Source organism: Ranitomeya imitator, chromosome 1 (genome assembly GCF_032444005.1).
Source record: "Ranitomeya imitator isolate aRanImi1 chromosome 1, aRanImi1.pri, whole genome shotgun sequence".
Lineage (NCBI taxonomy): Eukaryota > Metazoa > Chordata > Amphibia > Anura > Dendrobatidae > Ranitomeya > Ranitomeya imitator.
In genome coordinates, this window is record NC_091282.1 from 42,753,720 (window position 1) to 42,825,808 (window position 72,089).

Consider the following 72,089-nt stretch of genomic DNA (forward strand, 5'->3'; position numbering starts at 1 on the left):
TTGTGGGAATAAAAGGACTAGAAATAGGAAAAACCCAATGTGGCTAAACAAAGAAGTAAGACAGGCAATTAACAGTAAAAAGAAAGCATTTGCACTATTAAAGCAGGATGGCACCATTGAAGCTCTAAAAAACTATAGGGAGAAAAATACTTTATCTAAAAAACTAATTAAAGCTGCCAAAAAGGAAACAGAGAAGCACATTGCTAAGGAGAGTAAAACTAATCCCAAACTGTTCTTCAACTATATCAATAGTAAAAGAATAAAAACTGAAAATGTAGGCCCCTTAAAAAATAGTGAGGAAAGAATGGTTGTAGATGACGAGGAAAAAGCTAACATATTAAACACCTTCTTCTCCACGGTATTCACGGTGGAAAATGAAATGCTAGGTGAAATCCCAAGAAACAATGAAAACCCTATATTAAGGGTCACCAATCTAACCCAAGAAGAGGTGCGAAACCGGCTAAATAAGATTAAAATAGATAAATCTCCGGGTCCGGATGGCATACACCCACGAGTACTAAGAGAACTAAGTAATGTAATAGATAAACCATTATTTCTTATTTTTAGGGACTCTATAGAGACAGGGTCTGTTCCGCAGGATTGGCGCATAGCAAATGTGGTGCCAATATTCAAAAAGGGCTCTAAAAGTGAACCTGGAAATTATAGGCCAGTAAGTCTAACCTCTATTGTTGGTAAAATATTTGAAGGGTTTCTGAGGGATGTTATTCTGGATTATCTCAATGAGAATAACTGTTTAACTCCATATCAGCATGGGTTTATGAGAAATCGCTCCTGTCAAACCAATCTAATCAGTTTTTATGAAGAGGTAAGCTATAGACTGGACCACGGTGAGTCATTGGACGTGGTATATCTCGATTTTTCCAAAGCGTTTGATACCGTGCCGCACAAGAGGTTGGTACACAAAATGAGAATGCTTGGTCTGGGGGAAAATGTGTGTAAATGGGTTAGTAACTGGCTTAGTGATAGAAAGCAGAGGGTGGTTATAAATGGTATAGTCTCTAACTGGGTCGCTGTGACCAGTGGGGTACCGCAGGGGTCAGTATTGGGACCTGTTCTCTTCAACATATTCATTAATGATCTGGTAGAAGGTTTACACAGTAAAATATCGATATTTGCAGATGATACAAAACTATGTAAAGCAGTTAATACAAGAGAAGATAGTATTCTGCTACAGATGGATCTGGATAAGTTGGAAACTTGGGCTGAAAGGTGGCAGATGAGGTTTAACAATGATAAATGTAAGGTTATACACATGGGAAGAGGGAATCAATATCACCATTACACACTGAACGGGAAACCACTGGGTAAATCTGACAGGGAGAAGGACTTGGGGATCCTAGTTAATGATAAACTTACCTGGGGCAGCCAGTGCCAGGCAGCAGCTGCCAAGGCAAACAGGATCATGGGGTGCATTAAAAGAGGTCTGGATACACATGATGAGAGCATTATACTGCCTCTGTACAAATCCCTAGTTAGACCGCACATGGAGTACTGTGTCCAGTTTTGGGCACCGGTGCTCAGGAAGGACATAATGGAACTAGAGAGAGTACAAAGGAGGGCAACAAAATTAATAAAGGGGATGGGAGAACTACAATACCCAGATAGATTAGCGAAATTAGGATTATTTAGTCTAGAAAAAAGACGACTGAGGGGCGATCTAATAACCATGTATAAGTATATAAGGGGACAATACAAATATCTCGCTGAGGATCTGTTTATACCAAGGAAGGTGACGGGCACAAGGGGGCATTCTTTGCGTCTGGAGGAGAGAAGGTTTTTCCACCAACATAGAAGAGGATTCTTTACTGTTAGGGCAGTGAGAATCTGGAATTGCTTGCCTGAGGAGGTGGTGATGGCGAACTCAGTCGAGGGGTTCAAGAGAGGCCTGGATGTCTTCCTGGAGCAGAACAATATTGTATCATACAATTATTAGGTTCTGTAGAAGGACGTAGATCTGGGGATTTAGTATGATGGAATATAGGCTGAACTGGATGGACAAATGTCTTTTTTCGGCCTTACTAACTATGTTACTATGTTACTATGTTATGTAGTTGTCACCCCACCCATGTCAAACAATCACTACCTAAATCCCAGATACAACGAGTCCAACGCATTGTTAAAAACTCGAATTTGAAACACCATTCTCTGATCGCGGTTACCCACCATCGGTCTTACAAATAGCCTCACAACACACTTCTCGGCGTGAGGAGAATTCTAAGAGGATAGCATTTGTGACTACATATCACCCGTATACTAATTTCTTTAAGAAGTGCATACTCGAACATTGGCCCATACTGGGTAAGGCCTATCCCTCTATTCCTGAATTCTCCATCGCTCCTTTATTATGCTATAAGAGACCTCAAAACATCAGAGACATTTTGGTCAGAGCCGATGTAGGTTCAACCAAAATGGCGAAACGACAATCCCTCTTAGCTACTCAGAGACATGGTACATTTCCTTGTTTATATTGTCCACAATGTTTGAATGTTACCAAGGGGGATGACACTTTTTCTCACCCTGGATCTGGGAAACTTTTTCAGATAAAAGGTTTTTTTTACATGTGACTCCTCGTTTGTTGTCTATTTAATCAAATGTCCGTGCTGCGGTCTCGGGTATGTTGGGGAGACAACCCAGCATATCCGGGACCGCATATCTCAACATAAGTCTACTATTAGGTGTAAACGCATGATGTTACCTGTCTCCTTTCATTTTTTTTCAGCAGGGCACTCGGTTGCCCAATTGAGATTTCAGTTACTTGAAGGTATTTCCTCCCCTAGACGTGGTGGTAACAGAATTCAAAAATTAAAGGAAAGGGAGGCCTTTTGGATATACACACTTCAGACACTCCACCCACACGGGATGAATAGGGAATATGATGCCCTACAGAGATGGATTGTGTTAGTACAATTCTATAAGATTCCAATTGATATAATGTATATTATTGTAGGATATTGTAGGATGTGTTCTGGTTCTTTTCTTTTAGATACCCCTGTGATCTCGACACTTCTTCTCAAGGCTGTTCTTCTGCTGGGTGACACCCCTTCCCTCTCTATTCCTGCTATTTCACCTTTGAATCGGGAAGCTAATTGTTACTCAAGTGTTGTGTTTTTTTCTTTTTTCTTTTAGTTACCCCTTTTTTCTTCTCTTTTTGGTTTCACTGTTAATAAAGATGTACCGAATAGAAGAGTATTTCTTTCTTTCTATATGTTGTGACATTAAGATGAGATTAGTATGCAGAGCCCTTTAGTCTCTTTTTCGTGGTACGATGCTTGCCGCACATTGCGCACGCGCCTGTTTCACCTGTCATTGCCAAATCATTATGTGGGCGTGATCGCTGGCCCTTTCTTTCGCTTCGGCGCTTTAGCGGCAGACTGCGCATGCGCGCACTTTCGTTTTCCCTTCGGGTTTTTCCGGACTATTTACTAATCGTACACCGGAAATGACGTCATCATTTTACGGCATTTATACCCGGTTTTCAGCCACAGTGCGCACACTGCCTCCTGATACCACCAGACACACGACGGCCGCTTGCACCGCTACAGGTATACCATACTATCTTCTTTTTTTTCAGCGGTTCATGTATTCGAACATGATACTAGTTACCTTCTATATACTTACGGATTTTGCTTTCGTTTTTGTAGCACCATAGCTTGAGGAAGATTAAATGTCTTTGTTGTCTCACCAGTTGCTTTCATGTATTATTTCCGGGTTTCAGGTAAACTTTTCACTAATGTATTACTATATTTCTGGCTCTTCTTTTATCACTATTTTCATTCAGCCACACGTCCTGGATGGACTTCTTTTTGATTTTTCTCCTTCAGCCTTTGACGTTGAGTATTTTCTATTATGCTATTGTTCATTTTGTTTTTTGTTTTTTTCTAATATTATAGACTTCCTTGAAAAAAGGCAGAATTTGCCGAAACGTCGGATTATCTTGATGTCTGTTGTTCATTAAGGCTACGTTCACATTTGCGGCTTTGGACGCAGCGTCGTGGACGCAACGCACGACGCACGAAAGACGCAAGTAGAACGCATGCATTTTTGACGCATGCGTTCAACCCTTTTTTAATAGATAGGGTCTTTTCAGTGTCTCTATTTTTAAAGTAAAGAGCGCATGCGTCCTACAACGCACAACACTGCAAGTACTTGCGTCTTCTGCGTTGCCAATACACTTCAATGGAGGTTTTGAAGTTTCGATCACGCAAATACAACGCAAGTGCGACGCAAGCGTTTTATTTTAAATTTTGGACGCAGAAAAAATGCAACATGTTGCGTTTGCAACGCACTACCAGGTGCGTCGAAAGGACGCATGCCTCGCAAAACGCACCGAAACGCATGAAAACGAACGCACATGCGTCCCCAATGTTAAAGATAGGGAAGCATGACGCATGCGTTGTTTTGCGGCGACGCCGCTGCGTCAAAAGCCGCAAATGTGAACGTAGCCTTATACTGGCTGAGTGTTGAGAATAATAAATATTTTTTCAAAGTGAATCATTTTTGAGTGCCAAAGGTTATTTTTCTTCAATATATTGCCTTTTTTTTTCCTTTGGGCACCTATTTTTGTCGAGTGCGCCACTTTTGACTTTTTGGACTATGAAGTACAATATGTCACGAGAAAACAATGTCAGAATCACCGGGATCCGTTGAAGCGTTCCAGAGTTATAACCTCATAAAGGGACAGTGGTCAGAATTGTAAAAATTGGCCCGGACGTTAAGCTCAAAATTGGGTAAGTCACTAAGGGGTTAAATAATTGTAATTGGGGTAAACAATTTTTTTTTTGTTTGTTTTTAATCAGATATCATTAAAAATATTCCATGGACTTGGTTTTCCCTGCACATTGCTGGGATCTGAGGATCCATCAGTGAGGAGATAAATCAGCTCAGATAAAGAAGGAGCTCCCTGATGGATCCTCAGATCCCTCATTCTGCACCCAGCAATGAGCGCAGGAACAAAGAAACCTTTTTGGTTTTTTAATGAATAAAAAAAAGTAAAAAAAAATATTTTGCCACAAAAGCATGTAATTATACAAAATTATCTATATATATAATTTCCTAAGGGTTTTTCCGTCTGTCTGTCTGTCTGTCTTTCTGTCTGTCTTTCTGTCTGTCTGTCCTGGAAATCCCGGCTCTCTGATTGGTCGAGGCCGCCAGGCCGCCAGCAACGGGCACAGCGACGATGATGTCATAAAGGACGTAGACATCTCACGTTTCTGATTCAGCGACGGGCACAGTATCGACGTAGATGTCATAATGGTTGCCATGGCGACGATGATGTCATAAAGGTTGCCTCGACCAATCAGCGACGGGCACAGTCTGCCGCGAATTCTGGAATCATCATTGTCCATATACTACGGGGACATGCATATTCTAGAATACCCGATGTGTTAATACAGGCCACGCAATATATAACAGTGGCCATGCAGTATATAGCAGCCACGTAGTATATAACACTGCTCAGGTCGACTTATACTCGAGTATCTATATATCTATATATATATAATTGCCTAAGGGTTTTTCTGTCTGTCTGTCTTTCTGTCTGTCTGTCTGTCCTGGAAATCCCGCGTCTCTGATTGGTTGAGGCCGCCAGGCCTCGACCAATCAGAGACCGGCACAGGATCGACGTAGAAATCCCGCGTCTCTGATTGGTCGAGGCCGCCAGGCCTCGACCAATCAGCAACGGGCACAGCGACGATGATGTCATAATGGTTGCCATGGCGACGATGTCATAAAGGTTGCCTCGGCCAATCAGCGACGGACACAGTCTGCCGCGAATTCTGGAATCATCATTGTCCATATACTACGGGGACATGCATATTCTAGAATACCCGATGCGTTAGAATCGGGCCACAATCTAGTAAATAATAAAATTATAAATAATAATAATTATAAATACAATAGGTGAAAAAAAAAACTTGTTTTCTTTATTACAAGAACTTTTTAACGGCATTTACTAATAACAATAAAATAAAAAAAGGTAAATTGATTTGCTGTTTGCAAAACTTCATACTTTTCCAATAAAAAAAATATATTTTAGAAGCGATAAATGTAAAAAAAAAAAAAAAAAGCTAGAAATATATTTTATTTCCTGCCTTCCAAAAAGTAATAGTAAAGAAAGTCGTGCATAGCAAAAATGGTGCAGACAAAAAAAAAATGCATCTTAAAAAAAAACCCCAAAACTGCTGCAGACGGCAGGATGCAGTTGTTCACATGAATCTGGACTTCTCATTGCACCTTTCTGTCCCCCACTCCGCCATTTTCCCGAAGCCTGAACGCTAAACAAAGCGCATACGGAAGTCAGGTGACCTCTGCGTATCACGTGACGAGAAGAGACGCTGCATGTATGAAAATATGCCAGCGGGCAAAATGGCGGCGGAGGCTTCATGTCACGTGGTCCGGCGCCCATTCACTCGTTCACTGTGCATTGTGGGTACTAAGGAACAGCTAGGGCCCGGCGTGACGCGGCAGAAACGAGCGAGTTCAGTTGCCGGTGGATAGAGGTGCGGGAACATGGTGGGGGTGAAGGTGATCGGGGGAGACGCGGAATTCCAGCCGGAGCTGAGCGCGGCCGGCTCCAGACTCAGCGTGGTCAAGTTCACCATGAGAGGGTAAGACTGAATGCTGAGAGTAGTAGTGCATGACCGACACCAGGGCCATAGTGAGTGACCTTACAGCATGACTCCAGCAGAATAGTGAGTGCAGCTCTGCGGTATAATACAGGAGGTAACTCAGGATCAGTAATGTAATGTATGTAGACAGTGACTGCACCAGCAGAATAGTGAGTGCAGCTCTGGGGTATAATACAGGAGGTAACTCAGGATCAGTAATGTAATGTATGTACACAGTGACTCCACCAGCAGAATAGTGAGTGCAGCTCTGGGGTATAATACAGGATATAACTCAGGATCAGTAATGTAATGTATGTACACAGTGAATGCACCAGCAGAATAGTGAGTGCAGCTCTGGGGTATAATACAGGATGTAACTCAGGATCAGTAATGTAATGTATGTACACAGTGACTCTTCCAGCAGAATAGTGAGTGCAGCTCTGGGGTATAATACAGGAGGTAACTCAGGATCAGTAATGTAATGTATGTACACAGTGACTGCACCAGCAGAATAGTGAGTGCAGCTCTGGAGTATAATACAGGATGTAACTCAGGATCAGTAATGTAATGTATGTACACAGTGACTGCACCAGCAGAATAGTGAGTACAGCTCTGGGGTATAATACAGGAGGTAACTCAGGATCAGTAATGTAATGTATGTACACAGTGACTGCACCAGCAGAATAGTGAGTGCAGCTCTGGGGTATAATACAGGATGTAACTCAGGATCAGTAATGTATGTACACAGTGACTGCACCAGCAGAATAGTGAGTACAGCTCTGGGGTATAATACAGGATGTAACTCAGGATCAGTAATGTAATGTATGTACACAGTGACTCTTCCAGCAGAATAGTGAGTGCAGCTCTGGGGTATAATACAGGAGGTAACTCAGGATCAGTAATGTAATGTATGGACACAGTGACTGCACCAGCAGAATAGTGAGTGCAGCTCTGGGGTATAATACAGGAGGTAACTCAGGATCAGTAATGTAATGTATGTACACAGTGACTGCACCAGCAGAATAGTGAGTGCAGCTCTGGGGTATAATACAGGATGTAACTCAGGATCAGTAATGTAATGTATGTACACAGTGACTGCACCAGCAGAATAGTGAGTGCAGCTCTGGAGTATAATACAGGATGTAACTCAGGATCAGTAATGTAATGTATGTACACAGTGACTGCACCAGCAGAATAGTGAGTGCAGCTCTGGGGTATAATACAGGATGTAACTCAGGATCAGTAATGTAATGTATGTACACAGTGACTGCACCAGCAGAATAGTGAGTGCAGCTCGGGAGTATAATACAGGATGTAACTCAGGATCAGTAATGTAATGTATGTACACAGTGACTGCACCAGCAGAATAGTGAGTGCAGCTCTGGGGTATAATACAGGATGTAACTCAGGATCAGTACTGTAATGTATGTACAAAGTGACTGCACCAGCAGAATAGTGAGTGCAGCTCTGGGGTATAATACAGGATGTAACTCAGGATCAGTAATGTAATGTATGTACACAGTGACTGCACCAGCAGAATAGTGAGTGCAGCTCGGGAGTATAATACAGGATGTAACTCAGGATCAGTAATGTAATGTATGTAAACAGTGACTGCACCAGCAGAATAGTGAGTGCAGCTCTGGAGAATAATAAAGGATGTAACTCAGGATCAGTAATGTAATGTATGTACACAGTGACTGCACCAGCAGAATAGTGAGTGCAGCTCTGGGGTATAATACAGGATGTAACTCAGGATCAGTAATGTAATGTATGTACACAGTGACTGCACCAGCAGAATAGTGAGTGCAGCTCTGGAGTATAATACAGGATGTAACTCAGGATCAGTAATGTATGTACACAGTGACTGCACCAGCAGAATAGCGAGTGCAGCTCTGGAGTATAATACAGGATGTAACTCAGGATCAGTAATGTATGTACACAGTGACTCCACCAGCAGAATAGTGAGTGCAGCTCTGGGGTATAATACAGGATGTAACTCAGGATCACTAATGTAATGTATGTACACAGTGACTGCACCAGCAGAATAGTGAGCGCAGCTCTGGAGTATAATACAGGATGTAACTCAGGATCAGTAATGTATGTACACAGTGACTGCACCAGCAGAATAGCGAGTGCAGCTCTGGAGTATAATACAGGATGTAACTCAGGATCAGTAATGTATGTACACAGTGACTCCACCAGCAGAATAGTGAGTGCAGCTCTGCGGTATAATACAGGATGTAACTCAGGATCACTAATGTAATGTATGTACACAGTGACTGCACCAGCAGAATAGCGAGTGCAGCTCTGGAGTATAATACAGGATGTAACTCAGGATCAGTAATGTATGTACACAGTGACTCCACCAGCAGAATAGTGAGTGCAGCTCTGGGGTATAATACAGGATGTAACTCAGGATCACTAATGTAATGTATGTACACAGTGACTGCACCAGCAGAATAGTGAGCGCAGCTCTGGAGAACTTTAAAGAGAATCTGTCACACCCTGGGACATATATGACCTATTAATATGGGCATACAGGTTATAGAAATGTTACACTGGTCCTACTTGTCTGCCTCATATCAAAGGGAATCTGTCACCCCCAAAAATGGCCTATAAACTAAAGGTACCGTCACACTGGACGATATCGCTAGCGATCCGTGACGTTGCAGCGTCCTGGCTAGCGATATCGTCCAGTGTGACAGGCAGTAGTGATCAGGATCCTGCTGTGATGTCGTTGGTCGGAGCACAAAGTCCAGAACTTTATTTCGTCGCTGGACTCCTGCTGACATCGCTGAATCGGCGTGTGTGACGCCGATTCAGCGACGTCTTCACTGGTAACCAGGGTAAACATTGGGTTTCTAAGTGCGGCCCTGCGCTTAGTTACCCGATGTTTACCCTGGTTACCGGCATCGTTGGTCGCTGGAGAGCGGTCTGTGTGACAGCTCTCCAGCGACCAAACAGCGACGCTGCAGCGATCCGGATCGTTGTCGGTATCGCTGCAGCGTCGCTTAGTGTGACGGTACCTTAAGCCCACCGGCATCAGGGGTTTATCTACAGTATTCTGTAATGCTGTAGATAAGCCCCCGATGTATCCTGACAGATAAGAAAAACAAGTTGGATTATACTCACCCAGGGGCGGTCCTGGTCTGGTCCGGCGCCTCCCATCTTCTTACGATCACGTCCTCTTCTTTGCTTCCTGTCGCGGCTCCGGCGCAGGTGAACTGATTTGTCCTGTTGAGGGCAGAGCAAAGTACTGCAGTGCGCAGGTGCCGGGCCTCTCTGACCTTTCCCAGCATCTGCGCACTGCAGTACTTTGCTCTGCCCTCAACAGGACAAATCAGTTCACCTGCGCCGGAGCCGCGACAGGAAGAAAAGAAGAGGACATCATCGAAAGAAGATAAGAGGACCCGGACCTGCGACGCCCATCGGACCCGGACCGCCCCTGGGTGAGTATAATCCAAATTGTTTTTCTCGTCTTTCAGGATACATGGGGGGCTTATTCCAGAATGCTGTAGATATGCCCCTGATGCCGGTGGCCTTAGTTTATAGGCCATTTTTGGGGTGACCGATTCCCTTTAATGGTCTTGTTGTGGAGAAAAGTTGTATTCTTTCCTTATGTTAATGATTTCTTCCAGGCTCCGGGGCGTGCGTTGCTGTAAGAAATCCCTGCCTCCTCTCCTCATTACTACCTCCTCCCATGTACGTCAGTTATGGCCCCAGAATCCCGCACCTGCGCCCTGCACTCCCCTGAAATACAGACCCCATCCTCCCTACATTCAGGGATCTTCTGCGCAGGCGAGTCACTGTGATATCCCGTGTGCGCACCGATAATGTGCCCTCCCCACTTCCTCCCTGCATAGTCATCACATGGTTCCTAGCAATTACTGCACAGGGAGGAAGTGGGGAGGGCACCTTATCGGCTCGCACACCAGAGGTCACAGTGAAGATCCCTGAATGTATCGCTCGTAGAAGGTGGGGTCTGTATTTCTGGGGGAGTGCAGGGCGCAGGCGTGGGATTCTGGGGATAAAACTGCCGTACATGGGAGGGGGGTAGTATTATAATGAAGACAGGGGGCAGGGATTTCTTACAGCACCGCACACTCCGGAGCCTGGAAGAAATCATTAACATAAAGACAGAATATAACGTTTCTCCAGAACAAGACTGTTAATATGAGCATACAGGTAGGACTGGTGTAACATATCTATCACCTGTATGCCCATATTAATAGGCTATACACATCCTGGGGGGGCACAGATCCCCTATGAGGAGAAGTTCACACCAGGCGTTTTTGCAGCGTTTTGTAATTTCAGTTTTCCGCTGCTTTTTACAGTACCAGCATAGTCTGCGGGATTTCAGAGATCTCATGCACACACATATTGTGTTTTTTTTTTTTTGGTCATCAGGATTTTGTGCTTTGCATGTTTTTTTGCAGAATTTTTGCAGAATGGAGCCTGTCACTTCTTTCAACTTTTTTCACCCATTGAAATGAATGGGTGGTGAAAAAACCGCAGCTATCAGGTTTTGGTGCTTTTTTTTGTGGTGCGAAAGCCTGATTCTACAAAATAGGACTTTTTTTCAACTCTAATCTTTATCAGCATGCCAAAAACGCAGAAAAAAAAGGGCAAGAAAAATCAATGAAAACCTGCTTTTTATTCTGCAGCTTCTTTCCTGCCAAGAGATCAGGTTTTGCTGGTGAAAAAAAGCTGAAAAAACCACCTAGTGTGAACTTACCCTTATTCAGTAGAATTTTTTTTTTTTGTGAGAGATCCTTCTGCATTTTGGGATCAGTATCTCCTATTGTGTGGTGTATTGTGGGAGTTGTGGTCCTGTGATGCTATGTGACTGGCACATTGCCCTCCGCTCACCTCCTTGCGTGCACTACTGTCCCCATCAGGTCTATGACCCCCCTGCTGACCTCGGCTCTGTAATAAGATGGACTCTAATCCCTCGTTAGTAGATGGGATTGGTGCGGGCGCCTCCTGTGCCTCCCTCCGCACTGTGTTTTCTTCTCTGACGTTGGTGTGAGGTTATGTCTGCCGGTTGCTGTTTTGCAGTTGCGCCCCGTGTGTGAGGATAGCGCCGGTGTTCACGTCGATGAGCAATAAGTATCCACAGGCCGTCTTTCTGGAAGTAGATGTACATCAGTGCCAAGTAAGTCACCTGCACCCGGCAGCCATGTGCTGCCTCCCATCAGTCGGTCCTCTGTCTGCTCCTCTGGTCATGGGTTAGGGACGACGGTCGCTGGAGAACTTATGGTGCTTCTGAATGACAGGCAGATCTTTTGGGGGGAAGAGTCTTCCTGCTCCTTGTGTAGATGTAGGAACCCCATATTTTGCTCCTATGCACAGGTAGAATATTCTACACCCTGGCCCCGATTGCTTCAGCGCCCTATTTCCTGGTAGATTGTAAGCTCCTGAGGTGTTAGCAGCTCTTTTCCCTTCCAGCGTTGCCTTCTCCTGCTTGACTGACCATCTCTCTGCTGTGTCATTTCAAGCAAAGGAGTCATCGGTCCAGTAGGTGGGCTCGGAATAGAGCCGGAGTGACAGAGGCTTCAGATCTGCCATAGATCTTCAGCTTCATTTGCACGTCAACTAAAACATTTATTTTCGCTTTCCCACGACAACACCAATATTTCAGAAGCACCAAAACTAACTCGGTGGCATTAGCATTCAGTGGCGTCTAACCCACCTACAATTCCGGGCTCTCCCTTTTTGGCCTCCAAGGGTAATCACAAAATTGGTATTAGAGATCTCATGTCAGGGATGAAGACATTTTATTCTTCCCTTACCTGGACGATGTTCCAATTATGGGAAAGTCAAGGTCCGATTGTAGAAGGGCGGTAGATCAAGTCAATGACGTATTAAGTCTCACTAGGGTGGTTACTAAATTAAAAAAAAATCAAAAGCAACTCCAGAAGAGAGGCAAACATTTCTTGGAATGTTGATGGATTCGACAAGCATCCTTTCTTCCAAGGAAAAAAAAAAAAAAGGAACCTAGATGGACGAATCTCAAGAATTGCGCAGGAATCCGTAAGCTGGTGGCTTCACAAAGAAAACCTCTCCCGATCACCAGTTCTAACAAGTCCTTCCTTTCAGATTGGTGGCCCACACAGAGGGCAAGTTTCTCCAAGAGGGATGGCCACCAAATCTGGAAAATTCATCTTAAAAATTGAAAGTACTTTCTGCAATAAAATTAGGTCTACTAGATACTCTGCTGGGATTTAGGGGCCAACGTGTAAAAGTGTCATCAGACAACAGGACGGCATAGGCATATGTGAAGAAGTAAGGGGGCACAAGACCCAGAAAACTCATGACAGAGGAGAGGAAAGAGCAATAATAGACTTAGCCAAAGGAAAGTCTTGGTCGTTGTCTACGACTTGCCTAAAAGTGAAAGAAAACGTAGAAGCCGTCACCAAATAAACCAGTACGAGTGATCCCTAAACCCTGTAATATTCCAAGAAGTTACTCGAAGATGGGGAAAACCGTTAATAGATCTGTTTGCAAACAGAACAACGTTCGGAAGTTTTTATATTTTTACCCAAGACCCAAGGCCCCACCATTGGTGGATGACCTCCTCCAAAAATGCCTTCCTTCCAATCTCACTAATCCCAATAGCGCTGGGGAAATTCATAGAGATCGAACGGAGGTAACACTAGTGGCACCTTTATGGCCCGGAAGGATTTGATTCACGTTGCTATGCCTGATGGTGCTGGGGAGCCATAGGTCTTTCGTGAAATTCCAAACCTACATTCTCAGGGACAATCCTCCATTCCAACATTAGGAGCCTACATGTGATGGCTAGCATAATATTTATGCTAGCGTTTCGTGAGAATTCCTAACTTTTTCAGGGTTAAATCCTTTTAAAAATTAACCTGGTTCCCTGGTCAGTCATTCTGGAATTCCTTCACAAGTGTTTGGAAAAGGGTCTGAAATTGAGTACCCTTAAAGTCCAGATCTTGGCCCTGGGGGGTTCTCTTTTAATAGCAGGGGGTCGGTCCGGTATACTGCATCAACCATGAAACCTCCTTCCCACCCATGGGAACTCAACCTAGTTCTGAAGGCCTTGACACCAGAGCCCCATTTGAAACATTATCAAAGTGCGCAATCAGGATACTAACCATTAGAACTACATTTTAGTAGCCTTTACTTTGGCCAGAAGGATTAAAGAGTTGCAGGCCCTGTCAACAAAACAACACTTCACGAGTTTTCTTCCAGATAGTCCTACTTAGGTCTGATCCAGCCTTCCTCCCTAAAGTGGCTATTTTCATAGGTCCCAAGAGATTGTACCACCTTCATTCTGTAATGACCCCAAGAATGAAAAGGAAAGGGAATTGCACACTCAACAGTCTGAACAGAAAAATTTGACGTGACATGGTTCAAAGTAGATCGATGTATCAGACAAGGCGGCATCCTGTCACCATTTCTCTTCAATTTATTTGCAGAAGCTATTTTCTGGAAGGCTGGGCTTCCAGAAAAAGAAGGACTCAAAATTGGTAGACGAATTATCAGCAATCTTAAATACGCAGACGATACAACATAGTAACAAACATAGTTGAAATGAGGGACTTATTATGGAGGGTCAACATGGAAAGCTCGAGCATTAGACTCTTACTCAATACAAGGAAAACAAAGATATTGACTACTGCCAGGTACAATCAGGACACATGTGAGATGGACAGCGACAAACTAGAAGTTGTAAAGGACTTTAACCTAATGAGATCAATGATGACTCAAGATCCAGCAACGACATCGGAAGTCAATAGGAGAATAGCTATGGGCAAATCAACAATGAAGTCACTGGACAAGGTCTTCAAATAAAGGAAGATTTCACTGGCGTGGAAGACACGGCTCGTACATAGTCTTGTTGTTTTTTTTTTTTTTTCCCTGTAGTAACATACCAATTCAAAACCTAGACGATAAAGAAGGCAGAAGAAGGATCAACACCTTTGCAATGTGGTGCTGGAGAAGAATGTTATCAATACCATGGATGGCATGAAGAATGAACAAATCAAGACAGACGTGTCACTCGAAGCAAGGATCACCAATCTACGACTTGCTTGCTTTCTTTGTATGAGGTGTCCAAAGTAGTTACTGGAGAAGTCCATCATGGTCAGAAGAATAGAAGGAATAAGCGAAGAGGAAGACCAGCAACCCGATGGTTTGAAACAATCAAGATAACGGCGGATAAGACCCTGGTGGACAACTATAGGCCTGCACAAGATCGATTTTCCTACAAAGCTTTCATCCATCAAGTTGGAAGCTGAAGGCCAATAAATAATAATGGACGTTAGGAGGTGTCTTCGATAACAAGTGGTTTCAGAAAGTCTACAGCCAGTTTTGTTCTTTCACGGTCCTGCAGAGGCCAGGTGGCATCAAAAGGGTTTCTGGCCACATGGGTCAAAATGGAAATTTTGCTGGCATATATGTCAGGGGATCTAGACCCTCCGGGAAACTTGATAGCGCACGCCACCACGGCTGTATCCACACCTTGGGCAGAGAAGGCTACTGTCTCGCTCGAGAAGATTTGTTGGGCAGCTATGTGGTCTTCACCTTCCACTTTTTTTATTTATTTATTTTTTTTTTAGACATCTTGGGTTGGACTGTTGGGAGGAAAATCCTGCAAGCGGTGGTCCTTCCCTAAGGGATTCCTCTGTAATCTCTTCATGGTGCTGTCTTGTGAAAGCGAAAAATAATTACTAACCGGCAATTGGATTTTTCAGACCCACAATTGCACCCTTCATTATTCCCTTAGAAAACAATGGTTAAAATCTGCACAAAAATTTTTATTTATGCGTGAAAAATTGGTGTAGATTAAAAAAAAATAAAAAATTCTACTGATTCTGCACCAAAAACCCTCCAAAAAAGCAACAAGTGAGTAAAAACTTTTCCACTTTGCAATTGCAGTAAAGTGCTACAGACTTTGCACATTTGAATGAGATTTTTCACAAGTAATGTGTAAAACTAGCCTTAAAAGGGTTGTATGTGTGGTCTGCGGACTTCGACCACAGTCCGATTAGACGTGTCCGGCCTTGGTCAGTGCAAGTGACTTGAGCGAGGTAGTCCACTTCTTGGCAACAAGTGATCACATACTGGCTGTAACCTAACCAGCTGCTTTCCCAGCGCTGGCACTGAAGAATCCTGACGGCAGATCCGACTCTACCATTAACCCCTTTTCATCGTTGGGTGTAATAGTACACCTATGTCCGAATGCCTCCCTTTGATGTGGGCTTCAGCGCTGAGCCCACATCTTTTTACGGCACATGTCTACTGTTTTGAACGGCTGACATGTGCCTTTAACAGCTTTAGGTGGAATCGCAATCCACCCTCGGCTGTTAAATGCCTCTGTCAATCTCTGACAGTGGCATTTAACTCGCGCTTACCGGAAGTGTTGTAAAATCCTGCCCATCGGTGACCCTGTCAGGTGATCGTGGGTCACAGATGGGTTGGCATGACAACCAGAGGTCTTCAACAGACTACTATAGTTATCGTTGCCGGACTGCAATGAGCACTATTTAAGCATGGAAAAAGTAAAAAAAAAAAAAAAATATATATATATAAAAGTTCAAAACAGCCTCCTTTCGCACCATTCAAAATAAAACAATTAAAAAAAATCAAACATACACATATTTGGTATCGCCGCGTCAGAATTACTTTTTTTACAATAAAATGCAATAACGGTCGATCAAAAGATCAGATCCACCCCAATATGGTATCAATGAAAACTTCAGCTCAACGTGCATAAAATAAGCCCTCACCTAATCCGAGATCACAAAAAATGGAAACGCTACAGGTCTCAGAAAATGGCACTTTTTTTTTTCACCACGTAAGTAAAAAAGAACCTAGACATGTTTGGTGCCTGTGAGCTCGTAATGATCTGTAGAATGATAATGGCAGGTCATCTTTAGCATTTAGTGAACATAATAACAAAAAAACCCCAAAACTGTGGAATTGCTTTTTTCTCCTTCGCCTCATTGGGGGACACAGGACCATGGCTAATGCTGCTGTCACTAGGAGGCTGACACTAAGCTGAGACAAAAAAAGCTCCTCCCCTGCAGTATACACCCTCGTACTGGCTTCCAGACACCCAGTTCAAGCTTAGTGTCCGTAGGAGGCACACTGATTTTTCATCTCACGGATCTTTTCTTTTTAATCTATTCCGGACGGAGGGGGCGACGGATTCTTTCAAGGTCCGATCTCCCCCGAACCAACAACAGGCGAGCACGGGAATTTCACCTCACCGTATCCTCTCCTGCGACGTGGGAGCCACTGCCTGAGCTGACCTTTTTTGGGCGACGGTTTTTTTTTCCCTAAAAGGGCGCCGATCTCCCCATGTTGTACAGAGGAGCACTGGTGTTTTACCTCCAGTATCCTCCTCTGCAGCCAGGCCTTTTTATTGCCGGACATCTGCCCTGTCCACCAGGTTCTACCCTCGGCTGTACAGTGGCCCTATCCCCGTGGCGTCCGTGCAGACCACACTGCATCACCAATGTTCTGTGTGACTCAGGTGGTGGACGGTTCCTCTCCACCCCCCTGTCTGGGGCTGGTGGATGGAGGCTTCCCAACCCCTGCACCGTCCCAGCCATCCTAAGGCTCCTCTCACCTCCTCGGGGTAAGTGTCTCGTGGGGGATGGGGGGGTCGCTGGCGGTCCGGAGGGCTCCTCATAAGCATGGCACAGTAGCGCAGTATCGGTGGGCTGTAGCGTTGGCACTTTGCGGCCGCGCGCCGGGCCGAGGCCGCAAATTTAGCCCCCGGCTTCGGCCTAGCCGCTGGTCGCCGCAGATAGGCTCCGCCCACTCCTGCGCGTCATCGGCGGCGCCGCCCCCTGGTCCCTGGCGCTTCTCGCAACCGCCGAGATCTCTCTCCTGATCTCGGCGGCCATCTTGGTCCTCACTGCACGCTGCAGCTCCAGCTCTGCCGCAGCTCCTAGGTGTCACAGCGCCCACGTGAAGCCAGTTCCTATCTCAGGCTTCACAGTTCGGCTTCCCAGGACAGCGGGACACAGGACCGGGGTAAGGAGACATCGTCAGCTTCTCCTCTGCAGCGTCGCCCTCTGCTTCCCAGGCCCAGTCATAGATTATAGTCCCTGTGGATTTTCTTGCATTAGAATCATGTCGCAGTCAAGGTCCAAAAAATCCTCTAAGGTGCATACGACCTTTTTTTCTGCGTGTACCACCTGCCAGGCCCCACTTCCTAGGCCTCAAAGTTCTCCCCTCTGCTCTGCCTGCGATGCTCCAGGTGCCCAGGAGCCCTCCACCGCCACCGACTCTGGCGTACCTAGTCCCCCCCCCCGTGGGTCGCTTCACTCTCGCAGTCCGTGGATTTTTTAGCCAACGCCATCAAATCCATTCAAAATCCTCCCGGGGAACGGGGTAATCCGTTACAGGCGTTAAGAGATCCCTCCATAGCAGGGGAATCGTCGGCCAGCAGGGGCCGCTCTCCACTTAAAGAGGCACGGTCATCCAGAAAACGGATCCGCACTACCTCTCCTGAGCGCTCTCCTCGCCGCTCAGACTCTGGCAGCTCCACCTCTCGCTCACCCTCTTTGGGGGCTCACAGCGTTCACGACTCTGAACATGAGTCCGAGGTATCATTGGACCCGGAGGCTCCGGAGTTCAGAGCTACGGTTGACTCCCTCATTGTAGCAGTCAATCACGCACTTAAGGTGGATGATAACGCTAATTCCGCTCCGGAACACGCGGTCTCTTTTACCAGATCCAAACGTTCCCACAAGTCTTTTGCCTCTCATCCAGCCTTTCTGGATATAGTCAGGCGTCACAGGGAGCGTCCAGATAAGCGTTTCACGGGTAAGAAGGACCTGGTATCGAAGTATCCCTTCTCAGCGGATCTCGTGAAAGACTGGACGGATCCCCCTTTAGTAGATCCGCCGGTCTCACGCCTAGCTTCTAAAACGCTTCTTTCAGTTCCGGAGGGCGCTTCAATTAAGAGTCCCACTGAACGCCAGCTAGACTCTTTAGCTCGTTCAGTGTATGAAGCCTCTGGCTCTTCCCTGTCCCCCTCCTTCGCTGCGGCTTGGGTGACCAAGGCTATGGTTTCCTGGGCGGACGCTCTAGCGAAATCCATTCAGGAACAGGACCTCCCGTCTGAGATGGCGGACCTGGCTAAGCAGTTAGCCATGGCTAGCGATTATGTAATGTACGCATCTCTCGACGCAGCGAATTGCTCAGCATCGGCGGCTTCTAACGCCATCGCTATAAGAAGGGCTCTTTGGCTCAGAGAGTGGCGCGCAGACTCCTCTTCTAAAAAATCCCTGGTCTCTCTCCCTTTTCAAAGCGGGCGCCTTTTCGGCGAAAAGCTTGACCAGCTTATTTCCGATGCCACGGGGGGAAAGAGCAAGTTCCTTCCCCAACAGAGGCCCAAGGTGGCTTTCCAGCGCCAGCCTTTCTTTCGCTTTCGGCCCTTTCGTACCAGCCCAGCCTGGTCCAATCCTTCCGGTCTTCCCAGATCAGACCGTTCCGCTCGCACAGAGACGCTCATCTCTCCTTCAGGCCGAACCCTTCCTGGCGCGGGAAACCGAGGCAGCCCAGAACCCGAGGTTCCAGACCTCCCAGATTCCCGTCTCAATGACTCGGGAACAGTGCCAGTCGATACCATCAGAGTAGGCGGACGCCTACTCCTTTTTCAGCAAGCCTGGCTCTCTGTCGTGCACGACGAATGGGTCAGGGATCTGGTATCGTCTGGCTACAAGATAGAGTTCTCCTCTCCTCCTCCAACTCGGTTTTTCCCCTCTCGTCTTCCCAGTTCGGCAGCTCAGTCTCGCGCCCTTCTCTCCGCCATTCACATCCTCCGCCAGAGCGGGGTCATTGTCCCGGTCCCGGAACACGAGAGGTTCAAAGGTTTCTACTCAAACCTCTTCGTCGTGCCAAAGAAGGACGGAAAAGTGCGGCCCATTTTGGATCTGAAGCTCCTGAACAAGTGCGTAAGAGTCCGGCACTTCAGGATGGAATCGCTCAGATCGGTCATTTCTTCGATGGAAAGAGGGGAATTTCTGGCCTCGATAGACATCAAGGATGCCTATCTTCACATCCCGATTTTCCCGCCTCATCAGAGGTTCCTCCGCTTTGCCATTCTGGAGGATCACTTTCAGTTCACGGCCTTACCCTTCGGTCTCGCCACGGCGCCCAGGGTATTTACCAAGGTCATGGCGGCTGTCATGGCGGCTGTCATGGCCATCCTTCATTCTCGAGGAGTCGTCGTGTTACCTTACTTAGACGATCTCCTCATAAAGGGCCCGTCTTTTCAAGCCTGCGAGTCAAGCGTCCACATTACCCTGGATTCTCTTTCGCGCCTAGGTTGGTTGATCAACTTGGACAAGTCCTCTCCCGTTCCTGCCCGTCGGATCTCTTTTCTGGGAATGATCCTGGACACTTCGAGGGGGCTGGTCTTGCTTCCTCGGTCCAAGGCCCAAGCACTTCAGCAAGGAGCCCGAACGCTCGGTCATCCTCGCCCGCGAACCATTCGGTTGGCCATGAAGATCCTGGGAAAGATGGTTGCAGCAATTGAAGCAGTTCCTTTTGCTCAACTCCATCTCCGTCCCTTGCAACAGGCTTTGCTGGACAACTGGGACAGGAGTATCTCATCTCTCGACCGCCCTTGTCCCCTGTCCCCGCGCGTCAGACAATCTCTCGTATGGTGGACCCTGGGCCCATCTCTTCTCCAGGGGAAGTCCTTCCTCCCGATCCACTGGTTAGTGGTAACTACCGACGCCAGTCTTCTTGGCTGGGGGGCGGTGTTCCTCCACCACTCTGCCCAGGGCCGCTGGACAGTTCGGGAATCCAAACTCCCCATCAACATCCTGGAGATTCGTGCTATCAGACTTGCACTGAGTCGCTTTCACGCCCTGCTCGCGGGTCACCCAGTACAAGTCCAATCGGACAACGTCAGGGGTACCCGCAGCAGGGCGGCGATGCAGGAAGTCTCACTCATCCTTCGTTGGGCCGAAACCAACCATTCCATCATCTCTGCGGTGCACATTCCGGGAGTCGAGAACTGGGCGGCGGACTTCCTGAGCCGCCAGGGCCTTGCCTCGGGGGAGTGGGAACTCCACCCAGAGGTTTTTCACCAGATCTGTTTTCGCTGGGGGACCCCGGACGTGGATCTGATGGCGTCCAGATTGAACGCCAAAGTCCACAACTTCATTGCTCGATCTCGGGATCCCCAGGCCATAGGAGTGGACGCGCTGATTTCTCCGTGGCATCATTTTCAGCTCCCATACGTGTTCCCTCCCCTTCCCTTACTGCCGAAGGTGATCCGAAAGATCAAGACGGAGGGAGTTCCAGTCATCTTGGTCGCCCCAGACTGGCCTCGTCGCGCTTGGTACGCGGAGCTCGTTCAGCTCGTAGCCGACGTTCCCTTGCGGTTGCCAGACCGCCCAGACCTGCTTCGCCAAGGACCGATCTACCATCAGAACTCGGGCCCTACGTTTAACGGCGTGGCTGTTGAAACCTGGATTCTAACTCGTGCCGGTTTCTCTCAGCAGATCATCCCCACCATGTTAAGTGCTCGCAAGGCGTCTTCCGCCTCCATCTACCACCGCGTCTGGAAAACCTTCTTCTCATGGTGCAGGCTCCGGGGTCACCCTCCTCTCGTTTTCTCTATCCCTTGCATCTTGAATTTCCTTCAGTCTGGTCTGGACTCCGGTTTGGCCCTGAGTTCCCTCAAAGGTCAGATCTCAGCGTTATCCGTGCTTTTCCAGCGTAGGATCGCCACCAACCTTCAGGTCAGGACTTTCATCCAGGGAGTCTCCCATGTGGTTCCTCCCTACAGGATGCCGCTAGAGACCTGGGATCTCAACTTGGTCCTGGGGGTTCTTCAGGAACCTCCGTTCGAACCCCTTCAAGACGTTCCGCTCTCTGTCCTCTCTTGGAAGGTTGCCTTCCTGGTAGCGGTGACGTCCATCAGAAGGGTTTCAGAGCTCGCCGCTTTATCCTGCCGGGCTCCTTTCCTTGCCTTTCATCAGGACAAGGTAGTCCTACGTCCTTCTCCGGCGTTTCTTCCCAAGGTGGTCTCATCTTTCCACCTCAATGAGGACATCATTCTTCCCTCCTTTTGCCCGCAGCCCAAACATAGGGTCGAGAAGGCTCTCCATACTCTGGACGTGGTACGGGCCCTCAGGAGGTACATTTCCAGAGCGGCTCACTTCAGAAAATCGGACGCCCTTTTCGTGCTCCCAGAGGGTCACAGAAAGGGTTTGGCTGCGTCTAAATCCACGATAGCCAGATGGATCCGATCCGCTATCCAGGAATCCTATCGGGTCAGGGGCAGTCCTATCCCGGCGGGGATTAGAGCTCACTCCACTCGGTCGATGGGTGCTTCCTGGGCCATCCGGCACCAGGCAACAGCGGAGCAGGTTTGCAAGGCCGCAACGTGGTCCAGCCTGCATACTTTCACAAAGCATTACAATGTTCACATTCACTCCTCTGCGGACGCGGCCCTTGGCAGGCGTATTCTGCAGGCGGCCGTTGCGCATTTGTAGTCAGATGGTACACGGAGTTATTTGGTTGTATTGTTTCCCTCCCAGGGACTGCTTTGGGACGTCCCATGGTCCTGTGTCCCCCAATGAGGCGAAGGAGAAATAGGGATTTTTGTGTGTACTCACCGTAAAATCCTTTTCTCCGAGCCACTCACTGGGGGACACAGCACCCACCCTGGTAGCCTTTCGGCTCGTGATCTTGTTTTTTGATCTTGACTGTTTGTTTGACATGTTATATTCTATTGTTACTTGTTATATTGTTACTATCCTACTGCTTTTGCACTGAACTGGGTGTCTGGAAGCCAGTACGAGGGTGTATACTGCAGGGGAGGAGCTAACCTTTTTTTGTCTCAGCTTAGTGTCAGCCTCCTAGTGACAGCAGCATAACCCATGGTCCTGTGTCCCCCAATGAGTGGCTCGGAGAAAAGGATTTTACGGTGAGTACACACAAAAATCCCTATTTTTGCAATTTCACCGCATTTGGAATTTTTTCCCAATCCCCCCCCCCCCCCCCATTTTCCAGTACACGATATGTTAACAGCAATGGCGTTGTTCATAAGTATAACTCATGCTGCAAAAAACAAGCCCTCACATGTCCCTATTGACAGAAAAATAAAAAAGTTATGGCTCTGGATGGAGAGCAAGAAAACCCCCCCAAAAAACCCGCAAAAATGAAAATACCTCAGATCATGAAGGGATTAAAGTCTGTGGAGACTTTGACCTTCACTGTTCCATCCATTTTTAATAAATGCATTGGTTAAAGTCCATAAATTAACAAAAAGAAAAAAAAATAGCCTTTTTAAATGTTTTTAAATTTTTGTTATCTGATGAGAAAAAAGAATGATGCAAAAAAACTTCATGCCAATGTGGACGTGTGTGTGTGAATGCAACCGTAGTGGTGTTTTCCAGATTTGTGTGATTTATGTCTCAGAACCTCTGGTGATTTTTATTATGAATCCTATTTTTAGTCTTTTCTCTGCCTCCATTAATTTTTTTAAATATTTTTTTAGGGTACAGCTGCAGCCAATAACATATCGGCAACACCCACCTTTTTATTCTTTCGAAATAAAGTAAAAATCGATCAATACCAGGGGGCAGACGCTGCCGGCCTCGAGGATAAGATCAAACAGCACCTAGAAAATGACCCCGGGAACAACGAGGACACGGATATTCCTAAAGGCTACGTATGTAATAGGATGACGATGGTGATGAAACTGTGTGGGGCGGGGTCATCATGTTGCAGTGGTCACTAACGTTAGCCTTTACAACTGTTGCAAAAGTACAATGACTAACATACTGCAAGGTGAAGTTTTGCAGCAGCTGTAGAGTTATAGGTTCCCTGCTGATCACTAAAATGGGGTCGCCTCCCCCTTCTCCCTGCCGCCTCGCCTCCCCCTTCTCCCTGCTGCCTCGCCTCCCCCTTCTCCCTGCTGCCTCGCCTCCCCCTTCTCCCTGCTGCCTCGCCTGCCCCTTCTCCCTGCTGCCTCGCCTGCCCTTTCTCCCTGCTGCCTCGCCTGCCCCTTCTCCCTGCTGCCTCGCCTGCCCTTTCTCCCTGCTGCCTCGCCTGCCCTTTCTCCCTGCCGCCTCGCCTGCCCTTTCTCCCTGCCGCCTCGCCTGCCCTTTCTCCCTGCCGCCTCGCCGCCCCCTTCTCCCTGCCGCCTCGCCTCCCCCTTCTCCCTGCCGCCTCGCCTCCCCCTTCTCCCTGCCGCCTCGCCTGCCCCTTCTCCCTGCCGCCTCGCCTGCCCCTTCTCCCTGCCGCCTCGCCTGCCCCTTCTCCCTGCCGCCTCGCCTGCCCCTTCTCCCTGCCGCCTCGCCTGCCCCTTCTCCCTGCCGCCTCGCCTGCCCCTTCTCCCTGCCGCCTCGCCTGCCCCTTCTCCCTGCCGCTTCGCCTGCCCCTTCTCCCTGCCGCCTCGCCTGCCCCTTCTCCCTGCCGCCTCGCCTGCCCCTTCTCCCTGCCGCCTCGCCTGCCCCTTCTCCCTGCCGCCTCGCCTGCCCCTTCTCCCTGCCGCCTCGCCTGCCCCTTCTCCCTGCCGCCTCGCCTGCCCCTTCTCCCTGCCGCCTCGCCTGCCCCTTCTCCCTGCCGCCTCGCCTGCCCCTTCTCCCTGCCGCCTCGCCTGCCCCTTCTCCCTGCCGCCTCGCCTGCCCCTTCTCCCTGCCGCCTCGCCTGCCCCTTCTCCCTGCCGCCTCGCCTGCCCCTTCTCCCTGCCGCCTCGCCTGCCCCTTCTCCCTGCCGCCTCGCCTGCCCCTTCTCCCTGCCGCCTCGCCTGCCCCTTCTCCCTGCCGCCTCGCCTGCCCCTTCTCCCTGCCGCCTCGCCTGCCCCTTCTCCCTGCCGCCTCGCCTGCCCCTTCTCCCTGCCGCCTCGCCTGCCCCTTCTCCCTGCCGCCTCGCCTGCCCCTTTTCCCTGCTGCCTCGCCTGCCCCTTCTCCCTGCTGCCTCGCCTGCCCCTTCTCCCTGCTGCCTCGCCTGCCCCTTCTCCCTGCTGCCTCGCCTGCCCCTTCTCCCTGCCGCCTCGTTGCCCCCTTCTCCTTGCTGCCTCGCCGCCCCCTTTCTCCCTGCTGCCTCGCCGCCCCCTTCTCCCTGCTGCCTCGCCACCCTTCTGAGGCGGATTTTTAGAAGCGGTGGTCAAGCATGCATGCTGCCACCATTCCAATCAGGCAGCAGAGCATTATGGGCTCTGGAGTGACATCACGGACGCTTCATTACTGCGCCATTTACACACCGCCTTCCTGTGTAAATCCAGTCTAGTGATCGGTGGGATCCAGGTGATGGTGGTGGGGTCCCCAGCAATAAATTATGTTTTGGCTCCAACGCCTGGATTTTCGGACACTATTACACACCTGCTGCATGTGACCGTTGCCTCATCCCCCTCTATATTGCTTTATATCTTTTCATGTCCTCATTTTCTGCCCCTCGCCTTTCCCTTGTAGATGGATTTAATGCCCTTTATCAATAAAGCTGGGTGTGAATGTCTTAATGAAAGCGACGACCACGGGTTTGAAAACTGTTTACGGAAGGATCAGACGTTTCTAGAATCAGACTGCGATGAGCAGGTGAGTGGCGGCACTTTCCACGGCGCACACATTTATACGCGGCGGTCTGGTGGCGAGCACGCATGTGGCCTGATTCTTACGGGGTGAGAAGCAAATGTATTTTTTTATTTTTATTAATTCAGCATTGCCTTTGGGATTTAACACTCTATGGCCGAAAGCTCGTCACCAATCCCACACATGGGCGCCCCGTCACGTGATCGCGGGGTGCCGATAGGTTGTCATGACAACCGGGGGTCCGCCATTGTGAATCTACTGTGAATTCCAGCTCGTGGCCGCAGTTCATAGATCATCTTCCTTTTGCCCCATTGGAAATAAAACCATTAAAACCCACATCGTACATTTGGTATCGCTGCATTCAGGAACATCCGATCTGTCAAAATATAAAGTCAATTATTCCGATCAGTAAACGGCATAACGAGAAAAAAAAAAATCTAAATTTCAGAATTGCCGTTTTTTTGGGCCACCACAACATTGAAATAAAATTAAATAAAGAGCGATCAAAAGATTGCATCTACCCCAAAACGGTATCAATAAAAACATCAGCTCGGCGCCCAAAAAATAAGCCCTCACCCAATCCCAGATCCCAACAAATGACCGTTATGGGTCTCGGAAAATGACGACAAATGTAATTTATTTATTTATTTTTTTTTTTAATACAAATTTATATATATTTTTTTCTCATCACTTGAATATAAAAGAACCTATACATGTTTGGTGTCTGTGTACCTATACTGTTCTGGGGAATCACATTGACTGGTCAGTCAACACTTTTCTTATTTCACCCCACTTGGTTTTTTTTCTTCTCATTTTCAAGTACATTGTATGGTGCCATTCAAAAATACAAGCCCTCACATGACCGTATTGACTGAAGAACAAAAAAAAATATGGCTCTGGGAAGAAGGGAGGGAAAAAGCTAAAATGGGGAGGGGAAAGCAGAAAAAAGTCTGGGGGTGAAAGGGTTAAATTTAATTTGCACTTCAGGACATTAAGTGAAATAATTAAAAACCAGTGTTTCTGGCATTTTTATTTATTTATGCTGCTTTTGGATGAGTGCTTTTTTTTCTGCAGCCAAAACCTGATCTCTTGGCAGTAACAAAACAAAAAAAAACAGATCCCAAATTTCATCTTTGCTTCCACCATACAGGCATGAACAGAGCAAGGTGCTAGGCAAGACATATGTGAAACCATAAAGCGTTTTAAAAAAAATACAAATTGGTCAAATTATTTAGTGAAAAAATAGTGGCCATCATGGACTAAAAATTGTAATTTGTGTTTTTTTTTTTTTTTTTTCATGAAATGTAGCAGCAGGGGGGGGGAGGTGAAGTGGTTTGGAATAATTTTACCTAAAGGTACCGTCACATTTAGCGACGCTGCATACCGTCACATTTAGCGACGCTGCAGCGATCTAGACAACGATCCCGATCGCTGCAGCGTCGTTGTGTGGTCGCTGGAGAGCTGTCACACAGACAGCTCTCCAGCGACCAACTATGCGAAGTCCCCTGGTAACCAGGGTAAACATCGGGTTACTAAGCGCAGGGCCGCGCTTAGTAACCCGATGTTTACCCTGGTTACCAGTGTAAATGTAAAAAAAAACAAACACTACATACTTACATTCCGGCGCTGTGCTTTCCTGCACTGACTGTGAGCGCCGGCCAGCCGTAAAGCAGAGCGGTGACGTCACCGCTGTGCTCTGCTTTACGGCTGGCCGGCGCTGACAGTGCAGGGAAGCAGAACGCCGAGGGACGCGACAGACACCGGAATGTAAGTATGAAGTGTTTGTTTTTTTTACATTTACACTGGTAACCAGGGTAAACATCGGGTTACTAAGCGCAGCCCTGCGCTTAGTAACCCGATGTTTACCCTGGTTACCAGTGAAGACCTAGCTGAATCGGCGTCACACACGCCGATTCAGCGATGTCTGCGGGAGATCCAGCAACGAAATAAAGTTCTGGACTTTCTGCTCCGACCAACGATGGCACAGCAGGATCCAGATCGCTGCTGCGTGATATCGCTATCCAGGACGCTGCAACGTCACGGATCGCTAGCGATATCGTTGTGAAGTTGGTCAGTGTGAAGGTACCTTAAGGCATTGGCAGGGCATTTTGTAGGACACTACTTTAATAATGGCCCTTGAGTTGATCAGGTATTGTTCAATTTCACACTTTGGTCGGCCAGTGTTTACTTTTCACATTGGTCGGCCATTGAATTGCTCAGGCTATTGTTTCCTTTACACATCTCTCTAATTAAACTGTACTTATCCTAACTGTTGATCTCAGTGGAGGACACCAAGACATTATGGTTTAAACTCGCAAAAATAAATGGGTTTCACATCCTGCTGTACAGGGTTAATTGCCGGAATCGGAGGGTCCCGCAGTCTGGGTCTTTAGAGTAGGATCTGGGCTGTCTGTAGACAGTCTGGTGCCCGCTCCAGGATGGCACAGGATATCCATGAAGTCTTACCCATAATATCCCGGCGCTGTATCCGCATAGATTCTGTTCAAATCAAAATGCGGTGTTTATTCCTGTAGTGTCGATCCTCGATGCCCTGGTCCCGCGTCCAGTCCGTGCCTCCTTGGCAGCCGGTGTTCACTTCTGCGCCCGGTTTCCTGCTAGTCTCTGGTGCTTTCTAGGCCCGGCGACACCATGTTGTGGGTCGCGCTTAAGGGTATAATAAGCCCCAGGGGCACCAGGATGCCAGGAGCTGCAGCTGACACGGAGGAGCGGACTAGACACCACATCAGGGCAGCGCAAATCATACTGCTCTTCTGTCAGTTACAGGATTATTTTCTTGTCTTGCCTGTTTTTTTTTTTGCAAAGAAATTTTATTTTTTTTCCCCTCTTTCTTGCCCCCCAGCTCCTGATTACTGTAGCTTTCAACCAGCCGGTGAAGTTGTACTCCATGAAGCTCCAAGGTCCAGATAATGGTGAGTGTATTGCGCCACCAGCTTGTATGAAGCCCTTGGAGCACCGCGGGCTCACAAGCGTCGGTGTCTTCATTAAAGAGATCACGTCTGACTTACTGAATACTTGTTGGGCCACAGCACTGGTTTTCCCTTCCCCCATGACGACACACCTGAGAGAGGGGAACCGCCCAGTCAGGTTAGGAAACCCTACTGAAAATAAAAGGGCGGTACCTCTGTCGCTTCAGGGACCCTCGTGCTGAACATGGCGGAAGATTTTTCTACTTACCCATTACTCGTCCCGGCGTGGAAGAACAGGCAGCGGCTGTGTGTTGGTCCTCGGGTACTGGAAGCGCTGTCCGCAGGTCTTCCGGGGCTTTGTGTCCGAGCGGGTGTCGGTGCAGCACGGTCGGATGTCCGGGCTCCTTCCGTGGCTGCTACGCCACCCTCCTATCTCTGCCGGCATCCAGGTGCGGCGGCCGCTTCCGGGTCGCCCGTTTGACGTCACGCGCAAGGCACGCTGGGAATGGGCGTGATGTCGGGGGTGGGCGCCGGATCCAAGATAGCGGCGCCCATGAAGAACACGCCAGCCGGTGGGAAAAGACTCCGGCGGCATGGCAGAGGAGGGGAGGGGCCACCATTGGGCACCAGAGAAGGCGGGGAGTGCCGTGGATCCCCCCATAAAAGGGGGATGACCACAGAAGACGTGCTCATGCTCAAAAGCTTCATCATGGAAGTGGGGCAACAGGAGCAGCAGCAGCCACATCAGGACCTCTCACCAGATGCCTTGGCCGAGCCACCAGCATACCAGGAGAAGCCGCTCAAGTGGTAGGAGCAGCAGTCGTCCTGTCCGGCAAGACTCTTCGGCGTCCAGAAAGGACGCTGCACGTGCATCTGTCCAGCCTCCGAAACCGGTACCCTTGACTGTCAGCGGTGGTGAGTGATCTACATGAATGTCACCCTTATGGTAACAGGGTCCATTTTTTCTGTTTGATCACTAAGGGTCGAGGAGATCTAGCGGGAAAACAAAGAACCGAGAATGTGCCCTTTGTAAAGTTCCGATTGCAGTTCAGTGGCAGAAGGACCTCTGCGCTGACTGCATTAATCAAACTATACAGGAAGAGACCCTTAATTTCGCTACTAGCCTTAAAGCCATAATACAGGCAGAGATAAAAGACTCCTTAAAACTGGCCATTAAAAAAAACAGGGAGAAAAAGCCGCAAGGTGTCTACGGATTCCGATGCCTCTCAGAGACAGGAGGGCTCTAAATCATCCCGGTCTCCCTCTACCTCCTCCGCCTCTATCCAGTCCTCAGATTCCTCCTCAGACAGTGATACAGGGGGTCGACCGTGTTTTCCAACTGAGGATGTAGAAAAACTAGTTCAAGCAGTCAGGTCTGCAATGGGTCTTAAAGAGGAGAAGACACCTAGGTCACTTGAGGATTTCATGTTTGGGGGGTTAGAAGGAAAAAGGAAACGTACGTTTCTGGTCAATGCAAAAATCAAAGCAATGATCAAAAAAGAATGGAGATAACCCAAGAAAATTGGTACCGTGCCTTCTTCATCAAAAAGGAGATATCCTTTTGAGGAAAAAGAATCCGAATCCTGGGAAAAAATCCTTAAAATTGACGGTGCGGTGGCCAAGTCTTTGAAAAAATAGTCCCTTCCATTAGAAAATTCAGGTGTCCTAAAAGACCCGCTTGACAAAAAAGCAGATAGTTTTTTTGAGACACATCTGGGAAGCTTCGGCTGGGGGCCTGAAACCAGCAATAGCTGGGACATGTACGGCCCGTGCTCTCATGGTCTGGCTACAGCAGATAGAAGATCACCTAAGGGATAAAGTTCCTAGAAATGATATCCTTGCGAATATATCCTTAGCGCAAGGAGCAGTGGCTTTTTGGGCAGATTCCTCTGCGGATTCTGCAAGATTAACAGCTAGAGCTGCGGTCTTGTCCAATGCGGCGAGGAGAGCCCTATGGCTTAAAGGTTGTCCGGGGGATTTGCCGTCTAAACATAAACTGTGCTCCTTCCCATGCGACTGTCAATTCCTCTTTGGCAAAAAGCTAGAAGAGATCTTGGAACATGCAGGAGATAAAAAGAAAGCCTTTCCAAGTTTCTGTAGAGATCCCAAAAAACCTTTTTTTCGGAGGAGAAGATTTAACAGAGGTCGTCCCCCAGGAGATAGGAGAAATTGGGACTAAGGGGATCGGGCTACATGTTCAAAGGGCACTCTACATCAGCTAAAAAATCCCCCCAGTGACATTACATCAGAGGTTGGGGGAAGGCTCTCCCTTTTCTTACCGGCCTGGATAAACATCTCCCCCAGCATCTGGGTTTTAAATATTATCAAGGATAGTCTAAAGATAAAGTTCATCCGTCCACCCAGGCAGAATTTTGTAATAACTCCCCGGAGGAAGTCCCAGCAGGACTTGTTCACAAAAATGTCTTGCAAGAAGTCCCGGCTCGGGAGGTAGGAAGGGGGTTTTACTACCCCCTCTTTTTGATACAAAAGCCAGATGGCTCCTGGAGAACCATAGTCAATCTAATGAAGCTCAATCAATCAGTAGAGAACTACTCCTTCAAGATGGAGTCTATCAACACGACCACAAAACTTCTGTTCCCACACTGCTTCATGGCAGTAATAGACTTAAAAGATGCATATTATCATATCCCAATACATCAGGATTATCGGAAATACTTGAGTAGCGCTCTACATACAAAATCAAGTAAAACCTTACCAATATACAGCCCTTCCATTCGGCCTGTCTACAGCTCCCAGGGTCTTCACCAAGGTGATGGTAGAGGTAATGTCATACCTCAGATCCCAGGATGTGGTGATTGTCCCATACCTGGACGACTTCCTTGTGGTAGGGAGGACAGAGACCCATTGCTCCCAGCAAGTAACAGTTGTAACATCAACTCTAATAGAGCTGGGTTGGATAATAAATACCCCCAAATCAAGATTAGTACCAGTAAAAGTGCAGTCCTTCCTAGGATTAATACTGGACTCCGAGCATCAGCTCTGCCTCCTTCCGGAGAACAAAGTGGCCAAAATAATGAACTTGACCAGTACAGCAATACATCAGCCAGCGCTGACCCCCTGGTTGGGGGGGGATCATCTGAGGTCTTAATCAGTACAAGGAACCTGGTCCTTGCAAGAAAGGATTCATGGCTCAAACGAAAAAGAACTATGGGCAGTGGAAAAGGCCCGGGGCCTCATGGAGGTATCAAATCTACTTTTCCAGTTGGCAGAACAACCCCTGTCGTCCCTCACAGCACAACACATAAAGGGAGTAGAAAACACACCGGCAGACTTCCTCAGTCGCAGAGATCTGAGACGGGGAATGGTCCTTTAACCCCCTGGTGTTCCACCAAATAATACAAGCCTGGGGTACACCAGAAATAGACTTATTTGCCACCTCACACAACAAAAAAGTCAAAACATTCTGCTCCCTAAACCCAAGAGAACATCCTTTTGCAGTAGATGCCCTGCTAATACCATGGATATTCTCTCTGGCCTACGCATTCCCCCTGATAGTGATGATTCCAACACTGGTCCGGAAGATCAGAGAAGACCGATCAAAAATAATACTCATAGCTCCATTCTGGCCAAGAAGGCCATGGTTCTCCCTTCTAAGGCAGATGTCATTAACAGACCCATGGATTCTGCTAGAAGTTCCGGACCTGTTAACCCAAGGACCAGTGACCCACTCTCAGGTGAAGGGCTTCCATCTGGCAGCCTGGAATTTGAGAGGGCATTGCTGAGTTGCCAGGGATTCTCACCAGTGTTAGTCTCCACCCTACTGAATACCAGAAAGCCTATAACATCTAGAATCTACAGTAGGATATGGAAAAAGTTTCTTGACTTCCTGGGTGAACCGTTGGGGGAGGTTGGTCCTATCCTAGAGTTTCTGCAGGCAGGCTTGCAGCTCGGGTTAGCGACTAGCACCCTTAGGCTATATTCTCACATTGCGGTTTTTACCGCGGAACCGCGGCGATTTTGCAGCTGCGGGTCCGCAGCAATTTCCATAGCGTTTACAGTAACATGTAAACTCTATGGAAACCGCAAACCGCTGTGCACATGCTGCGGGAAAAACCGCGCGGGAACGCAGCGGTTTACAACCCGCAGCATGTCACTTCTTTGTGCAGAATCGCAGCGATTCTGCACCCATAGAAATGCATTGATCCGCTTACTTCCCGCATGGGGCTGTGCACACCATGCGGGAAGTAAGCGGATAATGTGCGGATGGTACCCGGGGTGGAGGAGAGGAGACTCTCCTCCAGGCCCCGGGAACCATATTTGAGTAAAAAAAAAAAAAAATTAAAATAAAAAATCATGATATACTCACCTCTGAAGTCTCAGCGCTGCACGCGGCCGTCCGGTCTCAGGTTTGCTATTCGACCAGGACCTGCGGTGACGTCGCGGTCACATGACCGTGACGTCATGAAGGTCCTTCTCGCACAGCATCTTTGGAACCGGACCGCCGTGTGCAGCGCCGAGGAGATCGGGACGTCAGAGGGTGAGTATATCATTATTTTATTATTTTTAACATTACTATTGATGCTGCATATTGCTGCATATGCAGCATCAATAGTTGGGGTAAAATCCCGCAGCGGAACCCGCAGGACAAACCGCGATAAATCTGCAGGGATAACCGCAGCGGGTTTGCCCTGCAGATTTATCAAATCCGCTGCGGGAGAACCCGCAGGGACAGGACGCTATGTGTGAACATAGCCTTAAGGTTCAAGTTTCAGCCTTGGGGGCCCCTATACAACTGCAACCTAGCATCAAATAGGTGGGTTTCACGATTCATAAAATCCTGTGGCAGGTCTAGGCCGGTTATTATCCCAAAAATCCCTTCTTGGGATCTAAATTTAGTCTTAGAAGCCTTAACCAAAGACCCTTTTGAGCCTTTGCAGGGGTTGTCCCCTAAATTACACACTCTGAAAACAGTTCTACTGGTAGTCTTAACATCGGCCGGTAGGGTAGGTGATTTACAGGCCCTGTCGATACGCCCTCCTTATTCTCAGGTTTTTGACGACAGGATAATTCTAAGACCAGACCCGGCGTATCTCCCCAAGGTGGTCCCAAAATTCCATAGGAGTCAGGAGATTACTTTACCATCGTTTTGTAATAATCCTAGAAATCCTGAGGAACAAAAGTTCCATAGGTTAGATGTAAGAAGATCTATGTTACAATACATGTCCATGACTAGTCAGTGGAGGAAAGACTAAACCCTATTTGTAGCCTTCCAGGGTAGTAAAAAAGGGTGCCAGGTAGCTAAAAGTACCATTGCTAGATGGATCAGGGTGGCCATTAGTTTATCCTACTCTGCGAGTGGTTCCTGAAGGCATCAAGGCTCATGCCACCAGAGCCGTGACTACCTCCTATCCAGAAAAGGCTGAGGTATCGATTGATCAAATTTGCAAGGCCACTACCTGGTCCTCACCCTCCACTTTTTTCAAACACTACCGGCTAGATCTTTCTTCCTCTGCTGACCTAACCTTTGGTAGAAGGGTACTGCAAGCGGTGGTCCCTCCCTAAGGTTTCATTCTACAAAAGCCTCTCAGGTGTGCCATCATGGGGAAGGGAAAACCCCAAGGTTACTTACCAGTAGCCGTTTTTTCCGGAACCCATGACGGTACCTGTATATTCCCCCCCCCCCCCCCCCCTTTTATCACCCGTTCGGTGTGCACTATAGTTTTGGGTGTTTTTAGTTCATTAGATGTGGTGATGGATTTGCCATGTGTACTAACCAGGTGGGCCTCTCATGCTCTGAAAACCAACTGAAGCGACAGAGCGGTACCGCCCTTTTATTTTCAGTAGGGTTTCCTGTCCTTACTGGGCAGATCCCCTCTCTCAGGTGGGCCGTCATGGGTTCCGGAAAAACCGGCTACCGGTAAGTAACCTTGGTGTTTCCTTCACGTGGGTCTCAATCAGTCGTAATTGTTCCATTCATGTGCAAAAATAATCGTCGTATCAGTTATGCAATCGGAGGCATAACCGATTCTTTGTCGGTTAAGATTTTTGGGCATTGACCAGCAATGAGGGAGGAAATGGCCGTCGTCTTCTGTTTGACCTAAAGTAGGAAGGTAGCCAAAGTATTCTGTGGCGTCAGTGGGGCAGGGAGCGGCCGCCCTGTCTGCCGGGGGTGACGTCAGCGGGGGAGGAAGCGGCTTCCCTTTTTGCCGGGGGTGGTGTCAATGGGGGGAGGAAGCGACTTCCCTCTTTGCCGGGGGTGACGTCAGCGGGGGGAGGAAGCGGCTTCCCTCTTTGCCGGGGGTGGTGTCAGTGGGGGGAGGAAGCGGCCGCCCTCTCTGCCGAGGTGGCGTCAGTGGGGAAGGAAGCGGTCACCCTCTCTGCGGGGGCTGGTGTCAATGGGAGGAGGAAGCGGCTTTCCTCTTTGCCGGGGCTGGTGTCAGTGGGGGGAGGAAGCGGCTTTCCTCTTTGCCGGGGTGGCGTCTAGGGGGAAGAAGCGGATGCTCTCCCCGCTGGTGTGGGGTCAGCGGGGGAGGAAGCAGCCGCCCTCTCTGCAGAGGTGGCGTCAGTGGGGAAGGAAGCGGTCACCCTCTTTGCGGGGGAGGTTCAGTAAACCTCCGGCTGCCATAACACCATTGGCCCCTTGAGTTCACTGCTAGGGCAATGGCAGCAGTTAGACCCCTTAGATGCTGCTATCAATCGTGAGTGCTGCGATCAATTATCATCTGGAAAGTTGTTGCAGAAACTTCTGCTGTCCTGAAATTTATTTTAATGAGGAATGACAAATGAATATGGAGATAAAAATACCCGTGATCCTCACCGCAGGTCAAGGTCCAAAGTTTGTAAAAATCTTCATAAACCTCCCACGCTCTATGGATTTTGATGAAGCCGTGAGGAGTGAACCGACCCAAGCGCTGGAATTGACGGCAGATGATATTAAGGAGGACGGCATCGTACAGCTCCGCTACGTGAAGTTCCAGAATGTAAACAGTGTAACGGTGAGTCACGTGGCCGGCGGTGGCCAGTAACTCCTGTCCATTGCCTTGCGTAGAAGGTCTTAGTTTTTTGCACGACCACATCCCTATCCATTTTCCCTATCTTCATGGATATTGTCGGATTGAGCTTGTAATATTGAGCACTTTTGCAATTTACTGCTTATTAAAATGTTAAACCCTTCCTGAGATATTAACACTTTTGTTTACAGCTCATTGCCTTGGAAACCGACCACCTGGAAAAAAAGTTTGTAAGCACTGCGCATGTTCTGCTATCCATCAGCGGTGGTCGGTCTCCAAAGCAACCTATCCCCTAATGCCACTGCTGGACAGGACTATTGTCATCTCCGGTCCCAAAGGAGATCACTGAGGCCGCGGGAGATCGGTGTGATAAGGAACGATTATTTCTTCATAACTGTTCCTTTTAGTTTGGCAACTTTTTAAAAAGTTCGGAAAAAGTTTTCGGAAAACTTTTTGACATGTCAAAAGTTTTTGAGAACTGTGCAGACACCCCATCAACCGATAACAAATGAGTAGAAGAACTCTGCATCCATCTCTCGGTGATTGTCGGGGGTATTTTGTGGATATTTTTCGCAGCGTCTGGATTCAATTTATTATTTCTTTTAAATTAATAATTTTTTGGTAAAATCCTCTACAATATTGACTCTGCTCTCTAAACTTTCCCGGCAGTAAGGGGCGTTGTGTGTGAAGGTCCTTTTTCCCTGGCCCTAATTGGCGGGGCCGCGTCGGGCTCATTAGCGTGCTTCATTGCTCCGGCTCTCGTAGATAAATTTATTTTTAAGTTTAATTTCCGCTCCGTATCATCCACCAGCCTTTAAATAACCCATTCTGCGGCGCGGCACACAGGTGGCTGCTCCAGAATGACATTGCTAGGACAGCTTCAATTTGTGAAATGTGTGAAATCTGCTCCGGCTAATTGATATGTGAACTAATTAAATTATGTCTTTTTATTGCTCGGCCACCTGATCCCACAAAAGTGTGTTCACACCAGATTTATCGCGTCTATCCCCCAGTGTCTTCCTAACCGGCCGCTAATCGCTCTTCTTTCAGCTATTTGTCCAGTCCAATCAGGGTGACGAGGAGGCGACAAGAATCACGTACTTCACTTTTATCGGCACCCCCGTACAGGCGACGAATATGAACGACTTCAAGAGGGTAAGTGAGAGGCGTCTTTATGGGAACCATTCACATCGCACTCGATATTTTTGCAAATATCTGACCTAAAAAAGCGGAATAGTCAAACGTCAAAAACTCTGCTACAAGTTGGAAAATGGCACTTTAGCTGAGATCTCTTATTATCCCTAAAGTTAAAGTGCTACTTTTTAACCATTAACATGTCAATTTCATAAAAATCTGTACAATTTTTAGAGACAAATGGTTGAACCACTTACAGAACAAAACACACAAAAGAATAATAAAAAAAAAAAAAAAAAAAATATATATATATATATATATATATATATATATATATATATATATATATATATGTATATGTGTGTGTATATATATATATATATATATGTGTGTATATATATATAATGTGTATGTATATATTATTATTATAATATTAATTATTTGGCATTATCACATCCTCGAAACTCCAATCTAACAAAATATATAAATATTTAACCCAGAAGTTAGATGCGGTTTCCTCCAATCCGAGACCAAAACATCATAACTAAAGTAAAAAAAAACTATAAAATGCCTGTTTGGTATTTTTGCATGTGTAAAAATTAGATTTTTTTTAATCAAAATCAAAAGTTATTTAATCCACAAACTAAATCATTGTAAAGGAAACAGAAAAACTTTGAATCGCGAGATCCAGAATTGCCATTTTTACAGGTCACGACCCCTTCCTGAAAAATGCAAAATGAAGTGATCAAAACATGTTAAACGTACTCCAAAGTGGTACCAATAAAAACCACCGCTTGGCACACTAATAATAAATAAAAAAAAAAAAAAAATCTTGACGCGACTCCGAGTTATTGCTCTTGGAAGAAGAGGGGGAAAAAACAAACATACCAACAAAAATGTAATAAATGTTAAATGCTAACACATACATATTATTTAAAAAAAACTTTTTGAAGCGCAATAAAAAATAAATCTTTTAATCAGGAAGCAAATTTGGAGATATTCCAGCTCTGCACAGATGATGATCTATAAATAAAAAAAAAAATCCTTGAATACGATTTCTGTAAGAGAGGTAAAAATTTTCTATTTTTGTTGATAAAAAAAACAAAAACAAAAAGAAATTAATACCCTGTTTTCTCCTTCACCTCATTGGGGGTCACAGCCCATGGGTGTATGCTGCTGCTGCTGCCACTAGGAGGCCGACACCAAGTGATACAAGGAAAGTTCTCTCTTCCTCTGCAGTGTACACCCTCCTGCTGGCTCTCAGCTCCTCCCCTGCAGTATACACCCTCCTGCTGGCTCTCAGCTCCTCCCCTGCAGTATACACCCTCCTGCTGGCTCTCGGCTCCTCCCCTGCAGTATACACCTCCTGCTGGCTCTCGGCTCCTCCCCTGCAGTATACACCCTCCTGCTGGCTCTCAGCTCCTCCCCTGCAGTATACACCTCCTGCTGGCTCTCAGCTCCTCCCCTGCAGTATACACCTCCTGCTGGCTCTCAGCTCCTCCCCTGCAGTATACACCCTCCTGCTGGCTCTCAGCTCCTCCCCTGCAGTATATACCCTCCTGCTGGCTCTCGGCTCCTCCCCTGCAGTATACCCCCTCCTGCTGGCTCTCGGCTCCTCCCCTGCAGTATATACCCTCCTGCTGGCTCTCGGCTCCTCCCCTGCAGTATACCCCCTCCTGCTGGCTCTCGGCTCCTCCCCTGTAGTATATACCCTCCTGCTGGCTCTCGGCTCCTCCCCTGCAGTATACCCCCTCCTGCTGGCTCTCAGCTCCTCCCTGCAGTATACACCCTCCTGCTGGCTCTCAGCTCCTCCCCTGCAGTATATACCCTCCTGCTGGCTCTCAGCTCCTCCTCTGCAGTATACACCCTCCTGCCGGCTCTCAGCTCCTCCCCTGCAGTATACACCCTCCTGCTGGCTCTCAGCTCCTCCCCTGCAGTATACACCCTCCTGCTGGCTCTCAGCTCCTCCCCTGCAGTATACACCCTCCTGCTGGCTCTCAGCTCCTCCCCTGCAGTATACACCCTCCTGCTGGCTCTCGGCTCCTCCCCTGCAGTATACACCCTCCTGCTGGCTCTCGGCTCCTCCCCTGCAGTATACACCCTCCTGCTGGCTCTCCGCTCCTCCCCTGCAGTATACACCCTCCTGCTGGCTCTCAGCTCCTCCCCTGCAGTATACACCCTCCTGCTGGCTCTCAGCTCCTCCCCTGCAGTATACACCCTCCTGCTGGCTCTCAGCTCCTCCCCTGCAGTATACACCCTCCTGCTGGCTCTCAGCTCCTCCCCTGCAGTATACACCCTCCTGCTGGCTCTCAGCTCCTCCCCTGCAGTATACACCCTCCTGCTGGCTCTCGGCTCCTCCCCTGCAGTATACACCCTCCTGCTGGCTCTCGGCTCCTCCCCTGCAGTATACACCCTCCTGCTGGCTCTCAGCTCCTCCCCTGCAGTATATACCCTCCTGCTGGCTCTCAGCTAACCAGTTCTTGCTTAGTGTCTGTAGGAGGCACACGGGTCTGTTTCAGACCCCAACGTTTTTATTTTACTTTTCTATAAATTTTTATTTTTAATTAACGGAGTGAAGGGGCGACGGATCCTTTAAAGGTTCCGATCTCTCCCGAATCATCACCAGGCGAGCACTCGGAGTATACCTCCCCGTACCTCTCCTGCGACGTGGGAAGCCATGCCTGAGCTCACTTCAGGAGCGACGGTTCCTTTCATGGTCCCGATCTCCCCACACCAGCAGCAGGCGACTACATGGAGTGTCGCCTCCATGTATCCTCTCCTGGAGCCAGGCCTAATGCTGGACAACTGGCCCTGTCCACCCGGACTGAACTCTGTGGATGTACAGGGGCCCCTCTCTATGGCGTCCGAGCAGCCCCCTCTGTCCCACCACTGTGAAAGCGGATGGCACAAGGAGGCGGACGGTTCCTCTCCACCTCCCTAACAAACGGATGATGGTTAGAGGTTTATCCCTGCACCGTCCACGCTGCAATACCTGACCTGCAGCAGAACAGTAGAGTGCGCGCGCTTCCTCGGCACTGAAACCCAGTCATCGCGGCGGCTTCATGCTGGGACGGCACCCATGGTGACTGGATGTAGTCAGCGATGGGCCTCTGCAGTGAGATATTCATATGATGACAGGCAGCCTCCGCTTCCCTGTGGCCCACCTCCCTGAGGTAACGCTCCGGCCGGCTGCAAAAATTTATCCCCCGGCTTCGGCCGATGTGTAGGCCGCATCCCGGAAGCCACGCCGGCACTATGGCGCGCTAAGGCGACTCCGCCCACCTTTTCTGGCGCTTCTTCCCTGGCACTGAAGTGATCGCTTCCCTCATCAACGCTGGTATTGCTCATGCTAGCTGCAGAACTTTAGGCCCCAGCTTGGACCTATTCATGGAAGTCATGAGGCTCCGCCCACATCATGTTTGTGGCTCCGCCCTCCGAATTGCCGCCTCTCACTCTCTGCGAGACTTTACCACCTCTGCAACTCTGGTGGCCATCTTGGTCCACCCTGCCAGCACACACACACACACAGGGGCTATGGTTTTGTATTAAAGAGGCACATGACCAGTATTCCTGGTCTTAAAGGCACATGACCAGTATTCCTGGTCTTAAAGCTGTCGGCTAGCAGGGGCCGCAAGTATTGTAGAAACGTACAGGCGTCTAGAAACGTACACGCGCCTAGAAAACGGAAGTTTCATTTCCTGATCCCTCACCAATGATTTGCTGAGAACAAGTCTCTGAATATGGATCGGATATTGCCTTGGTTCTGGACTCACCAGAACTTCAGAAAAGGATGGATTCGCCAATTAATATCATCAACTAATCTCTGTAGATTGACGAGGACTTCGGTTCTACTCTAGAGCACGCAGTGTCCCTCATGAGGAAACTAAACTCCCTCGCAGAGCATCTGCCATTCACCCGGACAGGGAGGGTACGGATAAGCGATCCACTGGACAGAAACCTCTGCAAGCATGGTATCCTTTTTTCAGCCAATATGCAAACACGCGGGGTGTGCCCTCCACGTATTCCCACCTAAGACGTGAGATGCCATGCCTGGTCTAATTCTTAATGCCGACGGGTCCTTTTAAAGGACACCGATCTCCCCACACCAGCAATAGATGAGCACATGGAGTGTCACCTCCATGTATCCTCTTCTACAGCCAGGCCTAACGCCGGACAGCCAGCCCTGTCCACCCAGGGACCTTAACTCTGTGGATGTACAGAGGCTTCCTTTTTGGCATCCAAACACCCCCTCTGCATCTCCACTATTTAGCAGATGATGCAAGAAGGCGGACGATCCTTGTCCACTTCCCTGTTAAGAGGATGGTGGATCGAGGGTTCATCATTTAACTCCGCACATTCAAAAGAGAGCGGCGATAGTAAGAGACGGTTTTTCCTGTTTCACCTGCATGCAGCCGCGCATTCTACCACTTGGCATATTATCTGGGTAGAATCTCCTGTGGTATACCTACCAGTATCCCTACCCGATGGGTCATGAATTAAAAATACAACAGACTGTCAGATAGCAAATCTAGTTCGTTCCGTCTTGTGACCTCCCAGTTCAGCGCTCTACCCTCCCTTAGCAATGGTGTCTTGGTCAGAGACCTTAAAGGGACTCTGTCACCTGAATTTGGAGGGAACAATCTTCAGCCATAGGGATGGGGTTTTCAAGTGTTTGATTCACCCTTTCCTTACCCGCTGGCTGCAATATTGGATTGAAGTTCATTCTCTGTCCTCCATAGTACACGCCTGCGCAAGGCAAGAGTGTTTGCAAGGGTTATGGGGCTGTCATGTTCCTCTTGCCTAGAGGCGTGGTCGTCCTGCCCTATCTGGTCGACTTTCTAGCCGCTCCTTCAGCCCAGCGCTGAGTCGTCTAGATTTCTTGCGATACCCTCTCTCTCCTGGGCTGGCAGTTAAACTTAGATAATTTTTTTCCTCATTTCCAGTCCAGCAGATACCCTTTTTGAGGATGATCCTGGAATCTTCCAGAAGTTTGGTGATTCTCCCTTGAGACAAGGCTGCGGCCCTTCAACAGGGAACTTGCGCACTTGTTCACTCATCCCCTCATTCCATTTTATTTGCTAGGAGTGTTCTGATGAAAATTGATGATGACTATGGAAGTGGCTTCCTTCGCGCCTCTCGTTTTCTGCAGGTCAATCAGGCTTTCAGAGGGTAGTCTCTGAGTTCCTTCCTTATCCAGGGAAGATCATATCTCCCAGTTAGTGACTACCGATGCCAGTCCTCTCCTCCTTATCATTGCTCTGGGGATCCGAACGGTACAGCTAGCTCTACAGCAGGTCCACTGCCTTCTGACAGGTCACCCCATCCGATTCAATCGGACAATCCCACGTCTGTGCCATACGTCAATCATCTAGCAGGTACCCACGGTTAGGCGTCATGGCCAAGGTACCTCACATTCTCTGTTGGACCATGATTTATCATCTGGTGATCTCTGCACTACACATCTCAGGTGTAGAACTCTGGGCGGCAGATGCCATCAGGGTCCCGCCTTATGTGAGTGGGAACTTCACCCGAAAGTCTTCCATCAGATCCGTCTTCTCTGGAGCACTCCAGATGTAGGTCGGATGGCATCCAGACTGAACGCCAATGTACTGTAAGTTCATGGTTCGGCCTCCAGGTCCAAAAGCCATCGCAGTGCATGTTCTGGTTTTTCCATGATACCAGTTTCCTTCACCCCTCTTCCACTACTTCCGAGATCTTTTCGGAAGCAAGAAGGGCCCCAGTGATCCTAGGAGATCCGCACTGACCATGTCAGGTTTTTTCTCGTTTGCTGAACTAGTATTTTTCCATCTTAGTGCAACAAAACTGCAAATATGGACTTCCTCGCAGGGAGTCTTCACCTGTGGTTCTTCCCTATAGCATACCGTTAGATCTTTGGGACCTTAATGATCCTGGGAGTCTTACAGTAGACTCCTTTTGATCTGGACAGACTTTACTATCAGGGAACAGTCCGCATGCATTCTTGAAGCACTATAATTCCCAGACTTTCACAGATGTGAGTCTGGGCAGGCAGACTCTGCAGGCCGCGGTGTCGCACTTGTAAGTAGCGGTTACACAGGGCCTGATCTGATGTTGTCCCCACCCAGGGACTGCTTTGGGACGTCCCACGGTCTGTGTCCCCCAATGAGGCAAAGGAGAGGGATTTTTGTGTACTCACCGCAAAATCCTTTTCTCCGAGCCAATCATTGGGGGACGCAGCTCCCACCCTATTATTAGCTTGTGCTTGTTTTATAATTTGACATGCTATACTCTTATATATAATGTGACATGCTATATGCTCATATGTTATTGATCTCCTACTGCTTTTGCACCGAACTGGTTAGCTGATAGCCAGCAGGAGGGTGTATACTGCAGGGGAGGAGCTAGCTTTCTTTGTATCACTTAGTGTCAGCCTCCTAGTGGCAGCAGCATACACCCACGGTCTGTGTCCCCCAATGATTGTCTCGGAGAAAAGGATTTTACGGTGAGTACACAAAAATCCCTATTTTAGCAGCAAAAGCTAAAAATCTCCACCCCCTTAGACCCTTGTCAGTGTGGCAAGATTTTCTGCATATGTTTTGTAGCAAAAAAACAGGCCAAAATCCTAAACAGAACACACTGGTAATCTCCTCCTGATTCGGCTTAGCCAGGAGACTGCTCTCAACACTTATTTATTTCAAAGGGGGGAGGCTCCTGCTGCAGCCAGTTGCCTCACAGGACAGTGGTGAGGAGGAGGCTCCTGGGATTTTCTTTACAACCAAAACTGAAAAATTTGTACTCAGATCAACAGAAAGGAAACTGTCGGCATATGAAAGTTTTGGCACCCTTGAAATTGTTCCAGAAAATGAAGTATTTCTCCCAGCTTGAATTTTTTTGGAACTTGTTTGGGGCTGCTTACTATCCTGCATGCAGACTATCCTGCGTTGCAACCTTTCATCAACTTTACCGTCCACGTCCAGGGGGATTGGTACAGTGCCGTGGGTTGCAAACCTCTTTGTTATTTTGCACACCGTGGACAAAGGAACATCAAGATCTCTGGAGATGGACTTGTGACCTTAAGTCCTCTTTCACACTTCCGTCTTTTTGCCTTCGTCGCAATCCGTCATTTTGGGCAAAAAACGGATCCTGCAAATGTGCTCGCAGGATGTGTTTTTTGACCATAGACTTGTATTAGCGACGGATGGTCACACGTCGCGTCCGTCGTGCGACGTATCCGTCATGTTTTTGTGGTCCGTCGTCACAAAAAAAGTTCAATGTAACATTTTTTTTGGACGTTTCGTCCGCCATTTCCGACAACGTGTGCGCGGCTGGAACTCCGCCCCCTCCTCCCCGGGACATAGACTGGGCAGCGGATGCGTTGAAAAACTGCATCCGCTGCCCACGTCGTGCATTATTTTCACAATGTCCGTTGGTCCGGCGCATAGCGACTGACCCGTACCAACGGAAGTGTGAAAGAATCCTAAGATTTTTGATATTTTTCGGCAATTGTGGTTCTCCAGTTCTTAGACAGTTTTCTTCTCTTTCTGTTCTCCATGCTTAAGTGTGGCACACACAGACACACAATGCAAAGATTGGGTCAACTTCTCCCCTTTTTTCATCTGGTTTCAGGTGTGATTTTTCATATTGCCTGTTACTTGCCACAGGTGAGTTTGAACAAGCATCGCATGCTTGAAACAAAGTTTACCCACAATTTTGGAAAGGTGCCAACAATTTTGTCCGGCCCATTTTTGGAGGTTTTATGTGAAATTATGACCAAGTTATCTTTTCCTCACTTTTTTTTGTGTGTGTTGTTCCAATACACACAAAGGAAATAAACGTGTAACTGCAATAATTTCCTGGGAGAACTACTTTATTTTCTGGAACAATTTCAAGGGTGCCAGCACTTTCAGCTATGACATGTTTAGAATTTATAGTTTGTTTTTTTTCTCATTTATAGGTGCATCTCACAAAATTAGAATATCATCAAAAAGTTAATTTATTTCAGTTCTTCAATGCAAAAAGTGAAACTCATATATAGAGTCATTACACACAGAGTGATCTATTTCAGGTGTTTATTTCTGTTAATGTTGATGATTATGGCTTCCAGCGAATGAAACCCCAAAAGTCATTATCTCAGTAAATTAGAATACTTCATAACACCAGCTTGAAACAATGCTTTTAAAATCTGAAATGTTGGCCCACTGAAATGTATGTTCAGTAAATGCACTCAGTACTTGGTCGGGGCTCCATTTGCATCAATTACTGCATCAGTGCGGCGTGGCATGGAGGAGATCAGCCTGTGGCACTGCTGAGGGGTTATAGAAGCCCAGGATGCTTTGATAGCAGCCTTCAGCTTGTCTGCATTGTTGGGTCTGGTGTCTCTCATGGACACACCAGCAGATGACATGGCTCCCCAAACCATCACTGATTGTGGAAACTTCACACTAGACTAGATATACGTGTGTCGTATTCCTGAGGAAGAAGTCATACAGAGACGTCGAAATTCGTTGAATAAAGCCACAATTCCTTTGCATCAATACGTCCGGATTTTCATTTTGTTCAGCAGTGCGGATGATATCCACTAATTTCCCTCGGTTGTTTTCTGATATGGTCAATGTCTGACCCGTGGCTCTGCGGCAGCTGACGTTTCTATGCTCTTACAAAGGGGCACCAGGTGATCAGTTTTGTGAATAACAGATTCTGAAATTGTCGGATAAGACCCTATGTGCGCTTCTTCTCTCCTATAGTTTCTTTGTTTGGTAATGATTCTATGTAATATGAGTTTCACTTTTTGTATTGAAGAACTGAAATAAATTAACTTTTTGATGATATTCTAATTTTGTGAGAAGCTCCTGTATTTTGTGATGTTCTTTTAAACGTTTTTTTTCCCCAACTTTTTCAACCAGGTTGTAGGCAAGAAAGGAGAGAGCCACTGAGCAGATGTCGGGAGGAAAGTCACTGTTACACACTTTGGGTCGTCACCACAAGAAGCATTTTCCGAAAAGTTTTAATGTCCCATTCAGAATATAATTCTCAAAACATTTTTTTTTTTTTTTTGCTTTTTGTTAAGTTTCATAACTGTGGTTTTATTGGAATCTGCCTCCGCCCATTTGTAAATAAATAGGACTACTTTTGCCAAATCACTTTTGTGTCTCAGGACTTTAATGAGCGTCGCTGTTTTTCTCAGGTGTCGCGATTGGCAGTTAGGTGCATCACCAAATCACTTCTAAGCATTGTGTATTCACAAGTCTGCAGAAAAGAAAGCTTCAGGATTAGAGATGGGCGATCCTGAACAGTAAAGTTCGGCGTACATACCGAACACCTACTGTTCGGCCACGGACTTCATCAGGAAGTCCGTGTTACGGTACCAGGCGTTTGTCATGCTGTCATGTGCATAACAACGCTGGAAACGCCAATTCTGATCGGCGGAAAAATCATTCCCGCCGGTCAGAGAGCCGCGGTTCTCACGCTGTCAAAAGACAGCGGGAGCACTCAGCTGTGATCGGAGGTATAAAGTTTACCTCCGGACACTGGTGTCAGCTGATGGAACTGCAGCTCCCATCCTCCGACACCTGCTGCCACTGTTAGCAGTGAGAGCAGGAGCGGCTGATAGGTGTATTTATTAGCCGGTTCTTGCGCTGTAAATAAAGAATTTAAAAAAAAAAAAAAAAAAACTGGCGTGGGTTCCCCTGTATTTTTGATAACCAGCCAGGCAAAACTCACAGCTGGGGGCTGCAACCCTCAGCTGTCCGCTTCAGGAGGCTAGTTATCAAGAATATAGGGGTCCCCACAGCGTATTTTTTTTTAAATTTAAATAATGATTTAAAAAAACGGCGTGGGGTCTCCTCCATTTTTGACAACCAGCCTTGCTAAAGCAAACAGCTGGGGGCTGATATTCTGAGGCTGGTAAGGGGCCATAGATATTGATCCCCCCCCAGCCTAAAAATAGCTGCCCAGAAAAGGCGCATCTATTAGATGCACCAATTCTGGCGCTTTGCCCGTCTCTTCCCACTTGCCCTGTAGCGGTGGCAAGTGGGGTTCATATTTGTAGGGTTGATGTCACCTCTGTATTGTCAGGTGACATCAAGCCCACTGCTTAGTAATGGAGAGGCGTCTATAAGACACCTATCCATTACTAATCCTATAGTTGTATTGTAAATAAAGACACAGCCAGAATAAAGTCTTTTATTAGAAATGGAACAAAATACACTTTTCCATTTTTATTTAAAAATAAGTTATACTCACCTAACGCCTAATTCCACTGAATCCCTCATTCTCCTGTAATAAAACAAAAAATAAAAAACAATATCCCTCACCTGTCGGTCGTTCTGTCCCACCTGTAATCCATGTCTGGGGGATAATTAGTTTTCAACCTGGAAGGTGCCAGGGTGCGACCGTCCAGGCTGAGAACCACTGGTGACTGAGCTGCTGCGAGCTCAGCGTCGGTGACATCATTATTATTACTATTATTATTATTTACTTATATAGCACCATTAATTCCATGGTGCTGTACATGAGAAAGGGGATACAGACAGTTATAGATATCGTTTACAGTAAAGAAATTTACAGTGACAGACTGGTACAGAGGGGAGAGGACCCTGTCCTTGCGGACTTACATTCTATGGGATAATGGGGAAGAGACAAGGTCGGGGGTGTAGCAGCTCTGGTGGTGGTGAGGCGGCAGAATGGTTATTGCAGGCTGTAGGCTTTCCTGAAGAGAAGGATTTTCAGATTCTGTCTGAAGGATCCAAGAGTGGTGGATAATCGGACATGTTGAGGCATGGAATTCCAGAGGATGGGAGATATTTGGGAGAAATCTTGGAGGCGGTTGTGTGAGGAACGAATAAGTGTGGAGGAGAGTAGGAGGTCTTGGGAGGATCGAAGAATACGAGAGGGAAGATATTGGGAGATTAGTTCAGAGATATAGGGAGGGGACAGGTTGTGGATGGCTTTGTAGATCAGTGTTAGTAGTTTGAACTGGATTCGTTGGGGAATTGGGAGCCAGTGGAGGGATTTGCATAGGGGAGAAACGGGAGGAGAGAGGTGGATTAGCCGAGCAGCAGAGTTCAGGACAGACTGGAGTGGTGCAAGAGAGTTAGCGGGGAGGCCACAGAGGAGGGTGTTGCAGTAATCGAGGCGGGAGATGATGAGGGCATGCACAAGAGTTTTAGTGGATTGAGGGTTGAAGAAGGGACGGATTCTGGAAATATTTTTGAGTTGGAGATTACAGGAGGTGGCAAGAGTTTGAACGTGTGGTTTGAAGGACAGGGCAGAGTCGAGAGTTACCCCGAGGTAGCGGATTTCAGTTGCGGGGGAGAGCGTTGTTTACCATAATAGGTCGGGTAGGTGAGGTACGTGAGATGGGGGAAAGATGATGAGTTTGGTTTTGTCTACATTGAGTTTTAGGAAGTGAGAGGTGAGGGAGGATATGGCTGATAGATGCTCCAAGATTCTGGACAGCAGAGGTGTGACATCTGGGCCAGAGAGGTAGATCTGAGTGTCGTCTGCATGCAGGTGGTACTGGAAGCCATGGGACTTTGAGTATTCCTAGGCCAAGGGTATAGATGGAAAAAAGTAGGGGCCTCCTCACAGAACCTTGAGGGACTCCAACAGAGAGAGCACGGGATGAGTAGTGTGTGGGAGGGAAACGCTAAATGTGCGGTTGGATAGGTATGAGGCAATCCAGGACAGGGCAAGGTCCTTGATGCCAAGGGAAGAAAGAATCTGTAGCAGTAGGCAGTGGTCGACTGTGTCAAAGGAAGAGGACACTTCGAGATGGAGGATGGAGAACTGTCAATTAGCTTTGGCTGTGGGTAAGTCATTAGTAATCTAACAATCCAGATAGCTCGCACTATTAAATAGATCTTAGACTTGATGGGGCTGTTGTACTTGCTGTGAAAATACACATCAGAGTGGCTGTATAATCCTTTTTGGAATTTGTCTTGCCCAATATTAAAATGTTAAAATTTAGAATTTCATAAACTCCTAAAATGCTCATTTTTATTATGAGGAATACACTAATTCTGACATTTATTTTGACAATAAACACACCAACCTCATCAGGTGCAAGATCTATTTAATATATGTTTGCAGTCTGTATTATGAATTTTGCTGACTATATCCATGATTACCTCCCTAGAAGACAGCCAAAAATCTTGGGTTCAGGTATAAAGGATAATAGGGAACCAGATCAATATCACAGTGTTTGGCTGGGCTTAATCTAACAAGGACAGTTACAGCATTAGCCACAACTTGTTACTCCACTTAAGTCTAAAGGCCCCGTCACACATAGCGACGCTGCAGCGATACCGACAACGATCCGGATCGCTGCAGCGTCGCTGTTTGGTCGCTTACTCCCACCAATCGCCAGATGCTGCACCCTGTTCGGGAGATTACCGAATAGTAAATACTCAAAGGGATGAGAATCCAGTGGACAAATGATAACTTTGTAGGCTGGATTGATTACCCCCATTTAAATTGTAAGTGCACCTTAATGCTCCCTACTTTCACGTAATACACCTGTATAGTTCTTAAATATGCTTTGTCCCAAAAAACAGTGTCTTTAAGATTTGCAGTCCCTTAAGGCTGTCACCGTCATACAAATTGTGTTTTCACTAATGGATATTCAGTAGAGATGAGCAAATGTTTGGAAATTCAAGTTCGCCATCTAATCTAAATTTTCCCAGGAAATTGAATTTGCATCGAGTCAATTCACCACAATTCGAAAGTACGCAAAAGCCTCGAATTGCCCTGAGCAGGCGTCTGTGTTATGGAATTGCTGCGGCACTATAATAAAACTAATGAAGTAAGCAGCAGCTGCCAGGTATGTGGCCCTACATTACAGACACAGTGACTCCTGCCTCACAGACATGGTGGCTCTCCTGCCTCACAGACATGGTGACTTTCCTGCCTCATAGATACAGACGGTGACTCTCCTGCCTCATAGATACGGATGGTGATTCTCCTGCCTCATAGATACGGACGGTGACTCTCCTGCCTCATAGATACGGACGGTGACTCTCCTGCCTCATAGATACGGACGGTGACTCTCCTGCCTCATAGATACGGACGGTGACTCTCCTGCCTCATAGATACGGACGGTGACTCTCCTGCCTCATAGATACGGACGGTGACTCTCCTGCCTCATAGATACGGACGGTGACTCTCCTGCCTCATAGATACGGACGGTGACTCTCCTGCCTCATAGATACGGACGGTGACTCTCCTGCCTCACAGACACGGTGACTCTCCTGCCTCAGATACGGACGGTGACTCTCCTGCCTCACAGACACGGTGACTCTCCTGCCTCAGATACGGACGGTGACTCTCCTGCCTCATAGATACGGACGGTGACTCTCCTGCCTCATAGATACGGACGGTGACTCTCCTGCCTCACAGACACAGTGACTCTCCTGCCTCATAGATACGGACGGTGACTCTCCTGCCTCATAGATACGGACGGTGACTCTCCTGCCTCATACATACGGACGGTGACTCTCCTGCCTCATAGATACGGACGGTGACTCTCCTGCCTCATAGATACGGACAGTGACTCTCCTGCCTCACAGACACGGTGACTCTCCTGCCTCAGATACGGACGGTGACTCTCCTGCCTCACAGACACGGACGGTGACTCTCCTGCCTCATAGATACGGACGGTGACTCTCCTGCCTTATAGATACGGATGGTGACTCTCCTGCCTCATAGATACGGACGGTGACTCTCCTGCCTCATAGATACGGACGGTGACTCTCCTGCCTCATAGATACGGACGGTGACTCTCCTGCCTCACAGACACAGTGACTCTCCTGCCTCACAGACACGGACGGTGACTCTCCTGCCTCATAGATACGGACGGTGACTCTCCTGCCTCATAGATACGGACGGTGACTCTCCTGCCTCATAGATACGGACGGTGACTCTCCTGCCTCACAAACACGGTGACTCTCCTGCCTCAGATACGGACGGTGACTCTCCTGCCTCACAGACACGGTGACTCTCCTGCCTCAGATACGGACGGTGACTCTCCTGCCTCAGATACGGACGGTGACTCTCCTGCCTCATAGATACGGACGGTGACTCTCCTGCCTCATAGATACGGACGGTGACTCTCCTGCCTCACAGACACAGTGACTCTCCTGCCTCATAGATACGGACGGTGACTCTCCTGCCTCATAGATACGGACGGTGACTCTCCTGCCTCATACATACGGACGGTGACTCTCCTGCCTCATAGATACGGACGGTGACTCTCCTGCCTCATAGATACGGACGGTGACTCTCCTGCCTCATAGATACGGACGGTGACTCTCCTGCCTCATAGATACGGACGGTGACTCTCCTGCCTCACAGACACGGTGACTCTCCTGCCTCAGATACGGACGGTGACTCTCCTGCCTCACAGACACGGACGGTGACTCTCCTGCCTCATAGATACGGACGGTGACTCTCCTGCCTCATAGATACGGATGGTGACTCTCCTGCCTCATAGATACGGACGGTGACTCTCCTGCCTCATAGATACGGACGGTGACTCTCCTGCCTCATAGATACGGACGGTGACTCTCCTGCCTCATAGATACGGACGGTGACTCTCCTGCCTCACAGACACAGTGACTCTCCTGCCTCACAGACACGGACGGTGACTCTCCTGCCTCATACATACGGACGGTGACTCTCCTGCCTCATAGATACGGACGGTGACTCTCCTGCCTCACAGACACGGTGACTCTCCTGCCTCAGATACGGACGGTGACTCTCCTGCCTCATAGATACGGACGGTGACTCTCCTGCCTCATAGATACGGACGGTGACTCTCCTGCCTCACAGACACAGTGACTCTCCTGCCTCATAGATACGGACGGTGACTCTCCTGCCTCATAGATACGGACGGTGACTCTCCTGCCTCATACATACGGACGGTGACTCTCCTGCCTCATAGATACGGACGGTGACTCTCCTGCCTCATACATACGGACGGTGACTCTCCTGCCTCATAGATACGGACGGTGACTCTCCTGCCTCATAGATACGGACGGTGACTCTCCTGCCTCACAGACACGGTGACTCTCCTGCCTCAGATACGGACGGTGACTCTCCTGCCTCACAGACACGGACGGTGACTCTCCTGCCTCATAGATACGGACGGTGACTCTCCTGCCTCATAGATACGGACGGTGACTCTCCTGCCTCATAGATACGGACGGTGACTCTCCTGCCTCATAGATACGGACGGTGACTCTCCTGCCTCACAGACACAGTGACTCTCCTGCCTCACAGACACGGACGGTGACTCTCCTGCCTCATACATACGGACGGTGACTCTCCTGCCTCATAGATACGGACGGTGACTCTCCTGCCTCATAGATACGGACGGTGACTCTCCTGCCTCACAGACACGGTGACTCTCCTGCCTCAGATACGGACGGTGACTCTCCTGCCTCATAGATACGGACGGTGACTCTCCTGCCTCATAGATACGGACGGTGACTCTCCTGCCTCACAGACACAGTGACTCTCCTGCCTCATAGATACGGACGGTGACTCTCCTGCCTCATAGATACGGACGGTGACTCTCCTGCCTCATACATACGGACGGTGACTCTCCTGCCTCATAGATACGGACGGTGACTCTCCTGCCTCATACATACGGACGGTGACTCTCCTGCCTCATAGATACGGACGGTGACTCTCCTGCCTCATAGATACGGACGGTGACTCTCCTGCCTCACAGACACGGTGACTCTCCTGCCTCAGATACGGACGGTGACTCTCCTGCCTCACAGACACGGACGGTGACTCTCCTGCCTCATAGATACGGACGGTGATTCTCCTGCCTCATAGATACGGATGGTGACTCTCCTGCCTCATAGATACGGACGGTGACTCTCCTGCCTCATAGATACGGACGGTGACTCTCCTGCCTCATAGATACGGACGGTGACTCTCCTGCCTCACAGACACAGTGACTCTCCTGCCTCACAGACACGGACGGTGACTCTCCTGCCTCATAGATACGGACGGTGACTCTCCTGCCTCATAGATACGGACGGTGACTCTCCTGCCTCATAGATACGGACGGTGACTCTCCTGCCTCACAGACACGGTGACTCTCCTGCCTCAGATACGGACGGTGACTCTCCTGCCTCACAGACACGGTGACTCTCCTGCCTCATAGATACGAACGGTGACTCTCCTGCCTCATAGATACGGACGGTGACTCTCCTGCCTCATAGATACGGACGGTGACTCTCCTGCCTCAGATACGGACGGTGACTCTCCTGCCTCACAGACACGGTGACTCTCCTGCCTCAGATACGGACGGTGACTCTCCTGCCTCATATATACGGACGGTGACTCTCCTGCCTCATAGATACGGACGGTGACTCTCCTGCCTCACAGACACGGTGACTCTCCTGCCTCAGATACGGACGGTGACTCTCCTGCCTAAGATACGGACGGTGACTCTCCTGCCTCATAGATACGGACGGTGACTCTCCTGCCTCATAGATACGGACGGTGACTCTCCTGCCTCATAGATACGGACGGTGACTCTCCTGCCTCATAGATACGGACGGTGACTCTCCTGCCTCATAGATACGGACGGTGACTCTCCTGCCTCATAGATACGGACGGTGACTCTCCTGCCTCATAGATACGGACGGTGACTCTCCTGCCTCATAGATACGGACGGTGACTCTCCTGCCTCATAGATACGGACGGTGACTCTCCTGCCTCATAGATACGGACGGTGACTCTCCTGCCTCATAGATACGGACGGTGACTCTCCTGCCTCATAGATACGGACGGTGACTCTCCTGCCTCATAGATACGGACGGTGACTCTCCTGCCTCATAGATACGGACGGTGACTCTCCTGCCTCATAGATACGGACGGTGACTCTCCTGCCTCATAGATACGGACGGTGACTCTCCTGCCTCATAGATACGGACGGTGACTCTCCTGCCTCATAGATACGGACGGTGACTCTCCTGCCTCATAGATACGGACGGTGACTCTCCTGCCTCATAGATACGGACGGTGACTCTCCTGCCTCATAGATACGGACGGTGACTCTCCTGCCTCATAGATACGGACGGTGACTCTCCTGCCTCATAGATACGGACGGTGACTCTCCTGCCTCATAGATACGGACGGTGACTCTCCTGCCTCATAGATACGGACGGTGACTCTCCTGCCTCATAGATACGGACGGTGACTCTCCTGCCTCATAGATACGGACGGTGACTCTCCTGCCTCATAGATACGGACGGTGACTCTCCTGCCTCATAGATACGGACGGTGACTCTCCTGCCTCATAGATACGGACGGTGACTCTCCTGCCTCATAGATACGGACGGTGACTCTCCTGCCTCATAGATACGGACGGTGACTCTCCTGCCTCATAGATACGGACGGTGACTCTCCTGCCTCATAGATACGGACGGTGACTCTCCTGCCTCACAGACACGGTGACTCTCCTGCCTCAGATACGGACGGTGACTCTCCTGCCTCACAGACACGGTGACTCTCCTGCCTCATAGATACGGACGGTGACTCTCCTGCCTCATAGATACGGACGGTGACTCTCCTGCCTCACAGACACAGTGACTCTCCTGCCTCATAGATACGGACGGTGACTCTCCTGCCTCATAGATACGGACGGTGACTCTCCTGCCTCATACATACGGACGGTGACTCTCCTGCCTCATAGATACGGACGGTGACTCTCCTGCCTCATAGATACGGACGGTGACTCTCCTGCCTCACAGACACGGTGACTCTCCTGCCTCAGATACGGACGGTGACTCTCCTGCCTCACAGACACGGACGGTGACTCTCCTGCCTCATAGATACGGACGGTGACTCTCCTGCCTTATAGATACGGATGGTGACTCTCCTGCCTCATAGATACGGACGGTGACTCTCCTGCCTCATAGATACGGACGGTGACTCTCCTGCCTCATAGATACGGACGGTGACTCTCCTGCCTCACAGACACAGTGACTCTCCTGCCTCACAGACACGGACGGTGACTCTCCTGCCTCATAGATACGGACGGTGACTCTCCTGCCTCATAGATACGGACGGTGACTCTCCTGCCTCATAGATACGGACGGTGACTCTCCTGCCTCACAAACACGGTGACTCTCCTGCCTCAGATACGGACGGTGACTCTCCTGCCTCATAGATACGGACGGTGACTCTCCTGCCTCATAGATACGGACGGTGACTCTCCTGCCTCATAGATACGGACGGTGACTCTCCTGCCTCATAGATACGGACGGTGACTCTCCTGCCTCATAGATACGGACGGTGACTCTCCTGCCTCATAGATACGGACGGTGACTCTCCTGCCTCATAGATACGGACGGTGACTCTCCTGCCTCATAGATACGGACGGTGACTCTCCTGCCTCATAGATACGGACGGTGACTCTCCTGCCTCATAGATACGGACGGTGACTCTCCTGCCTCATAGATACGGACGGTGACTCTCCTGCCTCATAGATACGGACGGTGACTCTCCTGCCTCATAGATACGGACGGTGACTCTCCTGCCTCATAGATACGGACGGTGACTCTCCTGCCTCATAGATACGGACGGTGACTCTCCTGCCTCATAGATACGGACGGTGACTCTCCTGCCTCATAGATACGGACGGTGACTCTCCTGCCTCATAGATACGGACGGTGACTCTCCTGCCTCATAGATACGGACGGTGACTCTCCTGCCTCATAGATACGGACGGTGACTCTCCTGCCTCATAGATACGGACGGTGACTCTCCTGCCTCATAGATACGGACGGTGACTCTCCTGCCTCATAGATACGGACGGTGACTCTCCTGCCTCATAGATACGGACGGTGACTCTCCTGCCTCATAGATACGGACGGTGACTCTCCTGCCTCATAGATACGGACGGTGACTCTCCTGCCTCATAGATACGGACGGTGACTCTCCTGCCTCATAGATACGGACGGTGACTCTCCTGCCTCATAGATACGGACGGTGACTCTCCTGCCTCATAGATACGGACGGTGACTCTCCTGCCTCACAGACACGGTGACTCTCCTGCCTCAGATACGGACGGTGACTCTCCTGCCTCACAGACACGGTGACTCTCCTGCCTCATAGATACGGACGGTGACTCTCCTGCCTCATAGATACGGACGGTGACTCTCCTGCCTCACAGACACAGTGACTCTCCTGCCTCATAGATACGGACGGTGACTCTCCTGCCTCATAGATACGGACGGTGACTCTCCTGCCTCATACATACGGACGGTGACTCTCCTGCCTCATAGATACGGACGGTGACTCTCCTGCCTCATAGATACGGACGGTGACTCTCCTGCCTCACAGACACGGTGACTCTCCTGCCTCAGATACGGACGGTGACTCTCCTGCCTCACAGACACGGACGGTGACTCTCCTGCCTCATAGATACGGACGGTGACTCTCCTGCCTTATAGATACGGATGGTGACTCTCCTGCCTCATAGATACGGACGGTGACTCTCCTGCCTCATAGATACGGACGGTGACTCTCCTGCCTCATAGATACGGACGGTGACTCTCCTGCCTCACAGACACAGTGACTCTCCTGCCTCACAGACACGGACGGTGACTCTCCTGCCTCATAGATACGGACGGTGACTCTCCTGCCTCATAGATACGGACGGTGACTCTCCTGCCTCATAGATACGGACGGTGACTCTCCTGCCTCACAAACACGGTGACTCTCCTGCCTCAGATACGGACGGTGACTCTCCTGCCTCACAGACACGGTGACTCTCCTGCCTCAGATACGGACGGTGACTCTCCTGCCTCATAGATACGGACGGTGACTCTCCTGCCTCATAGATACAGACGGTGACTCTCCTGCCTCACAGACACAGTGACTCTCCTGCCTCATAGATACGGACGGTGACTCTCCTGCCTCATAGATACGGACGGTGACTCTCCTGCCTCATACATACGGACGGTGACTCTCCTGCCTCATAGATACGGACGGTGACTCTCCTGCCTCATAGATACGGACGGTGACTCTCCTGCCTCATAGATACGGACGGTGACTCTCCTGCCTCATAGATACGGACGGTGACTCTCCTGCCTCACAGACACGGTGACTCTCCTGCCTCAGATACGGACGGTGACTCTCCTGCCTCACAGACACGGACGGTGACTCTCCTGCCTCATAGATACGGACGGTGACTCTCCTGCCTCATAGATACGGATGGTGACTCTCCTGCCTCATAGATACGGACGGTGACTCTCCTGCCTCATAGATACGGACGGTGACTCTCCTGCCTCATAGATACGGACGGTGACTCTCCTGCCTCATAGATACGGACGGTGACTCTCCTGCCTCACAGACACAGTGACTCTCCTGCCTCACAGACACGGACGGTGACTCTCCTGCCTCATACATACGGACGGTGACTCTCCTGCCTCATAGATACGGACGGTGACTCTCCTGCCTCACAGACACGGTGACTCTCCTGCCTCAGATACGGACGGTGACTCTCCTGCCTCATAGATACGGACGGTGACTCTCCTGCCTCATAGATACGGACGGTGACTCTCCTGCCTCACAGACACAGGGACTCTCCTGCCTCATAGATACGGACGGTGACTCTCCTGCCTCATAGATACGGACGGTGACTCTCCTGCCTCATACATACGGACGGTGACTCTCCTGCCTCATAGATACGGACGGTGACTCTCCTGCCTCATACATACGGACGGTGACTCTCCTGCCTCATAGATACGGACGGTGACTCTCCTGCCTCATAGATACGGACGGTGACTCTCCTGCCTCACAGACACGGTGACTCTCCTGCCTCAGATACGGACGGTGACTCTCCTGCCTCACAGACACGGACGGTGACTCTCCTGCCTCATAGATACGGACGGTGACTCTCCTGCCTCATAGATACGGACGGTGACTCTCCTGCCTCATAGATACGGACGGTGACTCTCCTGCCTCATAGATACGGACGGTGACTCTCCTGCCTCACAGACACAGTGACTCTCCTGCCTCACAGACACGGACGGTGACTCTCCTGCCTCATACATACGGACGGTGACTCTCCTGCCTCATAGATACGGACGGTGACTCTCCTGCCTCAGATACGGACGGTGACTCTCCTGCCTCACAGACACGGTGACTCTCCTGCCTCAGATACGGACGGTGACTCTCCTGCCTCATAGATACGGACGGTGACTCTCCTGCCTCATAGATACGGACGGTGACTCTCCTGCCTCACAGACACAGTGACTCTCCTGCCTCATAGATACGGACGGTGACTCTCCTGCCTCATAGATACGGACGGTGACTCTCCTGCCTCATACATACGGACGGTGACTCTCCTGCCTCATAGATACGGACGGTGACTCTCCTGCCTCATAGATACGGACGGTGACTCTCCTGCCTCACAGACACGGTGACTCTCCTGCCTCAGATACGGACGGTGACTCTCCTGCCTCACAGACACGGACGGTGACTCTCCTGCCTCATAGATACGGACGGTGACTCTCCTGCCTCATAGATACGGATGGTGACTCTCCTGCCTCATAGATACGGACGGTGACTCTCCTGCCTCATAGATACGGACGGTGACTCTCCTGCCTCATAGATACGGACGGTGACTCTCCTGCCTCACAGACACAGTGACTCTCCTGCCTCACAGACACGGACGGTGACTCTCCTGCCTCATAGATACGGACGGTGACTCTCCTGCCTCATAGATACGGACGGTGACTCTCCTGCCTCATAGATACGGACGGTGACTCTCCTGCCTCATAGATACGGACGGTGACTCTCCTGCCTCACAGACACGGTGACTCTCCTGCCTCATAGATACGAACGGTGACTCTCCTGCCTCATAGATACGGACGGTGACTCTCCTGCCTCATAGATACGGACGGTGACTCTCCTGCCTCAGATACGGACGGTGACTCTCCTGCCTCACAGACACGGTGACTCTCCTGCCTCAGATACGGACGGTGACTCTCCTGCCTCATATATACGGACGGTGACTCTCCTGCCTCATAGATACGGACGGTGACTCTCCTGCCTCATAGATACGGACGGTGACTCTCCTGCCTCATAGATACGGACGGTGACTCTCCTGCCTCATAGATACGGACGGTGACTCTCCTGCCTCATAGATACGGACGGTGACTCTCCTGCCTCATAGATACGGACGGTGACTCTCCTGCCTCATAGATACGGACGGTGACTCTCCTGCCTCATAGATACGGACGGTGACTCTCCTGCCTCATAGATACGGACGGTGACTCTCCTGCCTCATAGATACGGACGGTGACTCTCCTGCCTCATAGATACGGACGGTGACTCTCCTGCCTCATAGATACGGACGGTGACTCTCCTGCCTCATAGATACGGACGGTGACTCTCCTGCCTCATAGATACGGACGGTGACTCTCCTGCCTCATAGATACGGACGGTGACTCTCCTGCCTCATAGATACGGACGGTGACTCTCCTGCCTCATAGATACGGACGGTGACTCTCCTGCCTCATAGATACGGACGGTGACTCTCCTGCCTCATAGATACGGACGGTGACTCTCCTGCCTCATAGATACGGACAGTGACTCTCCTGCCTCATAGATACGGACGGTGACTCTCCTGCCTCATAGATACGGACGGTGACTCTCCTGCCTCATAGATACGGACGGTGACTCTCCTGCCTCATAGATACGGACGGTGACTCTCCTGCCTAAGATACGGACGGTGACTCTCCTGCCTCATAGATACGGACGGTGACTCTCCTGCCTCATAGATACGGACGGTGACTCTCCTGCCTCATAGATACGGACGGTGACTCTCCTGCCTCATAGATACGGACGGTGACTCTCCTGCCTCATAGATACGGACGGTGACTCTCCTGCCTCATAGATACGGACGGTGACTCTCCTGCCTCATAGATACGGACGGTGACTCTCCTGCCTCATAGATACGGACGGTGACTCTCCTGCCTCATAGATACGGACGGTGACTCTCCTGCCTCATAGATACGGACGGTGACTCTCCTGCCTCATAGATACGGACGGTGACTCTCCTGCCTCATAGATACGGACGGTGACTCTCCTGCCTCATAGATACGGACGGTGACTCTCCTGCCTCATAGATACGGACGGTGACTCTCCTGCCTCATAGATACGGACGGTGACTCTCCTGCCTCATAGATACGGACGGTGACTCTCCTGCCTCATAGATACGGACGGTGACTCTCCTGCCTAAGATACGGACGGTGACTCTCCTGCCTCATAGATACGGACGGTGACTCTCCTGCCTCATAGATACGGACGGTGACTCTCCTGCCTCATAGATACGGACGGTGACTCTTCTGCCTCATAGATACGGACGGTGACTCTCCTGCCTCATAGATACGGACGGTGACTCTCCTGCCTCATAGATACGGACGGTGACTCTCCTGCCTCACAGACACGGTGACTCTCCTGCCTCAGATACGGACGGTGACTCTCCTGCCTTATAGATACGGACGGTGACTCTCCTGCCTCATAGATACGGACGGTGACTCTCCTGCCTAAGATACGGACGGTGACTCTCCTGCCTCATAGATACGGACGGTGACTCTCCTGCCTCATAGATACGGACGGTGACTCTCCTGCCTCATAGATACGGACGGTGACTCTCCTGCCTCATAGATACGGACGGTGACTCTCCTGCCTCATAGATACGGACGGTGACTCTCCTGCCTCATAGATACGGACGGTGACTCTCCTGCCTCATAGATACGGACGGTGACTCTCCTGCCTCATAGATACGGACGGTGACTCTCCTGCCTCATAGATACGGACGGTGACTCTCCTGCCTCATGGATACGGACGGTGACTCTCCTGCCTCATGGATACGGACGGTGACTCTCATGCCTCATGGATACGGACGGTGACTCTCCTGCCTCATGGATACGGACGGTGACTCTCCTGCCTCATGGATACGGACGGTGACTCTCCTGCCTCATGGATACGGACGGTGACTCTCCTGCCTCATGGATACGGACGGTGACTCTCCTGCCTCATGGATACGGACGGTGACTCTCCTGCCTCACAGACACGGTGATTTTCTCACCTTATACACGTAGCAACTCTATTTCAGACAAGGTAACTCTATGCTTTTCAAACAGTGACTCTCCTGCCTCACAGACACAGTGACTCTCCTGCCTCACAGAGACAATTACTCTCCTACCTCACAAACACAGTGACTCTCTCCTGCCTCACAGACATGGTGACTCTCTCCTGCCTCACAGACACGGTGATTCTCCTGCCTCACAGATAGTCACTCTTCTGCCTCATTGATATGGACGGTGACTCTCCTGCCTCACAGATACGTGACTCTGCTGCCTCACAAACACGGTGACTCTGCTGCCTCACAAACACGGTGATTAGAGCTGCCTCACAAACACGGTGACTCTGCCTCACAAACTGTGACTCTCCTGCCTCGCAGACACGTTGACTGTCCTGTCTTGCAGATGAGGGGACTCTCCTGCCTCACAGACATGGTGACTCTCCTACCTGACAAATTCAGTGACTCTCTTGCCTTACAGACACCATGACTCTTGCTTCACATACACAGTGCCTCTCCTGCCTCACAGACAGTGACTCTTCTATATCTTACTCCCTATTCAATTTTTAATATTTAGGTTTTTTTTCTCACACTCGTCTTCACTGCTGCGCTGTAACACTGTCTAATTTTATTCAGTGTTTTATGGCTTTCTCTCTATCGCTACTAATGAGCTATAAGCTGTTATGTCCCCTCACTATCCAGATTCAACACTAAATGGCTGCTGCATTCCCTGCCTCTGCTTTTATTCAGTCTCTGCTGTTTGACTGTGCTATGCCATGTGATGTGATAGGTGGAAGACATAATGGATGCCCGCGTGGCCAAGTGTGATCCTTCTCTTGCTCATGCAATCTTCTGCAAAATGTAAAATGGCAGAAAACATTTGCGCAGAATGAATTGCAAATGATCAGGTTTGGTGAATTCTTTACATTTTGACATAGATTTAAATTTATATATCTGCATAAATTCACCAGCTCACATTTTTTTGCTTTTCCTGTGTATCCAGTATATAACTTTTCTGTACCAAACCTAAATCAAACTTAAAACCTTATAGTGATCGGAGTTCTGTTCAGCAGAATCGCAGGTCATCCGTTTTTTCCCGCATTTCATACTCTGGTCACTAGATGTCACTAGCAGCACAGCCAAGTCTTCCCTTCTCACAAATGATCTATTATAATGAGCTGCAATTGTGAATCTCTCCTCACATTTCCCCCTTTTCATACACTTATTAAATCCTGGATTCTGTCACATCTGCGTTTCAATTAATTTTATGTACATGTTAAGAAAGCAACTTTTAAGTCCGCCCATTATAGATAAGACGTAGCGAAATCCCGGGGTCTTATAAAATATATTAGCTTCTGACCCGGCGCAGCAAATAGAGCGACCGTCGCCAAACTTTGCTACAAAGTGGCCGCAACATAATTCCCGAAATATACGGAGGAGGTGAAATTACATTGTGCTCGGGTCTGATGTGTGGACTTGTTACAAAACTGCAGCTGATAACTTTCCTATTCAGTGACAATGAAGCTATTGTGTATTTAATAAGGAGCAGACACGAAGATTAGACCACGAGCCGTCCTCCGCCAGCGCCACGAGAAACCGCCGCGCAGACGTGTACCGGGACATTACTGATAGCGCAGAAAACCCCGGGAGATGATTAATAATAACATTATACTACTAATATCATCATTCTATAATTATACTAGTAATATCATCATTATTAATACTACTACTCCTACTACTATCATTATTAATACTACTACTATCATTATTACATTATACTATACATTATATTATTATACTAATATCATTATTAATACTACTACTATCATTATTATATTATACTAATATTATATTATACTAATATCATTATTAATACTACTACTATCGTCATTATTATACTATCATCATTATTAATACTACTATCATTATTATATTATACTAATATATTATTATACTATTATTATTAATACTACTACTATCGTCATTATATTATACTACTAACATCATTATTAATACTACTACTATCATTATTATATTACTAGCTATTGAACCCGTTCTACGCCCGGGTGGCGAGCATTTATATTGGTATATGGTCTCCATCCTGTCATGTGCTGCTCCATCCTGTGTCCCCATCCTGTCATGTGCTGCTCCATACTGCGTCCCCATCCTGATGTGCTCCCATCCTGCGCCCCTGTTCTGTCATGTGCTGCTCCCATCCTGCGCCCCCGTTCTGTTATGTGCTGCTCCCATCTTGCGCCCCCGTTCTGTCATGTGCTGCTTCCATCCTGCACCCCCGTTCTGTCATTTGCTGCTCCCATCCTGCGCCCCCGTTCTGTCATGTGCTGCTTCCATCCTGCACCCCGTTCTGTCATGTGCTGCTCCCATCCTGCGCCTCCATTCTGTCATTTGCTGCTCCCATCCTGTCATGTGCTGCTCCCATCCTGCGCCCCCGTTCTGTCATGTGCTGCTCCCATCCTGCGCCCCCGTTCTGTCATGTGCTGCTCCCATCCTGCGCCCCATTCTGTTATGTGCTGCTCCCATCTTGCGCCCCCGTTCTGTCATGTGCTGCTTCCATCCTGCACCCCCGTTCTGTTATGTGATGCTCCCATCCTGCGCCCCCGTTCTGTCATGTGCTGCTTCCATCCTGCACCCCCGTTCTGTCATGTGCTGCTCCCATCCTGTCATGTGCTGCTCCCATCCTGCGCCCCCGTTCTGTCATGTGCTGCTCCCATCCTGCGCCCCCGTTCTGTCATGTGCTGCTCCCATCCTGCGCCCCCGTTCTGTCATGTGCTGCTCCCATCCTGCGCCCCCGTTCTGTCATATGCTGCTCCCATCCTGCGCCCCCGTTCTGTCATGTGATGCTCCCATCCTGCGCCCCCGTTCTGTCATGTGCTGCTTCCATCCTGCACCCCCGTTCTGTCATGTGCTGCTCCCATCCTGCACCCCTGTTCTGTCATGTGCTGCTCCCATCCTGTGCCCCCATCCTGTCATGTGCTGCTCCCAACCTGCGCCCCTGTTCTGTCATGTGCTGCTTCCATCCTGCGCCCCTGTTCTGTCATGTGCTGCTCCCATCCTGCGCCCCCGTTCTGTCATGTGCTGCTCCCATCCTGCACCCCCGTTCTGTCATGTGCTGCTCCCATCCTGCACCCCCGTTCTGTCATGTGCTGCTTCCATCCTGCACCTCCATTCTGTCATGTGCTGCTGCCATCCTGCACCCCCGTTCTGTCATGTGCTGCTCCCATCCTGCGCCCCGTTCTGTCATGTGCTGCTCCCATCCTGCGGCACCGTTCTGTCATGTGCTGCTTCCATCCTGCACCCCTGTTCTGTCATGTGCTGCTCCCATCCTGCACCCCTGTTCTGTCATGTGCTGCTCCCATCCTGCACCCCCGTTCTGTCATGTGCTGCTTCCATCCTGCACCCCTGTTCTGTCATGTGCTGCTCCCATCCTGCGCCCCCGTTCTGTCATGTGCTGCTTCCATCCTGCACCCCTGTTCTGTCATGTGCTGCTCCCATCCTGCACCCCCGTTCTGTCATGTGCTGCTCCCATCCTGCACCCCCCTTCTGTCATGTGCTGCTTCCATCCTGCACCTCCATTCTGTCATGTGCTGCTGCCATCCTGCACCCCCGTTCTGTCATGTGCTGCTCCCATCCTGCGCCCCCGTTCTGTCATGTGCTGCTCCCATCCTGCGGCACCGTTCTTTAATTTGCTGCTCCCATTCATATGCCCCATAAGATGCTCCATAGTATATGCCCCGTATCAGGTGGCGTAAGTAACAAATAGCTGTGGCATGAAGTGCCACAGCCTCATGCCACAGCAAGTTACTTGCGCCACCTGATTCCTTTCCGCCGCCATTTTCTTGGTCCTCCTGCTGGCGGAATCGGCGCCTGCGCAGTCCGCGCTTTCCGGTGCCATTTTCTTGAAGACACACTGCAGTGCGCAGGTGCCGCCATTATCTTTGTCCTGCTGCCGGAATTGGCACCTGCGCACTGCAGTGTCTTCAAGAAAATGGTGCCGGAAAGTGCGGACTGCGCAGGCGCCGATTCCTGCTGGCGGGATCGGCGCCTGCGCAGTCCGCGCTTTCCGGCGCCATTTTCTTGAAGACACACTCCGGCTCCTCTGCCTGTGACTGGTCAGTCAGGGGGCAGCGCCGACGCGCATTAAGCGCGTCATCGCGCCCTCTGAACTGTGAACGTCACAGCAGAGGACCCGGGAGACGGAGCCGCATGCAGCGCTGGAACGGGGGACAGGTGAATATACTTACCCTCCTGGCGGTCCCTGACTCTCCGGTGGAGATCGCGTTGTGCGTTCAGTGTGAACGCACACCGCGATCTCCTGGGAGCGTCACTCTGTGAGGCCCAGACTGCGCCGGTGCTTGCACAGTCTATAAAGGCTTCGGACAGAGTGACGCTCCCAGCGTTATATTATAGATGCCACTAATATCATTGTATTATTATAATTAAAATATTATATATATATATATTTAAAAAAAAAAAAATCTGGTTCCACGCATTATGTTAAGTTAATAGCCCTCTATGTCTGTACTGCTACATACTTAGGCAGTTAACTGGTTCATGCAGCTTTACATGAACACCTGAGCCTTACACTATGGGTGGTCCGAATAACTATAGCAATTGTTACCATCCACCTCTCGTGTCTCCCCTTTTCCTCATAGAATGTAAGCTTGCGAGCAGCAGGGCCCTCACTCCTCCTGGTATCTGTTTTGAACTGTGATTTCTGTTATGCTGTAATGTCTATTGTCTGTACAAGTCCCCTCTATAATTTGTAAAGCTCTGCGGAATATGTTGGCGCTATATAAATACAAATTATTATCATTATATACTAATATCATTATTAATACTACTACTGTCGTCATTATTATATTATACTACTAATATCATCATTATTAATACTACTATCGTCATTATTATATTATTATACTACTAATATCATCATTATTAATACTACTACTATTATCATCATTATACTATTATACTTATATCATCATTATTATTACTACTACTATTATCATCATTATACTATTATACTTATATCATCATTATTATTACTACTACTATCATTATATTATTACTAGCTATTGAACCCGTTCTACGCCCGGGTGGCGAGCATTTATATTGGTATATGGTCTCCATCCTGGTATGTGCTGCTCCATCCTGCATCCCCATCCTGTCATGTGCTGCACCCATCCTCCGTCCCCATCCTGCGTCCCTATCCTGTCATGTGCTGCATCCATCCTGCGTCCCCATCCTGTCATGTGCTGCACCCATCCTGCGTCCCCATCCTGGTATGTGCTGCACCCATCCTGCGTCCCCATCCTGTCATGTGCTGCACCCATCCTGCGTCCCCGTTCTGTCATGTGCTGCTCCCATCCTGCGCCCCCGTTCTGTCATGTGCTGCACCCATCCTGTGTCCCCATCCTGCGTCCCCATCCTGTCATGTGCTTCACCCATCCTGCGTCCCCATCCTGTCATGTGCTTCACCCATCCTGCGTCCCCATCCTGGTATGTGCTGCACCCATCCTGCGTCCCCATCCTGCGTCCCCATTCTGTCATGTGCTGCACCCATCCTGCGTCCCCATTCTGTCATGTGCTGCACCCATCCTGCGTCCCCATCCTGTCATGTGCTGCACCCATCCTGCGTCCCCATCCTGTCATGTGCTGCACCCATCCTGCGTCCCCATCCTGTCATGTGCTGCACCCATCCTGCGTCCCCATCCTGTCATGTGCTGCACCCATCCTGCGTCCCCATCCTGGGTCCCCATCCTGCGTCCCCATCCTGTCATGTGCTGCACCCATCCGGGGGCCTGAGCAGGCGGGGACACGGCGCGCTCTGGGGGTCAGGTGCCGGTATCGCCGCCAGCTCAGGCCCCCCAGCACTTACTATATTCACCTGTCCTGCGTTCCATCGCTGAGCGCCGCCATCTTCCCGGTCTCCTGGCTGTGACTGGTCAGTCAGAGGGCGGCGCCGGCGCGCATTAAGCGCGTCATCGCGCCCTCTGAACTGAAGGTTACAGGCCGAGGACCGGGAAGATGGCGGCGCGCAGCGGTGGAACGGGACAGGTGAATATGGCCGATACTCACCCTCCTGGCGGTCCCTGCTTCTCTGTTGGAGATCGCGGTGTACGTTCAGTGTGAACGCATACCGCGATCTCCCGGGAGCGTCACTCTGTGAGGCCCAGACTGCGCCGGCGCTTGCGCCAGCGCAATCTATAATGGCTTCGGACAGAGTGACGCTCCCAGCGTTATATTATAGATACCAGCACTATTCTCACTATTCTCATTATTATTATTAATACTCTTCATATCATTACATTACTATACTACTTTCATCACTATCAACATCATTATATTATTACTATTACTATTATTATTGTGTGATAACTATTATGTTCACTGATATGATTAATGCAATCATTATTATATTATTATACTACTGTGTGCTATCTTAACCATTATTATTATAATATTATTATTACTATTTTTATGCCACTGCTATTATCATCATTAGTATTATTACTACTATCATTATTCTACTAATATTTGTATTTCTGTAATCATAATTATTATTACGACAAATATTACTACTAATACTAGCACTACTGTTATTATTATTACCGGTACTCCTCTCATTACTACTGCACCTACTATCATGATTATTGTTACTACTTTTATTATTTTTATCATCATTACCTGTATTACTACTATTCTCATTATTATTACTGCTACATTTATTATTGCTATTATTACTACTACTGCTATTAGCACTATTACTATATTCACTACTACCTCTGAGCTGGATTCACAGCTACACTGCTCAATGCTGCTGTATAATTTCTCTCATTCTGCTTCTGCTTTTCATGGTCTGATACCTATAGAATAAAGAGCAGGAATCCCTCATATCTGTGTGTGCTGTGTATGGGAGACTTTATAATAGCTACTCTCCAACCACCAGCTCAGAGACAACTGTAAATTAAGACCTAGAGTCCGCAAAGGGGAAAATGGGTACAATTGCAGAATATAAGTCATTTAAAGGCCAAAACTAAGTGTTATTCCTTATGCACAAGTAAGGTGCCAGGGGTGGTAGTCATGGCGAGGAGCTGTAGTGTTCCCACTCCCTGGCACCCCGCGAAGAAAACATAATGTCCCGTCTGTTGTGTGTTATGTGCGCAGTGCCAATCACTCTCTTAGCGTCCTCCTCAGGTTGTAGCGTCCCGGTTTCCATCAGCATCACACAAGGATAATCAGAGTCCAAGTTCATTTTCAACGACTCAACTTTACTTAGCTCGTCATGTTCTGTCACTGGCATCGCACAGTAATCCACAAAGAGTATATATATTCCTTCCCCTGTGCTGTCCCTCATTCTTTCTGAAATCCTTTGTTCCCGTACCGTTTCCTCCGGTACCGCAGCTTCCCAACTAGCCGAGCTACCTCTTGCCTAGAGCTCCCTGTCCGTTTTCCCCTCTGTGGGCAAAACTAAAGGATGGCGCTTCCAATCCTTCTCAGACCGTAGGTCCTGGAAGTTTTGGGATTCCCCAATAAGCCTAGCCGCTGTCACTCTCATGCTGCTCTGGTCCTCTCGTGCTGGTGTGACTTTCAGCCCCCAGGCACTGGACTGCTGGGCTCCTCTACTTAAACTGTTTTCTGCATCAAACTTACTGTTCCACATTCTACTCTCTAACTCGCTCACCCCAGGAAGTGCCCCAACTAACATTGCTCTGGCTCCTCCAACTAAGGAATGTTCCCCGACATGTGAACTTAACCTATTCGTTCCCCCACTAAACTGTACCCAATCCTATCCTTCATATCTCTCCCTAATCTTATGACCGTATTAAAACATACAAAGTAGATATAAAACCCGTACACATTATAATAACCACATCAATAGGAATACAATACATGTAAACATTATTTACATCACCACTCATTAACTGTTCACACATGGACATTAAGGGGGAGATGTGTATGACAGCTCCAGTCACAGTCCTACATTACTCCCCCCTTAACTATGGTCATCCCCAACCATGACAGCACCTGTAAGACACCATATTACACATTTATAACATTTCACATACTTATTTACTTTTATACACTAAATTATTATTCACTTATTAAAATCTTATTCACTTTTATATACTTTTGTACGTAGACACATGGGCACAGCCCCTTATAACCCGGCACAACCCTCGGGTTGTCCAGTAAGTACTACGGGTCCATTTGACCCTGATCCCTCCTCCATGGGGACCACGACACAGCATGTCTGAGTACTTTTGCCACCATGAGTCCACCTGACCCCTGATCCCTCTCTTTAGAGACCTAGATGAAGTGTCCAAGTTTCTGTTTTAAACACGAGCCTGACCGGCTCCAGTCCCTTTTCCTAGGGACACGACACAGTGTCCAAGTTGCTATTTTTTTTAAACACGGATCCGACTGACCCCGGTCCCCTTGATCCTGGGACCCGGACATACAGTATATCCAATTCACTCTAGGACACACCAGGCCCGTTGGACAGTCCCTTTTAAATGTAAGAGCCCAGTGGCCAACTCACCACAGCTCCAATAGTCCAGGACCACTCACAGTCCATGTGATCCTGACCCAGCTGGCTCCTCGGCTCCTCCTGTTCATGGTTTCATGTAGTGTTCCTGCTCCCTGGCACCCTGCAAAGAAAACATAATGTCCCGTCTGTTGTGTGATGTGTGTGTAGTGGCAATCACTCACTTTTGAGTTAACGTCGTCTTCAGGTTGTAGCGTCCCAGATTCCATCAGCATCACACAATGATTATCAGAGTCCAAGTTCATTTTCAGCAACTCAACTTTACTCAGCTCGTTCAATTCTGTCACAGAATTTTTAATTTTTTGTGCATACTGCACTGCTCTCTCCACCGCGCTCACATACTGCACTGCTCTCTCCACCTCGCTCACATACTGCACTGCTCTCTCCACCTCGCTCACATACTGCACTGCTCTCTCCCCCGCGCTCACATACTGCACTGCTCTCTCCCCCGCGCTCACATACTGTGCTCCTCTCTCCCCGTCTTTACATAGTGTGCTGCTCTCTCCTCTGCTCTCACATACTGTACTACTGTCCCCCCCCCCCGTGCTCACACAGTGGTGCTCTCTTCCCCGCACTCACATACTGTGCTGCTCTCTCCACCTCGCTCACATACTGCACTGCTCTCTCCCCCGCGCTCACATACTGCACTGCTCTCTCCACCTCGCTCACATACTGCACTGCTCTCTCCACCTCGCTCACATACTGCACTGCTCTCTCCCCCGCGCTCACATACTGCACTGCTCTCTCCACCTCGCTCACATACTGCACTGCTCTCTCCACCTCGCTCACATACTGCACTGCTCTCTCCCCCGCGCTCACATACTGTGCTCCTCTCTCCCCGTCTTTACATAGTGTGCTGCTCTCTCCTCTGCTCTCACATACTGTACTACTGTCCCCCCCCCGTGCTCACACAGTGGTGCTCTCTTCCCCGCACTCACATACTGTGCTGCTCTCTCCACCTCGCTCACATACTGCACTGCTCTTTTCCCCGTGCTCACATACTGCACTGCTCTCTCCACCGCGCTCACATACTGCACTGCTCTCTCCCCCGCACTCACATACTGTGCTTCTCTCTCCACCTCGCTCACATACTGCACTGCTCTCTCCCCCGCGCTCACATACTGCGCTGCTCTCTCCACCGCGCTCACATACAGCGCTGCTCTCTCCACCGCGCTCACATACTGCGCTGCTCTCTCCCCCACACTTACATACTGCACTGTCTCCTATGCTCACATACTGCACTGCTCTCTCCACCTCGCTCACATACTGCACTGCTCTCTCCCCCGCGCTCACATACGGTGCTGCTCTCTCCACCTCGCTCACATACTGCACTGCTCTCTCCCCCGCACTCACATACTGGGTTGCTCTCTCCACCTCGCTCACATACGGTGCTGCTCTCTCCACCTCGCTCACATACTGCACTGCTCTCTCCCCCGCGCTCACATACTGTGCTGCTCTCTCCACCTCGCTCACATACTGTGCTGCTCTCTCCACCTTGCTCACATACTGCACTGCTCTCTTCCCCGTGCTCACATACTGCGCTGCTCTCCACCTCGCTCACATACTGCGCTGCTCTCTCCACCTCGCTCACATACTGCACTGCTCTCTCCCCCGCGCTCACATACTGCGCTGCTCTCTCCACCTCGCTCACATACTGCACTGCTCTCTCCCCCGCGCTCACATACTGTGCTGCTCTCTCCACCTCGCTCACATACTGCACTGCTCTCTCCCCCGCGCTCACATACTGTGCTGCTCTCTCCACCTCGCTCACATACTGCGCTGCTCTCCCCCGCACTCACATATTGTGCTGCTCTCTCCACCTCGCTTATATACTGCGCTGCTCTCTCCACCGCGCTCACATACTGCGCTGCTCTCTCCACCGCGCTCACATACTGCGCTTCTCTCTCCACCTCGCTCACATACTGCACTGCTCTCTCCCCCGTGCTCACATACTGTGCTGCTCTCTCCACCTCGCTCACATACTGCGCTGCTCTCCCCCGCACTCACATACTGTGCTGCTCTCTCCACCTCGCTTACATACTGTGCTGCTCTCTCCACCTCGCTCACATACTGCGCTGCTCTCTCCCCCGCACTCACATACTGTGCTGCTCTCTCCACCTCGCTTACATACTGTGCTGCTCTCTCCACCTCGCTCACATACTGTGCTGCTCTCTCCCCCGCACTCACATACTGTGCTGCTCTCTCCACCTCGCTTACATACTGTGCTGCTCTCTCCACCTCGCTCACATACTGTGCTGCTCTCTCCCCCGCACTCACATACTGTGCTGCTCTCTCCCCCGCACTCACATACTGTGCTGCTCTCTCCACCTCGCTCACATACTGCGCTGCTCTCTCCCCCACGCTCACATGCTCTTCTTCCTCCAGCAGTATATGTTTTCTCTTCCTCTACAGGGTGGGCTGTTGTGAGTTCTGTTTTTGGGCTCCCTCTGGGGGTTACTGATGGTACTGGGTGATTTGTGTTCTGCTGTCTCTGGTGTCCACCTGTTCTATTAGGATTTGGGAGTTTCCTATTTAACCGGGCTTTCTTGTCATTTCCCCGCCGGCTATCAAGGTTATCAGAGTGTTTTGTTACCTCAGCTTCTGGCTTCAGTAATCTTCAGGACAAGCTAAGTTTTTGATTTTCTTGTTCCACGTTTTGATTTATTTTTGTCTTGTCCAGCTTGCATATAATTGTTTCTTTGCTGCTGGTTGCTCTAGCGGGCTGTAATTGCTCCTCATGTTCCATGAGTTGGAACATGAGTTCAAGTAATTACAGGATGGTTTTTTGAAGGGTTTTTTGCTGACCGCGCAGTTTACTTTTGTATCCTCTGCTATCTAGTTTTAGCGGGCCTCATTTTGCTGAATCTGATTTCATACTGTGTATGTGCCTTCCTCTCATTTCACCGTCATTATATGTGGGGGGCTGCTATTTCTGTGGGGTATTTCTCTGGAGGCAAGAGAGCTCTGTGTTTCTTCTAATAGGGGAAGTTAGATCTTCGGCTGGTGCGAGACGTCTAGGATCAACGTAGGCACGTTCCCCGGCTATTGTTATTTGTGTGTTCAGGTTTAGGGTCGCGGTCAGCTCAGGTTCCATCACCCTAGAGCTCGTTGGTGCTTGTCCTTTGGTGATTCCCTGCCATTGGAATCATGACAGTATAGCCGGCCCAAAATGTTTGGGCTGAAGTAGGAGGAAAAGTAGTCTGAGGAAGTTTTTTTTTTTTTTTTTCTC

General features: G+C 49.2%; 1 protein-coding gene across 1 annotated transcript; it reads left to right on the top strand.

Annotated features, from left to right (window-relative positions):
* The first annotated feature begins 6,342 nt into the window (after positions 1 to 6,342).
* Positions 6,343 to 45,316, top strand: TXNL1 (thioredoxin like 1). Its single transcript, XM_069746010.1, has 8 exons — positions 6,343 to 6,626; positions 11,685 to 11,781; positions 23,131 to 23,304; positions 25,049 to 25,171; positions 28,026 to 28,095; positions 34,876 to 35,048; positions 36,114 to 36,218; positions 45,080 to 45,316. The coding sequence occupies exons 1-8, from the start codon at positions 6,529 to 6,531 to the stop codon at positions 45,107 to 45,109; spliced, it is 870 nt and encodes a 289-aa protein (XP_069602111.1). The 5' UTR covers positions 6,343 to 6,528; the 3' UTR covers positions 45,110 to 45,316.
* Positions 45,317 to 72,089: the final 26,773 nt, after the last annotated feature.

Coding starts and splice junctions, on each gene's coding strand:
- TXNL1 (XM_069746010.1), top strand. CDS start 6,529: ATGGTGGGGGTGAAGGTGATCGGGGGAGACGCGGAATTCCAGCCGGAG. Junction 11,782..23,130: donor TAGATGTACATCAGTGCCAA/GTAAGTCACCTG, acceptor ATATTTTTTTAG/GGTACAGCTGCAGCCAATAA. Junction 35,049..36,113: donor AGAATGTAAACAGTGTAACG/GTGAGTCACGTG, acceptor CTCTTCTTTCAG/CTATTTGTCCAGTCCAATCA.